This window comes from Eutrema salsugineum, unplaced genomic scaffold (genome assembly GCF_000478725.1).
Source record: "Eutrema salsugineum unplaced genomic scaffold, Eutsalg1_0 scaffold_8, whole genome shotgun sequence".
In the NCBI taxonomy this organism is placed as follows: Eukaryota; Viridiplantae; Streptophyta; class Magnoliopsida; order Brassicales; family Brassicaceae; genus Eutrema; species Eutrema salsugineum.
This window is the reverse complement of record NW_006256414.1, coordinates 3,067,850-3,130,472: the sequence shown is the minus strand read 5'-3', so window position 1 is coordinate 3,130,472 and position 62,623 is coordinate 3,067,850. Positions and strand designations below refer to the sequence as shown.

The 62,623-nt window shown below is 35.2% G+C and overlaps 8 protein-coding genes across 14 annotated transcripts; 7 read left to right on the top strand and 1 right to left on the bottom strand.

Annotated features, from left to right (window-relative positions):
- The first annotated feature begins 6,655 nt into the window (after positions 1-6,655).
- On the top strand, positions 6,656-10,077 carry LOC18009778 (probable disease resistance protein At1g61190). Its single transcript, XM_024148337.1, is given in 2 exon segments — positions 6,656-9,388; positions 9,852-10,077. Coding segments are annotated over 2 exon segments (2,652 nt in total). The 5' UTR covers positions 6,656-6,754; the 3' UTR covers positions 9,870-10,077.
- Positions 10,078-13,317: 3,240 nt separating this feature from the next.
- On the top strand, positions 13,318-15,185 carry LOC18009705 (katanin p80 WD40 repeat-containing subunit B1 homolog). Of its 5 annotated transcripts, none has more exons than XR_002896551.1 (5): positions 13,318-13,723; positions 14,156-14,286; positions 14,401-14,518; positions 14,807-14,960; positions 15,059-15,185. XR_002896551.1 is itself a non-coding variant. In XM_024148350.1 (4 exons), the coding sequence occupies exons 1-4, from the start codon at positions 13,699-13,701 to the stop codon at positions 14,824-14,826; spliced, it is 294 nt and encodes a 97-aa protein (XP_024004118.1). In that variant the 5' UTR covers positions 13,318-13,698; the 3' UTR covers positions 14,827-14,996. The 5 variants fall into 5 exon arrangements, 2 of the variants coding, with proteins under 2 accessions (XP_024004118.1, XP_024004110.1); XR_002896550.1 differs by having other exon boundaries at positions 14,727-14,960; XR_002896552.1 differs by having other exon boundaries at positions 14,722-14,960.
- Positions 15,186-16,535: 1,350 nt separating this feature from the next.
- On the top strand, positions 16,536-20,732 carry LOC18009765 (probable disease resistance protein At1g61180). Its single transcript, XM_006391970.2, has 2 exons — positions 16,536-19,896; positions 20,402-20,732. Exons 1-2 carry the CDS (start codon positions 17,269-17,271, stop codon positions 20,402-20,404), a joined length of 2,631 nt encoding a protein of 876 aa, XP_006392032.1. The 5' UTR covers positions 16,536-17,268; the 3' UTR covers positions 20,405-20,732.
- A 5,121-nt stretch (positions 20,733-25,853) lies between these two features.
- On the top strand, positions 25,854-33,333 carry LOC18009666 (katanin p80 WD40 repeat-containing subunit B1 homolog). Its single transcript, XM_024148332.1, is given in 20 exon segments — positions 25,854-26,203; positions 26,621-26,751; positions 26,866-26,983; positions 27,185-27,411; positions 27,504-27,530; positions 27,532-27,607; positions 27,701-27,771; positions 28,131-28,205; positions 28,296-28,439; positions 28,542-28,704; positions 29,250-29,657; positions 29,739-29,996; positions 30,341-30,397; positions 30,486-31,522; positions 31,707-31,820; positions 31,944-32,018; positions 32,104-32,216; positions 32,354-32,470; positions 32,541-32,609; positions 32,743-33,333. Coding segments are annotated over 20 exon segments (3,366 nt in total). The 5' UTR covers positions 25,854-26,178; the 3' UTR covers positions 32,804-33,333.
- A 1,414-nt stretch (positions 33,334-34,747) lies between these two features.
- Positions 34,748-37,410, top strand: LOC18009570. The gene is made up of 5 exons (XM_006391967.2): positions 34,748-35,256; positions 35,721-35,770; positions 35,870-35,947; positions 36,022-36,583; positions 36,674-37,410. The coding sequence occupies exons 1-5, from the start codon at positions 35,089-35,091 to the stop codon at positions 37,217-37,219; spliced, it is 1,404 nt and encodes a 467-aa protein (XP_006392029.2). The 5' UTR covers positions 34,748-35,088; the 3' UTR covers positions 37,220-37,410.
- A 5,026-nt stretch (positions 37,411-42,436) lies between these two features.
- LOC18009572 lies at positions 42,437-46,314 on the top strand. Of its 3 annotated transcripts, XM_006391966.2 has the most exons (17): positions 42,437-42,544; positions 43,229-43,379; positions 43,470-43,556; positions 43,671-43,772; positions 43,894-43,929; positions 44,030-44,140; positions 44,237-44,320; positions 44,418-44,536; positions 44,629-44,730; positions 44,814-44,930; positions 45,013-45,078; positions 45,215-45,281; positions 45,371-45,424; positions 45,522-45,617; positions 45,701-45,727; positions 45,831-45,866; positions 45,942-46,314. In XM_006391966.2, the coding sequence occupies exons 3-17, from the start codon at positions 43,485-43,487 to the stop codon at positions 46,128-46,130; spliced, it is 1,278 nt and encodes a 425-aa protein (XP_006392028.1). In that variant the 5' UTR covers positions 42,437-42,544; positions 43,229-43,379; positions 43,470-43,484; the 3' UTR covers positions 46,131-46,314. The 3 variants fall into 3 exon arrangements, with proteins under 3 accessions (XP_006392028.1, XP_024005185.1, XP_024005190.1); XM_024149417.1 differs by lacking the exon at positions 42,437-42,544 and having other exon boundaries at positions 43,095-43,379; XM_024149422.1 differs by lacking the exons at positions 42,437-42,544; positions 43,229-43,379 and having other exon boundaries at positions 43,454-43,556.
- A 587-nt stretch (positions 46,315-46,901) lies between these two features.
- Positions 46,902-49,817, top strand: LOC18009735 (secretory carrier-associated membrane protein 3). Its single transcript, XM_006391964.2, has 12 exons — positions 46,902-47,133; positions 47,554-47,676; positions 47,789-47,851; positions 48,085-48,118; positions 48,228-48,350; positions 48,497-48,559; positions 48,661-48,754; positions 48,840-48,885; positions 48,967-49,034; positions 49,168-49,216; positions 49,324-49,389; positions 49,507-49,817. The coding sequence occupies exons 1-12, from the start codon at positions 47,074-47,076 to the stop codon at positions 49,591-49,593; spliced, it is 876 nt and encodes a 291-aa protein (XP_006392026.1). The 5' UTR covers positions 46,902-47,073; the 3' UTR covers positions 49,594-49,817.
- Positions 49,818-56,802: 6,985 nt separating this feature from the next.
- On the bottom strand, positions 56,803-61,330 carry LOC18009637. Its single transcript, XM_006391962.2, has 5 exons — positions 59,982-61,330; positions 59,333-59,797; positions 58,230-59,246; positions 57,997-58,144; positions 56,803-57,866 (listed from the first exon to the last, which is right to left on the bottom strand). The coding sequence occupies exons 1-5, from the start codon at positions 61,035-61,037 to the stop codon at positions 56,911-56,913; spliced, it is 3,642 nt and encodes a 1,213-aa protein (XP_006392024.1). The 5' UTR covers positions 61,038-61,330; the 3' UTR covers positions 56,803-56,910.
- Between the last annotated feature and the right edge of the window lie 1,293 nt (positions 61,331-62,623).

Below are 62,623 nucleotides of genomic sequence, written 5' to 3'. Positions count from 1 at the left end.
CTAAAACATGAATTATACACACAAAAAAACTCATTTCTATGGTTTTGATCCTTCTAAGAATATCAAAATAATAAATTAGAGAGTTTACGAATATCAATTAAGAAAATTAGAAGTCCTAATAAGTTGTTGACAAAAAAAGTACTAATGATTTATTTACAATTACATGTTAGATTCATTTGAAGATATGATTGCAAAAGTTTGAACCAATCACATATAGTTTGCACGATGAACTCTAGGTTCAAGGAAAACAATAAAGAAGCTCAGGTCAATTTAGATTTACGAATAATATCAAATATAACCATAAGAAAAATTTAATAAAGAGAAACATGAATATCTAATACTGAAGCATCGAATTTTATATATAGAATTACAAAGCAAAAGAAAGAACACAAATATGATATCTCGATGACCAATCGCATAGAGAGTAAAACAGGGGTTAAAAAATAAGATAGTTGTGATGCATAGTAATATAGAACATGATAGAGAAAAAACATAGATATTTGACTGGTTAGCATAAAAGAATCTCGATCAGAACAAAACGATTCAAAGGTTAGCATGGAAGAACAACCAACTAAACAAACGATATATTTTAAACCAGATTGGGATATAAAAAAGATGTATTCGTGTAATAGAGGTGGACGAGTTTTGTAAAAATTGCTAGACCTTGAAGACGGTTGTTGTATGTAAAAATATATGTAGATAATACATGTATATATAGTAGGATATATGCTTTAGAGTTTAGGGTTTCGACGTTGGTGCCCTATTACCAGAATCGGTGGCTATGAGTGAAAACAAAATCGCTGGCCCATGAACAAATTCTGTAGCCCATTATCGAAGAAAAAAGCCAAGTCACAAGTTTTTACACGTAGGATTAATGATCGATTTATCAAAACAAATTAAAACGATAAATAATATTTTTTCATTAATGCCATGTAGAACAATTGTTGTGGGAACGACACCTAAAATTTTTAACCTCGCAAATAATAGTGTATAGATAGATTTCTAATATTATTTGTCTATTTGGGATCGTCATTTAGATCACCAGCAGTGAATATTTTTTCTGTCGCGAGAAAGTATTCCACTTTTACACTCGTTTTGAAATATTAAATAATTTTTTTTTCTTTCAACAGAAAAATAAACCAAGTCATTATTCATTCAAAAGCATGCTTTTCTACATATGAACGTTACTTCTTTTATAAAATTTTCTCTATTTTACACACTCCATTCTTCTAAGACTAACGTAGAATCAGCACAACACAATAATCTTTTAGGATTCGCAAAAAAAAAACAAAACCCACTTCCACATCATAAGCTACTTTGGGCATAACTTATTTTCATCATCTCCAATTTATTGCTTAATCCACGTTTCTGTAACTTCAGACTCGGATCCATCATCTTTAAGTCTTGCTTTAACATCCTGTTATGACTATAGTAGATGGACGAAGAAGATCCCATGTAACATCGACACAATTAGATGCAACATGTTATAGATTATTCTTGTACAATTCTTTCCTCTTGAACACACGCTTTTGTGTATCTCAATGGGTTTTCGATATAATTTGATGATTTTATATATTACTGTCCTCTGAAACTTGTAAAGACTAACGACGAGCTTTTGTATGACCTGTTTTTTGCCCACAAAAGAAGCAACTTATATTTTTTAAAATAAAATTTGAATTATATTGTATATTACATTAGCCACTGTTAAACAAGATGGATCATTCTCAGCTTTTCTGGTGGGAATCCAATTAGAAAACTTTAAAAGACTTTATAAGACTTTATAAGATTTTATAAACTTTATAAAACTTTATAAGGTATTTAGTAAGCCCATATGTGTTAGGGTTTTCTTTGTCTTCCTACTTAAACACATGTAGCAGCTTTCTATAGATCTAAGAAAATGAGAATACATATCTTTTTCTCTAAATCTCTTGATTCTCTCTTCTTTTCTTTAGTTTTTCATTAATCTCACCTAAATCTCTCTATATTCTTGCTTAATCCGCTGCTATTCTATAAATCTCTCAGCCACTGTTTCAAAAGCCTAAAAAAAGGAAAAAGGCTTGGAAACAGATCATTTTAGTAGAATTACAATCGAGCTTGAAGAACTAGTGGCTCTTAAACCAAAGAGATAGAAGACCCCTATAGTTACGCTGGGATTGTGTGCCAACAATGTGTCTCTAATCAGTCTATCCAACTAATCGAAGAGATGGTTTTCAGAAGATAGAGGACCATCATGTATTATCTGGTTTCGTTCACGCCATAACAAGTAAATTGTCGCCTGGGATCTTCTTCAGGGTAGAGGAGAGTCTTGGTGTTCGTTGAAGCATCCAGTTGATCATGGACTGCCAATTAGAGAATGAGACTCCAAAAAAATTCGAGTCGCCGAATCCCCATGGTCAAAACTGCTTCAGAAAATGGACAGTGTAGAAACAAATGGTCTCTAGTCTCTTCCTCCATGTCACAAAGGCAGCATGTTGGAGAGATATTAATTCCCCAGCTCACAAGCTTTGTTTTCAGTGGTAACCTGTCTTAGTTTGCCGTCCAAAAGGTGAAAGCATGCTTCAGAGTGGCTCTCTTGAACCACACAGCTTTCAACCAACGTTTTATATCCTCCTTAAGCCTCAGAATATGCCAAGTTTTGCTGGTACAGAAATAATCTCTTCTTGAACCTTCTACACCCCAAAGAAACACGTCTCCACCCTGATCTTGGTGCGGGATGGATAACTCAGTAATGGTGTTGCGGATAGCTAAATGAGATGAGTCTCTGGTCCTAGCTGAGGAAAGTCTCCACCCGTTGGGAGAACAAGAGTCAGCAACCGAAGAGTAAAGAGGAATTCCCATTTTTTGTGGGTCATCAAGACCTGTCAAGTCAATCAACAGACCTAAATTGGTCCAAGAGTCAAACCAGAAACTTGTTGACACGCCATCCCTAACATCACATCCGATCAGATTCTTTGCAAGGGGCATAAGAGAGAGAGAATAGATTTCCAAATCCAAGAGCAATGCTGCTTAGGAGTTGTCCCCCAGAAGCATTCCTCTTTTAATTTTTTATTATCTGACTTTAATTTGTTTTGATTTTACTTGGTATGGTGCAGGTTTCTGGAGGCCATTCTGAAATCAGGTGCATTTCTTTCTGGAACATCAGCCACACGTTTCAAATCGTTCTTGAAAAGCTCAAGTCAACGAATTTGAGCTTTGTCTTTTAAAACATAGTGGCATCTAATGTGATTAAAATACTCCGAAACTGGGGATTAATCATCTTTATAAAAACATGGTTGCATCAAGTCGACGACTTTGAAACTATGGGAGAAATTACAAAGCAAAGAGGAATGAAATCTAACACAATCTCTCTCTTTCATCGTCATTAGCTAAATGCATTCCACCTATTGACCAAAAACACTATAGATAAAGTCATGTTTCCTCTATAGATAAAGTCATGTTTGCTCAACATTAGCAAAATGTCCAGTACAGCTACAATTGCTTGGTGGATGAACGTATCAAGTCATGTTTCTTTTATTGTGCTCTGTTTCCAGAAGATGTTCGAATAGATAAAGAAAAATTGATAGAGTACGTGATCTGCGAGGGATTCATTGGAGAATGCCAAGTTTTTAAAAGAGCGAAGAATAAGGGTTATGTACCAAAAGTCAAGCATTGGAAAGCTGTGAGAAGGATGTCTTTAATGAAGAATACGATTAAAGAGATAACTTGCATTTCCAAGTGCTCTGAACTTATAAAACTCTGTTCCTCCAGAGTGATAATTTGAAAAATCTCTCAGGTAAATTCATCCGCTCTATGAAAAAACTATCAGAGCTGGCATCCTTGCAGTATCTTGACTTGTTGTATACAGTATAGAGCAACTCCATGTTGGCTACCAAGATTTTAAAAAGCGAAGTCAGCTGAATTTGATTGTTACATAGAGACTTTCTAGTATCAATGGGATATCAAAAGTATCAAGTTAAAGAATTTTGAAATTCCAATATTCTAATTTTCATGGAGATGCTAGCTTATTGAAGGAGCTTCAGCTCTTGGAGAATCCACAAGTTCTAACCATAATCATATCTGCGGAGTTGGATTTGGAGCAATTATTGGGCGATTGAAGGTTGGCGAACTGAAGCAATGTTTTAGAGATTGACATTTTTCAACATAATCTAGTCAATATATTTTGTCTACCTACAGATTGAAAATTCAAGAAGACTGGAAGACATTGTAAACAAAAAAGTAACAATCTTACAGGTATAAGACCATTTCATAAACTAAAATTTATAACATTTAGGAATTTGCCTAAGCTGGAGAGTATCTACGGGAGTCCTCTTGCCTTTCCATTTCTGAAGCACATAGTAGCTGATCTCTGTCCAAAGCTGAGAAAGCTACCCTTAAATGCTACAAGTTTCTCATGAGTTGGCCAGTTTGTAATAAGATTGATTCCTCAAGAACAAAAAACTGAGCTTGAATGGAGGACGAAGATACCAAGAATCGTTTCTTGCGTTCATTCGATGGGGTAATCAGTTCTCTTAGATCATCTCCGACTCTACTCCAAATTTCGAGTTCGAAGAAAATTCTCTCTAAACCTATTTCATATTTCACTCCAAAATGGAATTACTATTAAAAAATGGAATTACTCTAAAAATAGAATTACTCTAAAAATGGAGTATCTAAATAGAGTAAAATATAGAATTATATATAGAAGATGCCTTTAAACTCTTCTGTTTGGGTAATTATTTTTACTACTAAGTTTCTTTCACTCAAGGTTAGCATGAGGTCTGAATCGTTTTATTAGACTGATATGATCCATATGTACATCATGATACTCAACAAACAAATCTGGATCACAAACTGTAAAATTACGTTGAAAATAAAACATGTGTTTGGTGGATTTGTATGGGGTATCATTAATTCCAAAATTACAAAACATGTGTGTATTGAATTCTTCAATGATCAAATCACAAATAATTCTTCTTCTTCTTCTTTCACATTTGGCATTTGGGTTTCTTGTTCAGCAAAGAATATATGGGAGGAGAAAAATGTTAAAAGAGAAAGTTAAAAAACCTGTCCGATGGGTTTGGTTGATAAACCATCTAGTTCAATTAGCAGGTTCCGGTTTATGAAGTCAGGATATTGATTTCAGGATTAGGTGAACCGGATAAGGTAAGACTCCAAGACGTCATCGTTACGAGCTTCTTCTAGAAGCTGATATCGAAGAGTGACCGTTAGAGCGTGTGTTTACGCGCAGGGGTTGTTTCGGTTTGTTACTACGGGTCGGTCATTAATTAGTTGCAGACAGAGAGAGAGAGAGAGAGAGAGAGAGAGAGAGAGAGAGAGAGAGATCTTCTTCGACATACCATTTTTTGTAATTGGTGAGTGAAAACTGTGAGATCTTTCCGGTGAGTGAAAGGGATTCTCGGGGTATCTTCCAGTGAGAGTAACGGCTACTCTGTAAACCATTCTCTTAGTGAATTCCGAGGAAGTCTCTGCCAGATGTAGGGTCGCGGTTGGCCCCTAAACTGGATAAATCTTGTGTGTAGTTTCTATTGCTTATTTCTCGTTTCTATTTCATCTAAAGATTCAGATCGGAAACTCAATTTGAACGAATTGATATTGGTGATATCCGCAACAAAACCGTTTAAACCTAGTTCAGCTTCTTAAGATATCAATGGTGAGGTAGAATTAGTTGGATAATCCCTGCAGACATGTTAAAATGGAATTTTATTTTCAGAATATGTTGTCCCTCTCAATTTCAATGCGTTCCACAAGTGTCACTAACTTTTTTTTCTTTCTTTTCTTTTGTAGCCGTTTTGGGTCTAAACATCCTTCAATGTACCTTTGGATTTTGATTTTAGATTTTTATTCCTCGATGTCCAAAATAAAATTCTTTGCTTCTGTGAATCTCAATGGTTTTTCCATATAGTCTTGATGATTCTAAAACTGATTTACTTTCCTCTGAAACCTGTAACAATGAGCCTTTATATGACCTCTGCTTTTCCCACAAAAGAAGCAACTTCTTCTTTTCTTTTTTTTGGTGAAACAAAAAAGCAACTTCGAGACTGATATCTGTTATTGACTGACTTTGTTTTTTGTTTTTTTTTTTTTTTTTTTTTTTGCTTGGTATGGGCAGTTTTTATAAGCCATTCTGCACTTTTTGTTAGGCCATTCTGAATTCAGGTGCAGATAAAATTTGGAGGCCATTCTGAGTTCTCAGCCTTGACGAGATCCTTAGACTTCTCCATTGTCTGCTCTGTTCCAGATTTCTTGTAAGTTGTTTTTGGCTTCGTGCGATCGCACCACACCGTTTTTGATCATGGTTATTGGTTCCCATGTCATTTGGAAAATATTCTAAAGTAATTGATTTTTCACAAATATTTTAAAGTGAATGATTTAAATAATTAACAACAAGTGATGATAATAATCCAAACCCAGTGATTAAACATTAATTGAGCTTTGTTTTTTTAAAACATAGTTGCATAATAATCCAAACTGGGCGATTAAATCATTGACCTTTGTATAATTTAAAACATAGTTGCATCTTAATAATGATAAGAGTTGGTAATTGACCTTTGAATTTTTCAAACATAATTGCATCTAAAGTAAACGACTAAACGTCCTTCGAAACAATGGCGGAAATTAAAACGCATAGTAGACTAAAATCTAACTAATCCTCTCTTCCTTCTTCAGAATTAGTTAAATGCTTTTCACATAAAACACTTCTTCATCTTTAGCTTTCGTTTGTTGCTTACTCAAAGTTTTCTCTCTTTCTATCACCATGGGGAATTGTGTGTCTTTCCAACTTTCCTGTGATCAAACGTTGAACCATATCGTCAGATGCTTATGTGGTAAGGGTTATATTCGAAACCTCAAGGAGAATCTCAGGGCTCTGAAGAGGGAAATGGATGATCTCAAGGCAATTGAAGCTGAGGTGAAGAACAAAGTGGCGAGAGAGGAGGCACAACATCAACAAAGGCTTGAAGCTGTCAAGGTATGGCTAACACGTGTCGAGAGCATCGATACACGGTTCAATGATCTGCTTAGTACTAGTCCTGTTGAGCTTAAGAAGTTGTGTCTCTGTGGTTTATGTTCAAAAAGTGTATGTTCGAGCTACAAATATGGGAAAAAGGTATTCTTGTTGCTGGAAGAGGTCCAGATTCTCAAATCAGAGGGTAATTCTAAAGAGGTTACTGAGCCGGGTTTGAGATCTGTAGTAGAAGAGAGGCCTAGTGGGCCTACGATCGGTCAGGAAACAATGCTGGAAAAGGCATGGAAGCGCCTTATGGAAGATGGAGTTGGAATCATGGGTTTGCACGGTATGGGAGGTGTAGGCAAGACTACCCTTTTCAAGAATATCCACAATAAGTTCACTGAAGTGGCTGGTAGATTTGATGTTGTGATCTGGGTCGTGGTGTCTCAAGGTGCAACTACTTCAAAGCTTCAAGATGATATTGCACAAAAGCTACACCTTTGCGACGGCGAGTGGAAGAACAAAAGTGAAAGTGACAAGGCAATCAATATACACAGAGTTTTAAAAGGGAAGAGATTTGTCCTGATGTTAGATGATATATGGGAGAAAGTTGATTTAGAAGTCATTGGAGTTCCGTTTCCAACCAGAGAAAATGGATGCAAAGTAACATTCAGCACTCGTTCTCGGGTAGTATGTGGGCGGATGGGAGATCATGAGCCGATGAAAGTCAACTGTTTGGAATGGACTGAAGCATGGGAATTGTTCAAAAGCAAGGTAGGAGATAATACATTAAGTAGAGATCCTGCCATTGTCGAGCTTGCCAAAAAGGTCGCTAAAGAATGTTGTGGTCTGCCACTAGCGCTTGTTGTCATTGGTGAGACAATGTCATCTCAAACTACGGTACAAGAATGGGAGCTTGCAGTCGATGTTTTGTCCAGATCAGCTGCAGAGTTTTCTGACATGGAAAACAAAATTCTTCCGATTCTGAAGTATAGCTATGATAGCTTGGCGGGTGAACATATCAAGTCGTGTTTCCTCTATTGTGCTCTGTTTCCGGAAGATTATGAGATAGATAAAGGAGATTTGATAAAATATTGGATGTGCGAGGGATTCATCGGGGAACACCAATCTTATAAAAGGGCAGTGAATAAGGGTTATGAGGTACTTGGTACCCTTATCCGCTCAAATTTACTGACAGAACAGCCTGATAGGATAGGTCTTGTTGTGATGCATGACGTGGTTCGCGAAATGGCTCTATGGATTGCATCTGAGTCTTTTTTTGTTCAAGCAGGAGTCGGATTACACGAAACGCCAAAAGTCAAGAATTGGAGAGCTGTGAGAAGGATGTCTTTAATGAGGAATGAGGTTAAAGAGATAAAATGCAGTTCCAAGTGTTCTGAACTTACAACTCTGCTCCTCCAGAAGAATAAGTTGAAGAATCTCTCAGGTGAATTCATCGGCTCTATGCAAAAGCTAGTTGTTTTGGATCTATCAGATAATGATGATTTCCAAAAACTTCCTGAGCAGATATCGAAGCTGGCCTCCTTGCAGTATCTTAACTTGTCGTACACAAGTATAAAGCAACTGCCAGTTGGTTTCCAAGAGTTGAAAAAGCTAATTCATCTGGATTTGACTGGTACAGAGAGTCTTTGTAGTATCAGTGGGATATCAAAGCTGTCGAGTTTAAGAATTTTGAGACTAGAAAATTCTAAAGTTCATGAAGATGTTAGCTTGTTGAAGGAGCTGCAGCTCTTGTAGCATCTACAAGTTCTAGACATAACGATCTCTACCGAGTTGGGTTTGAAGCATATATTAGGCGATCAAAGGTTGGCTAACTGCATCATTCATCTGGTTATTCAAGGTTTTAAAGAAAAGCCATTCAATATGTCATCGCTGGTGAGTATGGAGAATCTTCGTGAGCACTGTGTGAAAAAAAGTCATGTCTCGGAGATTAATACATATACTAAATGCAGAGAAAGCGAGACCGACTCATCTCATTTACACAATCGGACAAGTCCACGCTTTACCAACCTCTCCGTCGTGGCAATGGTTAGCTGTCCTGGCATTAAGGATCTGACTTGGCTACTGTTTGCTCCAAATCTGACTTGGCTAGACATTTCACATTTAGGAGAACTAGAAGAAATCATAAACAAAGAGAAAGCAACCAATCTTACAGGTACTACACCATTTCAGAAACTAGAAAAGTTATCCCTGTTACAGTTGCCTGAGCTGGAGAGTATCTACTGGAGTCCTCTCCCCTTTCCATCATTGCGGCACATATATGTAGGAAATTGTCCAAAGCTGAGAAAGCTTCCCTTTGATGCTACAAGTGTCCCACGACTTGACGGGTTTGGAATATATATGCGTCCTGAAGAACAGAAAACTGAGCTTGAATGGGAGGATGAAGATACCAAAAAACGTATCTTGCCTTTAATCCATTCGGTAATCATTTCTCTTATTCTCTTCCGCTTGAATAAATTATTTTATCTTACTGCGTTTCTTTCAAGTTTGCTCAAGGTTAGAATGAGGTGTGATCGTTTTTTCTTTGGTCTGATATTATCCATTTGCATCATGATATCCAACAAAACACAAATTGAGGCACAAAATTAGACAATTATCTGGAAAATCATCAGACCTGTGTTTAATGGATATATACGAGGGGTCATTAAAATTTCTACATATGTGCATTGAGCTGTTCAAATGACTATATCTACAAACAGTGTTTTTCTTCTTCTTCTTTTCCTTTCACATTCGTTAAGCAAAGAATATATAAAAATATTTAATAGAAACTGATTAATATTAGTTCAGCTTCTTAAGATTTTGCTGGATATTCCTAGCAGTTTTAGGTGAAATGTATTTTTTTTATGAATATTCACTAACTTTTGTTTATTTTTTTCTTCTTTAGCGGATTCAGTATGTCTAACCATCCCTTAAGCTGGATTGGGATTCCTCACTGTCAGAAACCAGAATCCTCGCTTCTTCTTCTGCGTTCTCTTTCTTCTTGAAAGTGTGATGTGTTGCTCATTTGGATTGTATTATTGCTTTTCCTATGCATTCTTATCTCTCTCTGCAGTGTGTTGTGTTGTTCAATTGGATTTTCTCTTTTCAATTTTCTATGTAATAAGTTAAGGCGGATTGCTTCCTTCTCAAGCTACATGTATTTATATAATCAACAGTTTTTATGCTTATATCATAAAAGTATGTGATGCCTCTGAATTCACTGTGTATTTTGATTCCTCACTATCCAAAATCAAATTCCTCTACCTGTAGCTTTTTCTATTTCATCTTGCAGTGTGTTTCTGTTGTTAACAGGAGGAATCAAGATGAAAAGTTATATGATTTTGCTAAATCATGAAGATCCTGTTTTTCAGACTCTTTAATTTAAATCCCCTAAACCTAATCTGAAGACGCTATGACTTCCATCTAATCCTAAACTATGTCTAGTGGCTTTCTGATTTGGGGCAATAACTAGAGACAACTTCGCTTAAGAAGACATGGAAAGAGTCTTCTTAATTTTAAGAGTTTTCACATTCCTTTCCTAATGGCTTCACCACATTAAGAACATTAAAACAAGAACCCAAGAACAAATCTTCAGCCAAAAAAAAAAAAACAAATTCGCAAGCTTAATTGATACGCTCAATTATTCACCACCCACCGGTCTTGAACATTGGTTCGTCGTTTGAATTAGCTGCGTGTCCAGAAACTACAACAATCTTGTAGAGTAGTTTCTGGCAAAACTCAATCTTCTTTCTTTTACAAAATTGTCTTTCTCACTCTTGTCTAGCATTTCTCAGAATGATTCTTGCAGACGGCGACTATATACAAAGCAGCGAAGCTGATAAGAACCGGTACCAGGCATCTAGTATTTACATATGACTCAATATATTATAAAAAAAAATTAAAATTCAATGGACCAATGCTAACACAAAGCAAATAGCCGTTCGCAATTTGTAACATTTGATTGCATCAATAGCCTGTAAGAAGCGGTTATAGCCTGGGCCTGATCTCGGTCTACTCCATTAGAAAATTCAAAATTGTAAATTAAATGTTCATTAGTCTTATACTGAAGAGTGAATACAATACAATTTGAAGCTTAGCATAGTAACACCTAAAAAAAACATTTTAGCAGACCTAAAACTTTTAAGACTATATTTTGGTTAATTCGTATGTTTGATTATTTATTTTTTTGAATAACTAAACCATATGTGAGCATAATAATTTTTAGTGAGATGACCTTTGATTCTATATCATGATATATGTTTCTAAGTTTTATAGGTTCTAACTAAAAAAAAATTGGTAATAAAATGGATTCTGGTATATATGAATTATGAGTGTATCTCTTATATAGTTCTTTAAGTCCATTTCCTCTAGATGATAACTATCTCGCACATCTTGAAGACTCAAACCAAAACATATTCTAAGATTTGCAGTATGCCATACACGAACTACAATATTTCTTATTCGGGCTATCCTACTTAAATCAACAAAGTTGGATTATGCTACCACATTACGTTATGATATTCTGATTTAAAAGTAGCTGGTAATTAGCAGATTGATTAATTTCACTTATATATTACTACCGTAAGTCAACAAAATTTGGATTCCGCTACCACATTACGTTTTATGGGGTTCTGATTTAAAAATAATTGGTGCGGATTGATCCATTTCACTTATATATTACTTTGGGTTCTATCAAATATTCAGTATAAGATTCCTAACATTTGTTTCAATAATGTGTTTAATTTGCTATACTTTATTTTCTTTTTTAACTAAAAATAAACAATAAAAGCTTATGCTATCAGGAAAAGAAGAAGAAAATATTGATAATTATAAAATTCTATATCGAAATCTAGACTAATTTTTGTAGTTTGTGAATAATTAAAAACTGAGTATATTTATCATTTAATATGGCTTCAGATTTCAACTACAGTTGAAATTGTTGTAAGAATATTCAAATTATTAGTATTCTAATCTTAAAGTAAATCATCCAACCACTAAATACCATGAGCATAGTTGTAAGAGAAATACCAATGTTTTCAGACCCAGATCGGACCGGACGGTTTAACCGGTTAAACCGTGACCTGGTAAAATTTCCGGTTTAGTTTTTGTTGAAACCCAAAATGCTATTAAACCGCTTAAATCCAGAAAAACCCGCTTAAACTCGGTGAACCGGCAAAAACCCGATCTGGATGGGTTTCTGGTTTGGAAAAAAATTAATAGTTTTATAAATTTATTTATGAATATATGATATTTTTTTAAAAAAAAAATACAGTTTTAGAAAACAAAATTAGAACAAGATGCAGAGCACTTACAATAACAGAAGATGGAAAAAATGAGGTGGTAACAAAATCAAAAAATATTGCTAAAATTTTCTACATTATTTTTGGATTTTAGAGACAATTAATATACTTTTATTTGAATGTTTTTAGTAGTAATAACAGTTTGTTTTTCTATATTTTATTGAATAGTTTGTTATTTTCTCACCATTATACAATTGTAAGTTTTGTAATATCAAATTTTCTAGTAAAAAATTAACTGTTTAAAAAAGAAAATAAATAAAAGGAAAAAATATATAATTAAAAATGTTCAAAAATATAGTTAATATGATCACTATATTTAGTGTATATTTTAATTTAATTTTATTAAAAAAAATTATATAGAAAAAGATATATAATAATTAATGCGATTTAGTGACAAAACTTTTTAGCAAAAATTTGTATTTTTTTACATTAAAAAAAATGTAACAAAAGTGATAAAATTTATTAAAAAACATAACAAATATATATACTTAGTTGATCCGCGGTTGACCCGGATTAATCCAGGTCAATCCAGTTAACCGACAATCCGAAGAATACTTCGGGTCGTTGTCCGGGTCGGGTTTAAAAACATTGAGAAATACTAAAGCATCTAAAGATGAGAAGCAACATAGAAACTGACTGACATGAAAAACATGATACTAATGTTGGAAAAAAAGAAAGTTTGATATTTGTTTAATCATAATGAATTTCGTGTTCAGGTGTTTGTTAGCGGTCGTAGATTCTTCTTTTCTACATAATTTAGTCTACTTTCAATTTTCGAAATATTATACAAAACAATGAAAACAATTCTCGTTTAGATTATTTTATCCACAAAATTTTGAGAAATATTTTTAAAAATTGATTTTAATATCTAAATCATTTAAAGATTTTTTATTGATTTTCTAGACACTATGTTATAGGCTTTGATTCAAAATTTCTTAATTATCTCTTTGATTCGAGTATTTAAATGTTATATATGTATAATATTATGTCTTACCAAACAAAACACTACGCTTAATTACCCTATTTATATATATAAGGTTGACAATGTCTTTAGGAAACAAACAAATCCAAGAGATGATGAGGTGCTTCCTCACCTATCGAATAATATTGACAACATAAAAAACTTCCTTCGCTTTACCATTTTTCTTCTTCTCTTCTGTTTCTTTTTTTCTTTCTGCTCCGTGTCACTATTTGAATCTCTGATTATCTCGTTTCCTTCAAAATTCTTGTTCCCGGAATTTGATTCTTTTCTCACGTTCTAGATTTGAAATCTCAACGGGAAGCAACCTCCGTGTTTCTCCTTTTGAATTTCCCGAAAATCTCGAGCTCTGTCGTGTAGTGACAATTGGGATTTTTTTTTCAGCTCCGATTCACCGTTTTTTCGATCGATTACGGAAGCTAGAGATTCGGATTCCATTGATTCCCACGGATTTGCTGGAAATCGAGTAGAAAATGGCGAAGCGTGGATATAAGCTGCGTATCCTTTTATATTCCTGGCGATGTTGTTGATTCTTAAGCTGAGTAAAATTGAACGAACTCTGGATTTTTAGCTCCATCCTGAGAAATTTTTGTCGTCTTTTTTTTTTTTTTTTTAAATCACCGAATCGTTAGGGTTTTATCTTTAAAAACTCCCAAGAGCAAAGCTTAGTTTGCTATTGATAAGCTTCAAGTTTTGATTAGCATTTCAAGATTTTAGCAGAAATTAATTCCGGGTCAAATGTTTCTATCACTGGCTGCTCAATATGATAGAAAATGGATATTTTCTGGATATGTTTTGTATGTGAAAGTACTTCTCTCCATTTATGACCTGCTTTATGTTTTGCTGTCGAGTTGCTTCAAAGGCTGCTCCTTTCTTTAGCTGTTCTTGTCTGGTGTTTGCTTATACCTTGACTTGATTTTGGAAACGTAGAGGAGTTTTTGGCACATTCTGCAAATGTAAATTGCTTAAGTATCGGAAAGAAGACATCACGGCTCCTTATTACTGGTGGTGATGATTACAATGTCAACCTTTGGGCGATCGGCAAGCCTACTTCTTTAATGGTGTGTTTCACGTTTTCTCTCTTGTCTAAATTTTTCCTCCTTGTTGAGCAAAAAGTGTGTATTGTTTTTTATATAGAAGAGTGCTGCTATATTCATTTCTTGAGTTGTTTGCAGAGTTTATGTGGACATACTAGTGCAGTGGATTCAGTAGCTTTTGACTCGGCAGAAGTTTTGGTGCTTGGTGGAGCTTCTTCGGGTGTGAGAAAGCTTTGGGATCTAGAAGAAGCAAAGAGTTAGTTGATTGATTTTCTGCTCTCCTTTAGAATACTTGTTGCTCCTTATATGCCTAGCTAGTTTCATCAAATGGGAACATATAGAGATACCGATTGAGTTAGATGTTGATTATGGGTCCTGATATTTGAGCAGTGTACCACACCATATCTATCGTTTACTTTAGAATTATGAGGTCTAACATGTTCACTCTTACTCTTGAAGTGTAGTGGTTCGAGCTTTTACTGGACATAGATCCAATTGTTCTGCTGTTGAATTTCATCCATTTGGTGAATTTTTGGCATCATAGATCAAGTGACACGAATTTGAAGATTTGGGACATCAGAAAGAAGGGATGCATACAGAGGTACAAGGGTCATACTCGTGGCATCAACACTATCAAATTTACTCCAACGTATGTTGTAAATTTTGTAGTGACTGGAGGACTTGACAATGTTGTAAAGGTAAGCACTGCAATATCTATAAATGGATCTTGCGCATTCTCTTTTCCCCAACGTATGTGTTTCTAACAATTGATATAATATTTGATCATATCCAATAGGTATGGGATTTGACTGCTGGAAAGCTTATACATAATTTTATCTTTCATGTTTCACCTGATCACCGGTCTGAGGTTTATTTGCGCTGTAACCTTTCAAATTCATCTATGAAAATGAATTAAATTATAAAACAAAACAAAAAAAATCAATGTCAGTGAACCCACTTCCAAAATAGAACCATAATACTGCTTTAACCGGCTTAAAGAATTAATGATATAACCAGTCTTGATTAAACCAGAACTCAATTTCAGTAAACCCCAACTTGTTCATCATAAGCCACGAAATTTCCCAAACTAGAGAACTTAGAAATCCACTGTTTGCTCCAAATCTTGTCGTCTACGTGGATATTCAGAAGAAGTAGAAGATATTATTATAAGCAAAGAGAAAGAAGTCAATCTTACAGTTAGAGGTATTACACCGTTTCAGAAACTAGAAGTGTTTTCGATAAGAAATTTGCTTAAGCCGGAGAGTATCTACTGTTATTGCAAAAATTAACAGTAGAAGAGTGTCCACAGCTGAGAAAGCTTCCCTTAGATGCTACAAGTGTCCCACGAATTGCCTGGTTTACAATAGGTATGGGTCCTGGAGAAGAGATAAACTGAGCTTGAATGGGAGGACGAAGATACCAAAAACGTTTCTTGCCTTTAATCCATCTGGTAATCAGTTCTCTTATACTCTTCCGCTTGAGTTGTTTTTTTTCATCTCTAAAGTTTCTTACTTGTTTGCTCTAGAATAGCTTGAAGTATGCACCCTTATTTAGACTGATACTCTCCATTTGCATCATAATATATCATACACCCAACAAACACAAATTGGAACAACATAATAAAAAATTATTAGAAAAGTCATGCATGTATTTGGGGGATTAATTTCATTATTTAAAAATGTAAAAACATATGTGTATTGATCTTCAAAGGATAAAATCACAAACAATTTCTTCTTCTTTTCTTTCCACATTTGGGTTTCTTGTTCAGCAAGAAATGAATGGGACGATAAAAATATATATTAAAGTGGCAGCGGAAGTCCATGGAACAACAATACGTGATACAACATTAAGAAGTTTCACCAAGTTTTCGAGAAAAAATCTTACACTTCTTCCCCCAGATTCGATTTGCCACCGCATTGACTAGAAAAGTTCTACTACCCAACAGATTTGGCAGTAGGACATTCTGGTTTTAGACATGGCAAAATACTTTGTATGTTCGATTTTTCATCATCCTCAGCTTTATAAAACTCCCTGATCATATTCTTTCTGCCATTCATCAAGTCTTTTTTTAAAAGCTTTTATATACTTTCTACTCTTAGACATGACTAAAACTCCATTAATGAGCAACTTAAAGAATTCAAACCCAGATTTATCTCAAGTAGCACATAATAAATTCTCAATAGGGTGCTAAAAAGAAACATGAATCTAAATGAAATCATAAACAGGCAATGCCTAAATCTAAGGTATGTTCTTCTACTACAGAGAGACTAACGAAAAAATAGAATCGGCACAACACAATAATCGTATAGGATTTCAACGCAAAAGAAGACTCCACTTCGTAAGCTACTTTGGGCATAACAGACAATGATTACTTAATCATCTCCACTACTTGACCAATCCACGTTTCTGTCACCTTAGACTTGGGTTTCCTTTTAATTTTCTTTTTGCTCAAATGAGATTTTATAGATTAGCTACGCTCCATTAGAGGAAGACTTGTTTACAAACAATAACAAAGCCAACATGGCTAACAAATTGACAGCTACAAGCGCCAAACGAAGAACATAAGAGCAGAAGATAGGACTTTAGTTGACTTGAAATAAGTTTGAGCAAAGTCTTCACTCGTAAAATCTATGGTCGGATATTAGAATAGTCAAAGTCTTTCGTAAGCAATTTTTTTTTTTCCCTTTGGAAAATCTCCTAACCACCCGTATTGGAGAAAGATGTGTTATCTTATCTCCAATGATATTTTTGACAATAAAAACTTCTTCAGCTTCAGAAATATTCTCTTTCTATCACCATAGAGAAATTGTGTGGCTTTTCATTTTTCATGTGAATCGTATCAGTCGATGCATATGTGGGAGTGGTGGAAATTAGAAACCAAAGAGGACCGACAGATAACAAATCATATATGCCTTCGTCACTTGTAAAATGCTTTTCACATAAAACACTTCTTCATCTTTAGCTTTCGTTTGTTGCTTACTCAAAGTTTTCTCTCTTTCTATCGACATGGGGAGTTGTAATCCTATCCAACTTACTGGTGGTGATCTCAATCGTATCTTTAGATTCTTATGTGGCAAAGGTTATATTCGAAACCTCAAGGAGAATCTCAGGGCTCTGAAGAGGGAAATGGATGATCTCAAGGCAATTGAAGCTGAGGTGAAGAACAAAGTAGCGAGAGAGGAGGCACAACATCAACAAAGGCTTGAAGCTGTCAAGGTATGGCTAACACGTGTCGAGAGCATCGATACACGATTCAATAATCTGCTTAGTACTAGTCCTGTTGAGCTTAAGAAGTTATGTCTCTGTGGTTTATCTTCAAAAAGTGTATGTTCCAGCTACAAATATGGGAAAAAGGTATTCTTGTTGCTGAAAGAGGTTAAGAAACTCAAATCGGAGGGTAATTTTAAAGAGGTTACTGAGCCGGTTTTGAGATCTGCAGTAGAAGAAAGGCCTACTGGGCCTACGATTGGTCAGGAAACAATGCTGGAAAAGGCATGGAAGCGCCTTATGGAAGATGGAGTTGGAATCATGGGTTTGCACGGTATGGGTGGTGTAGGCAAGACTACCCTTTTCAAGAAAATCCACAATAAGTTCACTGAAATAGGTAGATTTGATGTTGTGATCTGGGTTGTGGTGTCTCAAGGTGCAACTATTTCAAAGCTTCAAGATGATATTGCAAAAAACCTACACCTTTGCGACGGCGAGTGGAAGAACAAAAGTGAAAGTGACAAGGCAATCAATATACACAGAGTTTTAAAAGGGAAGAGATTTGTCCTGATGTTAGATGATATATGGGAGAAATTGGATTTAGAAGCCATTGGAGTTCCGTTTCCCACCAGAGAAAATGGATGCAAAGTAGCATTCACCACTCGTTCTCGGGAAGTATGTGGGCGGATGGGAGATCATGAGCCGATGAAAGTCGACTGTTTGGGACAAGAAGAAGCATGGAAATTGTTCAAAAGCAAAGTAGGAGACAATACATTAAGTAGAGATCCTGCCATTGTCGAGCTTGCCAAAAAGGTCGCTAAAGAATGTTGTGGTCTGCCACTAGCGCTTGTTGTCATTGGTGAGACAATGTCATCTCAAACTACGGTACAAGAATGGGAGCTTGCAGTCGATGTTTTGTCCAGATCAGCTGCAGAGTTTTTTGACATGGAAAACAAAATTCTTCCGATTCTGAAGTATAGCTATGATAGCTTGGCGGGTGAACATATCAAGTCGTGTTTCCTCTATTGTGCTCTGTTTCCGGAAGATTATGAGATAGATAAAGGAGATTTGATAAAATATTGGATGTGCGAGGGATTCATCGGGGAACACCAATCTTATAAAAGGGCAGTGAATAAGGGTTATGAGGTACTTGGTACCCTTATCCGCTCAAATTTACTGACAGAACAGCCTGATAGGATAGGTCTTGTTGTGATGCATGACGTGGTTCGCGAAATGGCTCTATGGATTGCATCTGAGTCTTTTTTTGTTCAAGCAGGAGTCGGATTACACGAAACGCCAAAAGTCAAGAATTGGAGAGCTGTGAGAAGGATGTCTTTAATGAGGAATGAGGTTAAAGAGATAAAATGCAGTTCCAAGTGTTCTGAACTTACAACTCTGCTCCTCCAGAAGAATAAGTTGAAGAATCTCTCAGGTGAATTCATCGGCTCTATGCAAAAGCTAGTTGTTTTGGATCTATCACTTAATCTCGCTTTCGAAAAACTTCCTAAGCAGATATCGAAGCTGGCCTCCTTGCAGTATCTTAACTTGTGGGGCACAAGTATAAAGCAACTGCCAGTTGGTTTCCAAGAGTTGAAAAAGCTAATTCATCTGGATTTGAGTTATACATACAGTCTTCGTAGTATCAGTGGGATATCAAAGCTGTCGAGTTTAAGAATTTTGAAACTAAGATTTTCTAAAGTTGATGGAGATGTTAGCATGTTGGAGGAGCTGCAGCCCTTGGAGCATCTACAAGTTCTAGAGATAACGATCTCTACCGAGTTGGGTTTGAAGCATATATTAGGCGATCCAAGGTTGGCTAACTGCATCAATTCTCTGGGTATTCGAGGTTTTAAAGAAAAGCCATTCAATATGTCATCGCTGTTGAGTATGGAGAATCTTAGTGTGCTCCATGTGGATGGTAGTCATGTGTCGGCGATTGATACATATATTAAATGCAGAGGAAGCAAGACCGACTCATCTCATTTACACAATCCAACAAGTCCATGCTTTACCAACCTCTCCGTCGTGACAATTTATAGCTGTCATGGCATTAAGGATCTGACTTGGCTATTGCTTTCTCCAAATCTTACTCGGCTAAGGATTTCACGTTCAGAAGAAGTAGAAGAAATCATAAACAAAGAGAAAGCAACCAATCTTGCTCGTATTACACCATTTCAGAAACTAGAATACTTATTCCTGGACAATCTGCCTGAGCTGGAGAGTATCTACTGGAGTCCTCTCCCCTTTCCATCATTGCGGGACATAGAAGTCGATTATTGTCCAAAGCTGAGAAAGCTTCCCTTTGATGCTACAAGTGTCCCACGACTTGACGGGTTTGGAATATCTATGGTTCCTGAAGAACAGAAAACTGAGCTTGAATGGGAGGATGAAGATACTAAACATCGTTTCCTGCCTTTATTCGCTCGGGTAATCATTTCTCTTATTCTCTTCCGCTTGAATAAATTATTTTATCTTACTTCAGTTTCTTTCAAGTTTGCTCAAGGTTAGAATGAAGTGTGATCGTTTTTTTTTAGTCTGATATGATCCATTTGCATCATGATACATTGATACCCAACAAAACACAAATTGGGTCACAAAATTAGAAAATTCTCTCGAAAATCATCAGGCCTGTGTTTGTTGGATATTAACGAGGGATCATAATTTCAAAAGCTTAAATACATATGTGCATTGAACTCTTCCAATGACTAAATCACAAACAGTAACAGTATTTTCTTTCTTCTTCTTTTCCTTTCACATTCGTTAATGAAGGAATATATAAAAATATTTAATAGAAACTGTTGAAAATTGGTTCAGCTTCTTATTAAGATATTAAATGGTGAGGCAGAATTTGCTGGATATTCCTAGCAGTTTTAGGTGAAATGTATTTTTCTGAATATTCACTAACTTTGTTTATTTATTTTTTTTCTTATAGTGAGATATTAGGACTAACCATCCCTCAATTTGGATTGGAATTCCTCACTGTGATAAACCAGAATCCACGCTTCTTCTTCTGCTTTCTCTTTCTTCCTCAAAGTATGATGTGTTCTTCATTTGGATTGTATTATTGTTTTTCCTATCATCCTATGCAGTCTCATACCTCTCTGCAGTGTGTTGTGTTGTTAAATTGGATTTTCTTTTTCATTTTTCTATGTAATAAGTTAAGGTGGATTACTTCCTTCTCAAGCTACATGTATTTATATAATCAACAGTTTTTATGCTTTTACGTGAAAGGATATATCATAAAAGTATGTGATGCCTCTGAATTTACTGTGTATTTTGATTCCTCACTATCCAAAATCAAATTCCTCTACCTGTAGCTTTTTCTATTTCATCTTGCAGTGTGTTTGTATTGTTAACCGGAGGAATCAAGATGAAAAGTTATATGATTTTGCTAAATCATGAAGATCCTGTTTTTCAGACTCTTTAATTTAAACCCCCTAAACCTAATCTGAAGATGCTATGACTTCCATCTAATCCCAAACTATATCTAGTGGCTTTCTGATTTGGGGGCAATAAGCTTAAGAGACAACTTCACTTAAGAAGACATGGAAAGAGTCTTTTTAATTTTAAAAGTTTTCACATTCCTTTTTTAATGGCTTCACCACATTAAGAACATTAAAACAAGAACCCAAGAACAAATCTTCAGCCAAAAAAACAAAAAAAAACAAATTCGCAAGCTTAATTGATATGCACAATTATTCACCGCCCACCGGTCTTGAACATTGGTTCGTCGTTTGAAATAGCTGCGTGTCCAGAAACTACAACAATCTTGTAGAGTAGTTTCTGGCAAAACTCAATCTTCTTTCTTTTACGAAATCGTCTTTCTCACTTTTGTCTAGCATTTCTCAGAATGATTCTTGCAGACGGCGACTATATACAAAGCAGCGAAGCTGATAAGAACCGATACCGGACATCTAGTATTAAACTGAGTGTTGTCCATTTCCATATGACTCAATAGAAGTTATAAAAAAAAAAATTGAAAATTCAATGGACCAATGCTAAGAACATCTATAATGGTGAATGGGGTTCACCTCAAATTTTTTATTAATAAAATTTTGAGAAGAAAAAGAAAGTTAAAGAAGAGAAAAAGTCGAAGAAGAGAAGAAGAAAAGAGAGAGAAAGAGAGAGGAGATGAAAGAGAAAAGACCAATAAATAGAATTACACGATGTCATGCATGAACTCTTCCTAAAACCGACTCCAAAATCTCTAAATTAAGACCAGTTTTATGAAAATTGGGCTTTATTCATTTATTTTTAATGAAAAAAACCCATAAACCCTATGTTTAAAATCTCCGATGGTCTAACACAAAGCAAATAGCCATTTGCAATTTGTAACATTTGGTTGCATCAATAGCCTGTAAGAAGCGGTTATAGCCTGGGCCTGATCTCGGCCTACTCGAAAATTCAAAATTCTAAACTAAATGTTCATTAGTCTTATATTGAAGAATGAATACAATACAATTTGAAGCTTAGCATAGTAACACCTTAAAAAAAAAACATTTTAGCAGACCTAAAACTTTTAAAACTATATTTTGGTTAATTCGTATGTTTGATTATTTATTTTTTTAAATCACTAAACCATATGTGAGCATAATATTTTTTAGTGAGATGACCTTTGATTCTATCATAATATATGTTTCTAAGTTTTATAGGTTCTAACTAAAAAAAAATTGGCAATAAAATGGATTCTGGTATATATATTATGAGTGTATCTCTTATATAGTTCTTTAAGTCCATTTTCTCTAGATGATAACTATCTAGCACATCTTGAAGACTCAAACCAAAACATATTCTAAGATTTGCAGTATGCCATACACGAACTACAATATTTCTTATTCGGGCTATCCTACTTAAATCAACAAATTTGGATTATGCTACCACATTACGTTATGATATTCTGATTTAAAAGTAACTGGTAATTAGCAGATTGATTAATTTTACTTATATATTACTACTGTAAGTCAACAAAATTTGGGTTCCGCTACCACATTACGTTTTATGGGGTTCTGACCTAAAAGTAATTGGTGCGGATTGATCCGTTTCACTTATATATTACTTTAGGTTCTATCAAATTTTCAGTATAATATTCCTAACATTTGTTTCAATAATGTGTTCAATTTGCTATACTTTGTTTTTTTTTTACTATAAATACAAATAAAAGCTTATGCTATCAGGAAAAGAAGAAAAAAATATTGATAATTATAGAATTCTATATCGAAATCTAGACTAATTTTTGTAGTTTGTGAACAATTAAAAACTGAGTATATAAATCATTTAATATGGCTTCAGATTTCAACTGCAGTAGAAATTGTTGTAAGAATATTCAAATCTTAGTATTCTAATCTTAAAGTAAATCATCCAACCACTAAATACCATGAACATAATTGTAAGAGAAATACTAAAGCATATAAAGATGAGAAGCACCATAGAAACTGACTGACCTAGGAAAACATGATACTAATGTTGAAAAAAAAGAAGGTTCCGATATTTGTTTAATCATGATGCAGAAAAATATTTGGAAATATTTCAAATATTTTTATTATTTATTTAATTATTCAGATAATTTCTTTTTATTGTTTTGAAGTTTTTTAGTGTTTTGGATTTATCATAAATAAGCTATTTAGATCTAAGTTGTATTCAATATTGGATTGATTAATAAAATAAAGAAATTCTCTTATTTCTGGTGTTTGATTTGATTAATTCATCAGAATAAGAAGCTGGTCTCAAATGATTCTTCGAATCTCTTGATCAAACGAAACAGATCCCAAATGAAGATTTATTGAATCTCTTGGTTGAACTGACAAGTTTCTAGTAATTCTATCGAATTTCTAAATTGAGCTAATTATCCCGTTCATATTATTTTTTAAAGCTTCTGCTATATCAAATTATAATAAGTTTGGGTGTTTGTTAGCTTGCTTGTGGATTCTTTTTTTCTATATAATTTAGCCCATTTTCAATTTTCGAAGTACTGTGCAAAACAATGAAAACAATTCTAAGTTATATGATTTTATCCACAAAATTTTGATAAATATATATTTTTTTTGTCAAACCATTCTTCATTAGATTAAACTTCTACAGTACAAGAAGAGGGAATGTAGCATCCTCTTCGATTGTTACAACACAAAATGAAAACAAAGAAGTAACTAACAGATAGATCATCATCATGAAAGATGGACAGCGCATTTGGGACTAGCCACAAATGCGTCAAATTAACCTTCGCGGCAAAGCCGGAGAGTTTAAATTTAGTCACTTTGGAGAGTGACGTTGAAAGAGAACCTCTACCTCCTCCGATATTCGTATTAACGAAATCGTCTATGAAAGGGAGCAAGATGGTAGAGAAATTCACAAGGTCTTCCGGCAATAAACCCGGAGTAATATTACCTCTCGGTGAGGTCTTTGAAGTCCAAGGAGAAAGCTCGAGCAAACAATTAACATTGATGAATGGACAACGAGCATGGTGGGGTCACGGTGGCGGAGACAGCTGGTACTGATGGCTGAACCGAGGTGGAAGGAGAACGATAGAGGGTAAACGGAAGGACTCCAGACCGACGAACTGTCTCGTCATATTGGGCTGAACCCACAGTAAAGAATAGCCGGAAATAAAACACATCTTCGAAGAGATGGAAGAGACAATGATAATACCCATCTTTGGGAAGACGAAGGAGACAATGAAGATCTTGGCTCGGAGGAGAAAGCCAGAAGTTTCTTTGACCGGAGAAACGCCGGAAGGGAACATCCAAAAACACTGTAAGAATCGAACAGGGCTGAGCAATTGCTTCACCTGAGGGTCCCTTACTAAACTTTCAGAGGCAGTTTGTCCTCGAAACAGCCTGAGAGAGTTCGAAGAGAAACGCAGGAAAAACAACGGCAGACCCAGCAAGAATATGGACCAGAGACCAAACAATAGCCAATCGATCCAAGAGAAACCAAAGCCCATACCTTCGAAAGAGGCCATGGAGAACCCGATGCTAGATATGTCGATTAAAAACATTGGTAAGATGCTCTTTATTGGGCCTTGCAGCATTGGTGTGCCCAATAGCATCACTTCAAAGCCCATGTCCAGGCCCAAGATAGGAGAGACATCGGGAACAGCAGCAAAAACGTTGCCAGAGGCCAAGCTTAGCCTCGTCGCTTGGACTAAGGTACTCGGAGGAGACCGCCGGAGAAGCATCTGCGGATTCACCTGAGAAGACACTCTTGACGGTAGTATTGCAGATGAACCAGATGGCGGAGGGAACCGGTGTGGAAGAGTGAATACCGGCGGGGTATGAGTGTGGAATAGATATGGCGTGTGAAAGAAGACGCGGGCAAGGCCGATTGATAGCTTCGTCGGAGGACACCGTAAGAGCTTTACAAAGGCTTTTTGTCCTCGAAATGGCCTGAGAAAGCTCGAAGGCGAACACAGCAGAAGCGGCAACACAACCGGGTAGAGGGAGGATCGACGGTTGAAGAGCAGATTGGCAAGAAGCTCCGGTGGATTCAGGTGCTCCGGAAGCAGAGATGATAACAGGGCGAAGAGAAACAATAGTAGATCCATCGAAGAAATCACAGAGTAAAACGCAGAGATGAAAGAAGGCTGTGGAATAAAAGCTTTAGTCGGACCTTTTCTCACGGCCAGCGGCCGGAGAAAAGCTCGACCCAAACCAAGTAAGGATGCTTTGACCACCAGCACAGGAAAGACGGATGAGGAAATGAGGTCACCGGCGGAGAAGAACTCAGAAAACCAGGAGCAGCGGCGCTTAGAAAAACGTGCCTGGGAGAAAATTCAAATGAAGCCAATTAAAAATGACATTTTAGGTGAAGTGGTTTTTCTTTTTTTAAAAAATTAATTTCAATATCTAAATCATTTAAAAGTTTTCTATTGATTTTCTAGCCACTCTGTATAGGCCTTGATTCAAAATTTCTTATTTATCTTTTTGATTTGAGTATTTAAGTGTTATATTTATATAATATTACGTCTTACCAAACAAAACATTACGCTTAATTACCTTATTTATATATAAGGTTGACAATATCTTTAGGAAACAAACAAACCCAAGAGATGATGAGGTGCTTCCTCACCTATCGAATAATATTGACAACATAAAAAAATGTTAAATTATGAAGGAGTTGGAGAAAAAACTGAAACCAATAGAAATCAATTAAAAGCAAGGGTATTTTCATAATTTCATATTTTCATTTCAATGCCTGGACAAAAGGGTATTTCCCTCAGAACTGAGAAGAACGAACAACGAAGAAATGAGGTCCACTGTCCAAGAAAAATGCTTAAAAATCTGAATTAAAAATTAAAAAACGACCGACCGAACAATAAATAAAAAATAAAAAAATGTGTAACTCTGAAGAAAAGAATAAAATAAAAACTTCCTTCGCTTTACCATTTTTCTTCTTCTCTTCTGTTTCTTTTCTTCTTTCTGCTCCGTGTCACTATTTGAATCTCTGATTTTCTCGTTTCCTTCAAAATTCTTGTTCCCGGAATTTGATTCTTTTCTCACGTTTTAGATTTGAAATCCCAACGGGAAGCAACCTCCTTCTTCTTCATGTTTCTCCCTTTGAATCTCCCGAAAATCTCGAGCTCTGTCGTGTAGTGGCAATTGGGAATTTTTTTCAGCTCCGATTCACCGTTTTTAGGATCGATAACGGAAGCTAGAGATTCGATTCCGGATTCGGATTGCATTGATTCCCACGGATTTGCTGGGAATCGAGTAGAAAATGGCGAAGCGTGGATATAAGCTGCGTATCCTTTTATATTCCTGGCGATTTTGTTGATTCTTAAGCTGAGTAAAATTGAACGAACTCTGGATTTTTAGCTCCATCCTGAGGATTTTTTGTCGTTTTTTTGTATCACTGAATCGTTAGGGTTTTATCTTACAAAATCCCAAGAGCAAAGCTTAGTTTGCTATTGATGAGCTTCAGTTTTTATTAGCATTTTAAGATTTTAGCAGAAATAAATTCCGGGTCAAATGTTTCTATCACTGGCTGCTCAACATGATAGAAAATGGATATTTTCTGGATATGTTTTGTATGTGAAAGTACTTCTCTCCATTTATGACCTGCTTTATGTTTTGCTGTCGAGTTGCTTCAAAGGCTGTTCCTTTCGTGAGCTGTTCTTGTCTGGTGTTTGTTTATACCTTGACTTGATTTGGAAACTTAGAGGAGTTTTTGGCACATTCCGCAAATGTAAATTGCTTAAGTATTGGAAAGAAGACATTACGGCTCCTTATTACTGGTGGTGATGATTACAAGGTCAACCTTTGGGCGATCGGCAAGCCTACTTCTTTAATGGTGTGTTTCACATTTTCGCTCTTGTCTAAATTTTTCCTCCTTGTTGAGCAAAAAGTGTGTTTTGTTTTTTATATAGAAGAGTGCTGCTATATTCATTTCTTGTGTTGTTTGCAGAGTTTATGTGGACATACTAGTGCAGTGGATTCAGTAGCTTTTGACTCGGCAGAAGTTTTGGTGCTTGGTGGAGCTTCTTCGGGTGTGATAAAGCTGTGGGATCTAGAAGAAGCAAAGAGTTAGTTGATTGATTTTCTGCTCTCCTTTAGAATACTTGTTGCTCCTTATATGCCTAGCTAGTTCCATCAAATGGGAACATATAGAGATACTGATTGAAGTAGTGACGATGTTGATTACGGGTCCTGATATCTGAGCAGTGTACCTCGTTTACTTTAGAATTATGAGGTCTAACATGTTTACTCTTACTCTTGAAGTGTAGTGGTTCGAGCTTTTACTGGACATAGATCCAACTGTTCTGCTGTTGAATTTCATCCTTTTGGTGAATTTTTGGCATCGGGATCAAGTGACACGAATCTAAAGATTTGGGACATCAGAAAGAAGGGATGCATACAGACGTACAAGGGTCATACTCGTGGCATCAACACTATCAAATTTACGCCTGATGGTCGTTGGGTAGTGACTGGAGGACTTGACAATGTTGTAAAGGTAAGAACTGCAACATCAATAAATGGATCTTATGCATTGTCTTTTTCCAACCTATGTTCTTTTAACGATATACTATTGATCGTATCCCATAGGTATGGGATTTGATTGCTGGAAAGCTTTATACATGATTTTAAGTTTCATGAAGGACCTATTCGTTCGCTAGACTTCCACCCACTTGAGTTCCTCCTAGCCACAGGTTAGTCTGTGATCCTTTAATGTTTTGTTATTTTAGGGGCACAAGTGTTATACTGAGGTCTTGTATTTCATACACCCTCTATTCATTATTCAGGTTCTGCTGACAGGACCGTAAAGTTCTGGGATTTGGAAACGTTTGAATTGATTGGATCTACCCGACCAGAGGTACTTACCTGTTGTGAGAGTTCAAGTGTCACTAGATACTGTTTTCCGAGAGAATCTATCTCAAAGTGTTCTCACCCTTATAACCATTAACCATGATCACCTTGGAGGGAAACCTCACACAGTAATAATATCAGAAATTTCCTTATTCTCGGTCGTGCTCTGAAAAGCGTTACAGAGAAATTCCAATTGATAGTTAATTCCTCTTAAAATGATATCAGAGAAGTAAATAAAAGTAACTGGAGTTCCACAAAGTATCATCTTGAGAAATAATGTTTTGGCGTTGAGCTGGCTTTGTTGTCTTGTCTTGGAATATTTTATTTACAATCTTTTTCTTGCATGTGCTTTCCCTTGTCCCACAGGCTACTGGAGTCCGTTCAATGAAATTTCATCCTGATGGGCGAACCCTTTTTTGTGGTTTGGACGATGGCTTAAAGGTTTTGATTTGTCTTTTTGATGAGCTTTACCATAATTAGAGATCTCCAGAGTCAATACATTGATATCATAAGCTGATGCTCATAATTCAGGTTTATTCATGGGAACCAGTGGTTTGCCATGATAGTGTTGATATGGGATGGTCAACGCTTGGTGACTTATGCATCAGCGAAGGGAAGCTCTTGGGTTGTTCATACTACCAAAATTCCGTAGGGATTTGGGTCTCAGATATATCAGTATGTAGCCATTGTGATTCTCCTTACCTTTTAAATGTTATGTGAAGCTGATACTTCAAACTTCGAAAGCTCATACTTTCATTTCTCCATTATTTTAATCAGCAAATTGAACCATATGGCATTGGATCTGTGGATAAAAAGGAATGCATGGAGAAAATACTTAGTGTTCTAGACGATCAGTCTTCCGAGAGAGTAAGGAGTGACCCCAGGCGCAGCTCGTCTCCAGATTATGAGACAAAAGAGATCAAAAACATATACATTGACTGTGAGTGACTGTTAACTTTGTTTCGATGTACACGAATTCTTCTTTTCTACCTTGAATTTATTGAAGCTTGTCCTTTCAAGTAGGGATATGGCAGGTTAATGGTTAGGTTTTCATTTCTCAGAATCAATTACATTTAGGTAGGCCCTGTACGCTAGCTTACTAGTTGCTGCCATGCTACCGTTCTAATCAACACTAAAATGTTTAGTTGCGATGGAACTATAACGGAGATCACTAACTCGAGTTGACTTGTTCTAGTGATTGAAAGTTATCTTACGCTTAGCCCGGCTCTAGTCATTTAATTTCCGTACATGCTGTGTTTATTCCTTATTGTGTAGCTATTGAAACTGAAGGAGTTTGAAGTGGTAGTGTGCTTTTTATGAACAAAATAAATTATAGCCTTACCTATTGTGAGCTGGATTGTGATTTTCAGTGTTTAATGTCAGTCTGTGTGCTTCACCAATGTGATTATGTACCTCTCTCACTTCTGTATGCTTATGTTATGATAATATTTGATCTAATATTCTCTCTTTTCTTCAAAGCCACAGGTGGAAATTCAACTGTTGCACATAAGTCAGGATCACTAAGTGCTCCTAAAGCCAATGCAACATCTACTGGGCAACCAGGTGATAAATCATTCATAGTGCATAGTGATATTGGGAAAGACCCTTCTGAGTCCGGAAGGGAATCTATCACTTTCTCAAAAACGAAGCCGGGCATGCTGCTGAGACCAGCTCATGTAAGAAAAACGCCAACAAAGCAGGCAGTTGCTGTTCAATCTGGTATTCTGAAACAAAGCGGATTGGACGGTGAGAAAGAGCTGGACACTAAGTCTGCGATTGATTCAGAACAGAGTGGTAGAAAAACATTTGATGCCAGTGATTCTATCATCAAGAGTATAACCAACAAATTTGAAAAAGCTTTATTTCCAGAATTACCAGCTGATGAAGCGAAATGTAAGTTCTCCCAGTTCACAATTTGAGCTTTTAGATTATCTAATCCTATCTTATTGGAAATCTCTTACAATTTTGTCTCAGGTATGCAGCTGAAACCGCCTCGTGCACAGAAATCACCAAATACTAAGCACGATGAAATAAGATGGGCGGTGCCTGTTGATTCTGAAACTTTAGACAGTAAAAAAAGTGGTTTAGAGATCGCAAGAAACATAGATTTGCCAAAAGGGATTGTGGATGACAGAGGTAATAACCCGAGTGAGGAGGATTTAAATAACAAGATCAATTCAAGCAAGCAAGAAAGGGTTCGATCACCAGAGAAAGCTGGTGATGAACTAAAAAGTAAGTTATTTATTACTTGATTCAAAATCAGATTTGACTAATTAATGGGCATTTCCGCTTATGAAGTCTATGCTAGAACTTATGCAATTTTTATGTGTTGCTTCCACTTCTCTTTGCAAACTGTTTAAAAGACAACAAACAACACCAGATGAAATCAATCTAGAAGAGCTATTTTACAGCTTATAGTTATAAAATAGCATAGCTTTTAGGTTGCTAAATATAATTCTTTAGCTGCATTTAGGGCCGAATTGCCTTACAGTTTTCTTTATCGGTTGGGTCAAGTTACTTTGTTATGAGCCTACAATCAGTTTGCAAGTGATTGATATAAATATTCTGCCGTGTAGGCGTTGGATCCCCTGGAGGTAGCAAAGAATCAGACTCTGTGAAGGTTGTTAGAGGAGGTTAGCCATTCAAAGTTTGCTGTCGTTGAGATTCTTTGGTAGGATGTAAGTCATATGGTTATTGATTCATTAAGTGCTATGTTTGCAGTAAAAGTTGTTCCGGGGAGGACTCGGTCATTGGTTGAGAGATTTGAGAGAGGAGAAAAAGTTACTCCTTCTGAAGATAAAGCAGCCAGTGCAACAATAGTTCAGAGCACTAATGTTGAGGAGGAAATTCCCCAGACAACACTGATACCACCAGTTAGCACGACGCTTACTCAGGTAATGCCAGTTAAACCTGATCAGGCAACTAACGTGATGACAGTCGAAGCTCCTGTGGTATCAACACGACGAACTAGGAGTATTCCAGCCAGAGTAATGCCTGTGGTACTCGGTCGGGAGAGTAACATGAGAACTGATGCGCCTCCTGTAACATCAGCACGACCTGATAGAACTTCGGCTACTAATATGACAACTGATGAGTCTGGTGTAACATCAACACGGCAAGCAAGGTCTTCTCCAGCCCCAGTTATGCATGTGATACTCAATCAGACAACAAAAATGAAATCTGATGAGCCTCCTGCGACATCAACACGACCTGATCGGAGGTCGGCTACAAATTTGACATCTGAAGAGTCTCCTATGACATCAACACTACAAGCGGCTTCTCCAGCCCCAGTTACTCCTATGATACTCAATCGGAGTCGGTCCACTAACATGAAATCTGATGAGCCTCCTGTAATAACAAGAAGACCAGTTAGGACTTCTTCAGCGCGAGTAATGCCTGTGATACTTAATCAAGCAACGAACATTCATGATGAGCGTCCTGTACCATCAACACGATCAGCTAGGACCTCTCCAGCCCGAGTAATGCCTATGAAACCCAATCATGCAGATAATATGCCATCTTATGAGCCTCCAGTTGTATTAACACGATCAGCTAAGAACTCTCCCGCTCGTGCAATTCCCGTGAAACTCAATCAAGCAAATAATGTGACATCTGATGCATCTCATACAAGATCCAGGCAGCGATTTAGCCCAACTCAAACGCTGGCAACACCTGAGGTACTTGATCAGGTGACTGATATGACTCTGGATGAGGCACACATAACAGAAACTCAACCAGAATATGATATCTTGAGCCAGGTAAACTTCAGATGATAAGTTTGGGCAGCTAATAGATATTACTATCTTTATCTCTGAAATGTATCTTGTTCTATAATAAATCTTGTAGTCTTCGATGTTACAAAAATATATAAAATTGCGAGGATGACAAAGTTGGAAGAGATCTGTATACATAGCAAGTATTTAATTTATTGGGCTTGTGCAGAAGGAAGAGCCTCAGATATCTGGGAGGGAGAATGAAGGTGACATCAGTGAGACTTTAATGCAAACTCATAATGAGGTCTTAAATACTCTTCAATCAAGGTTGACAAAATTGCAGGTAAATTTAGCTCTCCTATTCGCTTTGTCATCATTTTCTCTTGTTCTTCTTTCCCTTCCATTTTTTGTTTTTTTTGTGTGTTTTGAGTGTGGATTAAGTCCTTATTATATCACAAACGTGCAGATTGTAAGACATTTTTGGGAGCGTAGGGATATTAAAGGCGCGATCACGGCCTTGAGAAAGCTGTCAGATCACTCTGTAAGTAGCCCAGAAAGATTACTTTTTCCTTTCTTTTCTTATGCTTAGATTTTTAGGAAAATCTGACTCACTTAAACCGGCGCAGGTTCAAGCAGATGTGATCAGTATTCTAACAGATAAAACAGAGATTCTAACATTGGATCTGTTTTCCGAATTAGCACCTGTCCTCACAGGCTTATTGGGCAGCAGGACTGAAAGGTAAATTATCTTATTCTATTTCTCCTTAGACTATGTTTGCTTTGAGTTTGAGATATAATTTCATTCAACAGAGGAAAGCAACAATGTCTTATCAGCAAAAATCACTTGTGCATTAATTTTTTTTGTGTGTGGCATAGGCCTATAAATGTCTCCTTGGAAATGCTCTTGAAGCTTGTAGCAGTGTTTGGTACAGTTGTACAGTCAACTGTTTCAGCACGACGAATGGTTGGCGTTGATCTTCATGCAGAAGAAAGGTAATTTCCGCTCCTCCTTTATCTTCATGCTATTCTCTATCGGAAAGTAAAACAAATTGAGAAAATGCAGGTTACAGATCTGCCAAAGTTGTTCTGCGGAATTGCAGAAGGTTCAGAAGATTCTTCCACTACTCACCAGGTAAATACAAGATCCTTAAAAACATCTAAAAATCTTAGTTCTGAATCATCAATGTCAAGTTCTTAAAAATGGAGAGTGTTCGGTTGTGTAATTTTGTTCCCTGTATTTTTCGCTCTCTTCCATCTGATTATAGAAGAGGAGGTCTCATAGGAAGAAAGGCTCAAGAACTAAACCTAGTTCTTCAGAGACCATAGCTCCAGTGTCAGATCGAAGACCACACTCAGAATCACTTGCAAACCCTAACCTCGCCCCGAGGTTTCCAATATGTATATTATCAAAAACTGTCTGCATGTTTCTTCCAGCGATTCTGCATCATCTGTTGTTTTGAAGATTCGCTGAGAAGTCGCAGTTTCTCGTGGCGGATTTTGCGATAGAATCGCCCGGGAAGAACACGGAAAACACTCCCACAAAAAAATCGGTATATGCTGTAAATCGACCTGTCCGTCTCTGGGATTGAAGTTGTAGTGATTCAGATTCTTGATTCAGATTCTTGATTCAGTGAATCTTTCAAGTGTTTAAGCTGAAATGGAAATGGAAATTACAGTCTCTCTCTCTCTATGTGAATGTAATGTGCAATCTAATGAGAAGATACATCGGTAAATGAATTTTTCATTTGGCAACCTACCTTTGGCCCTCTTGGCTTATATCTAATTTCAGGCTTGGTCATGTGGTGGAGAGGTCAGAGATTTGTTTATCTACCTGATGTGATATTGACACAATCTTATTATGAGTTTGCATTAAAGTCTCTCACTGATGTATACTACTTTTTGCTATTGGATATTTTTGGATTCAATTAATATGTCTCGCAATAATTATCCAGTCTAATAGAAAAAACATATATTAAGATCGGAAGAAACATATGTTAAAGATTAGAAGACTCCTATGAATTCTATTCTTAAATTCTTAAATCTAACAAAGTAACAATAATTATTTATGATTTGATGTTAGTTTGGTTATTGAATCAGAATCACCATTCCTAGTTAGGCTATTGATTAAGCCGAATGGACTAAATATATGTTTTCTTTTTAAGATGGAACTAGATTTTACTTCGTACATCCGCACGGAATTTTGTTTTAATCAAAATTTGTAATCTAATTTATGTTTTTGTTTAAAATATTATTTTTAAATAAGTGATATAAAAATAATTGTGTTTAAATATAATTGTTTTTTAATATTATTATGACCACCATGATCATAAAAACATATTTCTAATTTGTCTGTTTATAGTATTTTATAATATAAATATTTACTAATTTTGAAATAATTTTCTCCTAATATCTTGCATGATAACCTAACCCGTATAAGACCATAATTATAAAAAAACTTAATTTGTCTCATCAAATTATTATATAATATTAATATTTGTCTATTTTCAATATATGAAATTGTAATTTGATAGAATATGATTAAAAAAATATAATAAGATATTTGTTGATCGTATGTGTTATTCTGAAAATCTTATTTAAATTTCAAATGTTAAATTAAATCTAACCTATATTTAGGGAAGTTTATTTAAATTAATATCTATAGATTATAGATATAACTTATATTTAAGGAAAATTTTAGTTATCTAAATTAATATATAATTTTCGGAATTAAATTTATATATATATATATAAAAATATTTTTTAAAAAATTTTGAGAGTGTTTAGAAACGAACGCTTAAAGTGCTTCTGTTTTAATATAATAGATTATATGGAATTTTATATTCATTTTTGTTATATTGATGCGAGTTCATTACATGGACCATGAAACTATTATAAAGTTGTATCTATGAGCTAATTCTCATTTTAGTATTAGTTTAGATACTGGTTTTAAAAAAACACTATTTCCTAAATAAAATAGGAGATAAATGTTCTATAAGTTGTGGTAATGACGAAAAAAATCAAATTAAATAAATAAAAGATAGAATCTGTTAAATTAATTACTTTATTTAGGTAAAACAAAAAAACAAAGGCACACAAATCTAGTCTAAGTCTTCGTTCAAAAACAGACCATTCCTCCTTTGCCTTTTGAAAACAAAAAAAAAAAACAGAACCATCAATTTCTATTTTACAATCGTCGAACATAGACAGACTCTTCGTCAACCCTTTCTCTCCTACCTCATAAATTTTTTTTTCTTTCTATTTTTGAATTTAATTTAATTTTTGCTTTCCCAATTTCTGGTCGGAAAACCGTTTTTCGTGTAATTCATCTCCGACATCAACCCATTCGAGACGGCTTCTTTTTTTTTTTTCTTTTTTTCAAGTTTCTTGTCTTATCTTTACCAGGTAATTTTTTTTTTTTGGTTTTCTTTATTATTCCTTGTCTTGTCTCTGTCTCTGTTTTCGTCTTTTTTTTTTCCTTTCTGGAAAATCGAGTGGTCGGAGGAAAACGAAAGATTAGGTACTAAACGCGCTAACGTGCGCTGTGTCTGCGTAGTTTAATTTTTTTTAATTTAAAATCGAGGAGCGCGTAACGCACACGCGGCTTTGATTTGATGGTTATGATGATGACGATGACGACGACGACGAAGATGGCGAGTGATTGGGGAACATGGGAAGAGCTTCTTCTTGGCGGCGCTGTTCTCCGCCACGGAACCGGCGACTGGACCGTCGTCGCCGACGAGCTCCGTTCTCATTCTCTCCCCGAGATTTTGACACCTGAGGTTATTTTCCCCTCTCTCTCTCTCAATTTCTTCCTTTAATTTCAGAATCCATTTCGAAAAGTTCGATCAGATTATTTTTAGAAATCGAAAAAAAAAACAATTTCGTAGGTCATTTTGTTTTGTTGATTAAGCCTAAAATAACTCTGGAATTTAAAATTTAAAGACATGAGAAAAAGCTTTAAGGGTTAAAAACAGTGTTTCTTGTCGGTGGATTTAGAGCTTTTTTAGATTTATCACTTGTGTGTCAAGAAACGTTTAGTGTCCAGTAAAAAAATTTAGATTTCTTGTTCTCGTTAAACAACTAAAGATACTCTTCTGCTTCTCAATCTCGAATCCGAAGTTTCCTCTCAATAGAAATTAGAAAATTGAACTTCTTGGTTGTGAAATTGCAAGACTATCTCAGCTCAATAACTCAGAGTCATTGTTTCTCTTCTTGTCTTTGCTAAATCATACTCTTATTGCAGATATGTAAAGCCAAGTACAATGACTTGCGAGAACGTTATTTGGGATGCAAGTAATGATTTGATTAGTCTTTTCTACTTCTTCAACACACTTTTCTTGCCTGATATAGCGATTTACCAGTCATTTTTTCCATATGTTAATGTTCTTGTAGAGCTTGGTTTGAAGAGCTTAAGAAGAAACGAGTGGCTGAGCTTAAGTTAGCTTTACTTAAATCCGAAGACTCGATTGGGTTAGCACTTGTCTCTAATCACCAACTTCTTGCTAATTGTCTTTAACGTTTTCATGAAGAAACTGTTTTTGCAGGTCGTTGGAATCAAAGCTTCAGAGTCTGAAATCAGAAAGCAATGACGAAGAATGTCATCAAAACAATTATGACTCTAGCCGAACGTTATCACTCGAGCCTTCTCCAAAATCCGAAGGCGGAGGAGAATGCACGAGCAAAGACACATCCAAAGATTTGTCATCAGCTGGTAGTTTCACACAGCAAGAACTTACCACAACAAACTGGTCACCAGAAGCTCCAGCAATAACAATAGAGCAAGAAGAAAAGAAAACAAACGTATTACACAACGACATTTTCGAGTCTGTGTATGGAGTAGGAGGAGGAGGACAAGTGCTTCCTAATATGAGGAAGAAACGAGGCAAGAGAAAACGAAAAGGCTGCAGCATTGTGGAGGAAAGCGATGTCTTGGATTCTTCTCTGGATATTGCTAGTATTTCTAGGAGTAATAAAGAAGCTGCTTCTACTAGTAGCAGCCAAAGCCGAGGTCACGGATTGGCTTCACCAGAGGAGCTTATGAAGATATACAACTCTATTGCAGAGAACGAATGTGCACTCGTCTTCCGTAGAAGGCTTGATAGCCAGGTGATGATGATTCTATATAGTAATCTTTTAGTCTTTCTTGCTTATCTTGAAATCGCCATTTTTCGTCTAATATCTATTGTACTAAAACAGAAAAGGGGAAGATACAAGAAACTGGTCCGGAGGCATATGGATTTAGACACAATAAAATCAAGAATCAATGGTTGTTTGATAACTTCAGCGAAAGAGGTTTTCATGGAGTTTCTTCTGGTGGCAAACAATGCAGCCATTTTTTACTCTAAGAACACTCGTGAGCACAAATCCGGTGTGTCCCTTAGAGACATTGTCACCAAGTCTCTGAGACACTATCTGACAGAAGATCATCATCTTCATCGCAGCAGTAGCATTACTACAAGCACCACCAAAGTTCCGGTTCAACCTTCGACGTCTAAATCTCCTCCTGTCCGAACAAGCTTGGCAGCTAAAAAACCGAGAACCGGAACGCACCCTCTTAAGACGGTTGTGCAGGATATAGTGAAACCTTCAAGCGGAGGTAAAAGAACACCAGTTGCTAGTATGAAATCCTCGGCGGCGAGTAAGAAAGGAACGGTGGTTGAGAGAAGAAGAGACGGTAGACAAGTGAACCGAGGACTTGATTCTCCGGCATTGAAGGGGAGAAAGAGGAATCGAGTGAGATGATTTTGATCATTTGAAGTGTTTGTTTCCTTATGTTGTTGGTAGTTAGGCAGAGAAAAGACTTATCTGATCAGTGAAGTTCATAATATTGGGTCAATATGATCTGCAGGCATAGATACTCTTGATCACTGGTGAAACTAACTGTTTATAGAAAATGTACATCCCATAATCTTATCCGTTAAATTGTTAGAAAAAAGCATGAACCTTTTATATCGTAGTAATCTCACATTTTGCTTTGATTTACAACAAGAGCAACTTACACATCTGGCCCTCGTTAACAAAAAATTTGCATCTGTCGGAAAAAAAAGTTTTACATAACTTATCTTGAAAAAAAATTAGGAAAATATTTGTGTACTGAAACATTAAGAAAAACATTTGTTTAAATACAAGTAAACTTAGTTAAAGCATTTTACCCCAAAAAAACTTAGTTAATGCAACCCGTATCTGCAGCATAACGGGAGAGTTGGCATCTGTGTGGAAAATGCAAAATCCTTCTCACTTTATCAATTAAGAAAGTTCAGTGAAACATGACTTTCGTCATAACATCGATGAAACTGCCTGATTAAGCACCCTTCCTTGCTTCTCTTCAACTTATGGTCTTATCTAAGCCTCACGTGAAGAGAGTCTTTGAACTGGTAGATGAAGTGAATATTTGTTGACCCAAATAGGGTAAGCCGTTGATATCAGTCAGCATTGCATTCCTCCAAATTCATAAGTATTTGTTGTTAGCACTCAAGGGGCTAGGCCGTCTAGCAAACTTAAAGATTTTAGAACATTTCTACATGGGTGTCATAGTCAATTTCCACCGACAATGTGAGGAGTTATATGGACACATAAGTGTATAAAAAGTTCAAAGGGGAAGAGTCAAATTCTGTTAACTGTTATTCTGAAACAGAGAATAACTTTCTTCTACGTTGGATATTTTTTTTAAAGAGTAAACCTTTTGATTTAATTTAATCTCGTAAGAAAAAATCATTCTTCAATCATCCTACTTTTGATTTCAGGTTGCCTGCCATGAGTTTACTAAAGAAGCAATTGATATTAAGTGGGAAAAGTTGGTAGTAGGACAAGTTCGAAATCAATATAGGCACCGATAACAACAAAGATTTAAACTTCATCACAGTTGATCTTATAATCATCCATTTATTCATAAGAAAAGACAACACCAAAACTATATTGAAAAGAATTAGTAATGGTATTTAATTTTTTTGTCTATTCCGAAGAAATTAAGGCAACATTCTAAATTTGGATTATATTCTAATTAGGGCAATTGTTTTGGTTTGGGTTTTCAACTAAATCAGTATTGTTTTACATATACAAGTTTAACTTTTGTAACCACTTGACTAATGCCCGGTCTAGTTTATGAATACAAATTATATTTAAAATCTTTTGTAACCATTTTGTCTCCTTTTACATTGCAAGCATCTATATATTGTGGTTTGTTTTCTGTTGAAGATTGATAAAGCTCCAAGTCTCAAGTATTTGAACATACAAGGGAAGATGAAAGGTCTTACAACTTTGTAAATGTTCAAAGTTGGTGAATTTTTGGTTTCCATGAGTGACAGTAGCAAATCATTGGGTCTCGTCCTAAGATATACTGAGTCAAACTTTCAAAATATTTGGAAGGCTGCCTAATCTTGAAATGTTTGTCGGACAGTTTTGTTTCAATGAGGTAAATTCTCATCAATCCATCTTTAACACGTGTGTAGCAATCTAAATTAATCTCATTGACTTCTTTTTCTCTCTCTCTTAGTATTTGAGCGTAGATCATGCACAAAGAACACTTCCTACTTTCAACCATTTGAAGATCATTTCTCTCGAACTGAAGTTTGTGAAAGCTGATGAGGTTCTTACTGTTTTTAACGTCATGGTTAATGCTCCGAACTGATCGAGCTTCACCTCAAGGTATGCGTTTCCACAATTTTTTTTCTTGTTTGTTTGTCTATTTCTCTGTTTTTGCAAACCTGACATTTGGATTTTGTATAGGCTTTACATCTTCATCCCCCTGCCATTAGTGAAGGAGACGTGCAATTCTCTGATGGTAGTTTGTGCAAGCTTGCAACAGTGGAGTTGACAAACACTGGTGGTGTCAAGAACGAGCTGAAACTGATCAAATTCATCCTGGAAATGTCACTGGAGCTGAAGCGTGTCTCCATCATGGCGGCATCACACCGAGAGAGCCCTACATGGAGGAGAACAAGGTGATGTTACTCAACCTATTGGAGTTTAGGAGTGTGTCTCCAAATTTTTCCACGTTTAGTAGTAGCTCCTTAAAAGCTGTTGGAGTTGAGATTGCATCTAGTCAAAATTCTGAATCCTTTGATTTTGTTAGTTTCATATTAAATATTTGGGATGTAGAGAAAACAAACAAAATGTAAACTCTTTATAGTTGAAAACAAAGACATATGTCCTACATGAACCACAAACGAAGCATGCTTACATCATTTATTTTTTATATTTGCATTAGCTATAAATATTTTACATCACTTATAGAAGTAACTCTGAAGTAACTCTGAAAGTGGTGATGCCAATATTTATATCAGTTGTACAGATATTTTTCATCACTTAAGCAACTGATGCCAATATTTATATCAGTTGTACAAATATTTTCCATCACTTAAGCATGTAAATATTTACATCAATTATTGTAATCGATGTTAATTTGTGTTGATAGCAAAACATGATGTCAAAAGTTGACATTAATTAATATAAGTAATGCTAATGTTATATTATAATTATCAACTTTAATATATATATATATAATATTTTTATAAATTATTTTAATATTAATTTATAAATTATTTCATAAATAATTTTAATATTCATAAATAATTTTAATATTTTATATATGATAACATATCAATATTGATATTTAGAGCCTGTAGATAAATTACAGATATTTATAAGAAATCGAATTTCTCATCTCCTCTCTTAGTTGTTGATGTAGGACAAACATCAAGAATAATAAAAAATTATTATTATCATTTTTATTAATGTAATATTTCTATCATTTTTTAAATGATGTTAAGAAAAATATATAGTTACATCAATTATTTAAGTGATGTGCAATTAGATTTTTGTATCATTTTCATAAAATGATCTAAATTAATAAAATTTTGTATCATTTATTATTGAATCGATATTAAATTAACTAATAGTAGAATCACTTACATAACTGATGTTAAATTACTTATTTTATATATCAATTATTAAGAAGTGATTCAAAATAGTATCATTTACTTTTATGATATAATATAAGTGATGTAATACACACTTTGTTTTTTAATGACATGTCAGTGAATTGTGTTTGATTTGATGATATAATGGTGCCATGGTGGAGATGTTTGATTTTAAGTCGATTTTTTTTCTCTCTAGTTTTTTTTTTTCATTTTAATCTGTTTTATAAAGTTTGAATGTTTAAACCAAATATATAGTTGAATAGTTGAATGTTTAAACCGAATAATTGTACCTCGGTTTGGTAACAGTGTGGCATCTTTCCATTAAGCTCAAAGTTTCAGGTGTATAAACTCTGGTTGGTTGCAACCTCCTAAACTCAGACTCATATCTAGAGGATCCTTACAAGCTAGCTAGTTCAAAGGCATATGATCACAAACAAAGAGCCATAAACAACATCGGTTAAATCTTGTGTGTAAGCTCCTTGAGCAACATAGTCTCTATCCAAAACAATTTCTCAGATTCAAGTTAAAAATCCAAGAGACTGATCATGATTAAATAATACTTGTACATAGTTCCAAAGCAAAGAAAACATTCAACTATATACTTTTACTTTTCACTGCTCTTTATATTCCTTGAATTGTGAAGAGCAAATTACAGAAATCGTGAGCAGCAGTCAAAAAAACCTATCAGTCATGGAGAAGTAGCTACGGTAGTAGAAAACCCACATGGCCACATCTATATTTCATATTTGTTGACAAAAAATATCTATATTTCATACATTGGAAACATATATATTTCATATATCTTATCATATTTTGTCGTTTTTCTTCCAAACTCATATATTTATATGTATCCTGCCCGTAATCCACATATAGAATAACCATTGAATGACATCTATGCAGATTGAGACATCCATACAAATTGAGTCATCCATGCAGATTGAATCATTTAATTTCTGTCTTTTATCTCTTAGAGGTTAATTTGCAAGGATGTCTCTCGTGAATATTTTGTTTATGATCATTTTTTGATAATGTTTAAATTTTAATTAGCTAAACATGTAATTCGAATACTGAAGATTCTATTATGAGAGCTCACGACAAACAGTGATATATGGTAAAAAAGGCTTCGAAAGTATTAAAAACCCTCCTAGAATCTGAAGGGATACTCTGGACTTGTACTTGTGATGCGTTCTTTTTTCCCTAATAAGTTTATATCACATGTTGCAGTCACAGATGCACAACACAACTGAATTTCATGTAACAAAAAAACCAATCAACCAGCTCAAACACATGTAAGAGTTGTAGCAAGAAGAACGCGCTTATGTGGTTACTATGTATGTGGTTACAATACGAAAACACTAACACAGGCCTATGAGCCTATCCCGATTTTATGGATTGGTTCATTTATCCGGTTTATACTATTATAATAAACAAAAAACACAAAACCAAAATTAAATATATGCAAAAATTTGGTCAAAAAATTATTGTTTGTTACGTAGTTGTTACGATATCTCAATCCCAAGCAAAATATGGTTACTCCAGTTTATAAGTCATGAACCAACCGGTTAGGAAGGAGACAGAAAAAATAACAAACCGATTAGGAAGGATTTAACCAATCTGTAGACAAAAATTGAAAATAAAGCCAATTGAAATGGAGTTAGGCCAAATAAGTCATGTTCTAGTTGAACAACTCGAGAAGTAGAAAGCTTTATGGTGCATTGGAGTAGCTTTAGGAACAAACCACAGACACTTGTGTTCTGTCTCTCATTGAAGTTGTTAAATAATTGAGGAAACGCAAAACATGGAAAATATTGTTTTCATTTTGTTTAATATAAATGCATTATAGTATATAATCCAAATTCCTCCAAATCTCTCTCACCAGAATCCAACTCTCAAAATATGATTATTAATTAATTTATTTTCTCTTATAAATAATTTAAAGGAGAGAGAGAAAGAGATTCACTAGATGACACGAGTCACTCCACCAAAGCTTTTTCTTTTTTGTTGATGGGTTTGGTTAAGGATCGATTCTAGATATTTGTTCTTGCAAAAATCCCAGTTTAAAAGTCAAGACTCTCTCTCTCTCTAAAGCTATCTGCTTAGTGCCATTACAGTGATTCAGCAATCTGCAAGCTTCAGATTTATCTTTAAGGTTTTTCTTCCGATTCCTTTTTTTGTTCTTAAATTCGAAATTCTCTGTTTATTTTTTCTTTTCTTCAATTCTGTTTCTTTTTTTTTTGTGTCTTTGTCCTAATGTTGTTGTCTCCTGTAATTAAAGATCCCATCTTTGAAATTAAATGCACCGCCTTTAATTTTTTTTTTTTTGGTGATTTGTTGAACCAAATTTCTTCATAGATGGCTAGATAGAAGCTTTGATGATTATTTTAGCTGTTTATTAATAGATAATTAATGTGTAAACAGAGCAACCTTTTTGAAAGAAAAAAAAAATTCTTTGCCCATAATCATCAGTTTTATGTTTATTTACTTCCCTTAGATCTGGAAAAAATTCAAGAAAATTACAATAATCCATTAAAAACGCTTTGTTTCTATTCGATTCTTTAGCCGTTTCGCTTTCGCAGTGGCCCAGATTGTTCGTCAGTTTCTGTGAGAGTGAGTAAAATGTGAAAGGGCAATCTCTGTTTGTTTCTTAAGCTGTTATCTTCTCATGATCTTGAAAAATATCTCCCATTTATGCATTTCTAGAAAATTTTCTAAGATTATTTGCTTTACATGCTAAAAAAAAGGTTTCGATTTTTAGTTGCCTATTTTGGTATCTGAAGCCTCTGATTCTGATTATCTGTGTTTCGTTCACTTTGTAATGTGGGTTCTTGTGTAGATTTTCAGACAGATTACCTTCTTGCATGTGCCCAGATCAACCTATAGATAACTGAGATTTGGTGTCCGAATTGATTTCTTTGCTCTCTGTTCTTGTGGAGAGAGCCTTTCATTTTCTCCTTGTGAAAGAGAAAACGAGAACGGTGGCTCTGGTGAGTTTTCTAACTGCTGGAAACTTTGTAATGTCTTTGTTTTTGTATGGAAAATTACTAAATTTTGCTTGTGTGTGTTGCTTTTTGTAGCTCGGTGAATAGATTATGGAACATGATTTACCGTCTATTAAATCATGGAAGTCACTTGTTAAGAGAAGAAACAACGCTCAAGAAGGGGTAAGGCTTCTTCTTCTTTTTTTCTCCCTAGATCTTGGCTTTATGATGATTCCCGGGTTTACAAGCCGTTTTAGACTTATGATTTGATGTGGGAATGTTGGAAATAATTTCCAGGGTAAATCGTCGTGGAAAATGAAACCGGTTATGGCGCTCATGTGTACAGTTCTATTGATCTTTTGGTATAAGACCACAAATATCCAGTATCAACAGACAGAGGTATAGTGGAAGAGATCATTTTGGTTTCTTACAAGCAAGATCTCATCGAAAGGAAGTTTTTTTTTTTTCTCTTTTGATATAATAATTAACTCTCATTTCCTTTGGTATCCGCATTGCTCAGCTAGAAGAAACAGATTATCCCTTTGAGATGGCAAAGGTAACATTTTTTACACCATTCTCTTTGTTTCTAATGTTGATGCATGGCCGGTTTAAAGTTGATGTGTGGGTTTCTTATTACAATGGCGATTCTTGTTCAGGAATCTGAACCGGTGAGTGAAAAGTTGAAAGGTTTACCTTTTGGTATCATACAGCCTAGATCAGATTTGGAGTTAAAGCCACTTTGGTCAAGTAGTAGTTTGAGGTCAAAGGTTAGATTTTTTTGCTTTAAACTTCACTTAGCTAGAGTAATCAAAATATATTTTTTGCTAGAGGAATTCCTGATATCTGTTGTTGTCTGTAAACAGGGAGGCGAATTGACAAACCGTAACTTGTTGGCAATCCCCGTAGGACTTAAGCAAAAGGATAACGTCGATGCTATTGTAAAGAAGGTGGTGTAGTGTGTCTGTGAATTAGTGGATTAGTAAATACATCAATGATCGAGAAAAGTTTCTCTTTCTAATGGTAGTTTGTTTGCTGTATATTCAGTTTCTTCCGGCGAATTTCACTGTTATTCTGTTTCATTATGATGGAAACATGGATCAATGGTGGGATTTGGAGTGGAGCTCAAAAGCCATACACATAGTTGCACATAACCAGACAAAATGGTATAGTGCTAAGTATGGTAGAATCTTGTGTATGTCTATTTCATGTTCATAGTCTAACAATGGTTTCTTGAACAAAATTTGATTTTACTCAGGTGGTTTGCAAAACGGTTTCTCCATCCTGATATTGTCTCCATTTACGATTATGTTTTTCTTTGGGACGAAGATCTTGGAGTGGAGAATTTCAACCCGCAAAAGTAAAACTCTATTTACCACTTCACTTGTAAATTTACAACTCATAAAGGTAAAATCTTGGTTACTAAACACACTCAATCTGCAGATACCTGAGGATAGTTAAATCAGCAGGACTTGAGATATCTCAACCGGCCTTGCACCCAAATTCAACCGAAGTTCACCATCGAATTACAGTCCGATCTAGAACGAAGATTTTTCATAGGTTAGTTCATGCCAAAACACTTTTTTTAGGAGTTCTTCTTGATAACTTGTATTACTTACACAAAATGGTTACAAAACTGCAGAAGAGTTTACGACAGTAGAGGCAATATGAAGTGCTCAAATGCTAGTGAAGGACCTCCATGCACCGGGTAATATATTTGATTAACATAACTATTTAAGTCTTATATATACCAAAAGACAGAGTTTTAGTTTGCTGCTATACGGTTACTCCTACCTTCGTAATATTAATGTCATTGCTTGTCTATGGTTTCTCTGTTTTTCCAGATTTGTTGAAGGAATGGCTCCAGTGTTTTCGAGATCTGCGTGGTTTTGCACTTGGAATCTAATACAAGTAAGATGATCTGTTCATCTACTTCTACAAAAGTTTACTTCTAATGAAATTGCATCCAACTTATTGTTTGATTATCTTGCGGTTTACAGAATGATCTGGTTCATGGGTGGGGAATGGATATGAAACTTGGTTACTGTGCACAGGTAAAATCTGTTTCCTTTTTTAAAGAATCTTGCAAACATCTTATGCCTAATTGCATTCTCTCTATAGATGAGTCGGTTTTTGAAAATGTCGTTATAGGGTGCCCGTAGCAAGAAAGTTGGCATTGTTGACAGTGAATACATCTTCCATCAAGGCATTCAAACTCTAGGTGGAAGTGGTTATCCCGAGAAGAAGGTAAGATCCTATACTTCACATATTTCATTTCGTTGTAAATGCAAAAACTTGAAAATGAAATGATCTTTTCATTATTTCCACAGAACTCAGCTCGCAGTGGAGTCACTAGGGTAAGCTATTATACCATCCAAACTCACATTTCTTGACTTTAGTAGAAAAAACAGAAATTTCACAACTTTGTTCTGATATTTTGGTCATTTTCGTTTTATACAGAGACGTGGTTCTGCGACCTTTGATTCAAGAACAGAGGTGAGTTGTTATTACTCGATGAGTATGCTTTTGTCTTTGGAGCATTAGTGTGTAACTTGTGTGTTTTGTGAGCAGATACGGAGGCAGTCAACATGGGAGCTACAAACATTTAAAGAACGATGGAATCGAGCGGTTGAAGAAGACAAGAACTGGATCGACCGGTCTTCATCAACTCGGAACCGGATTGGCAATAACCGGAGATTAAAGCGGAGTAGTGTGATTTCAAGTTTAGTGCAGAGGAAAGCTGAAGAGACTACTAAATAAACACATACTGATTAAATATAGCAAAAGGTTTTGTCTCATTGTTTATATTTGATTTGATAGTTAATCCACACTACTCTCTTTGATTAGTGTAGATTTTATTTTCTTATTTAGATGTGGTTCAGAGCCTCTCCATATTTCATTAATTCCACATCTTTGAGCATAATTTTTCAAAAGGAAATTTGGGTACATATTATATTGGATTTTTCATTAAATTGGGTACATTACATATCACGATTGCCTATCATTCTTTTTTTTACCCTCTACAAACAGCTTTTTTGTTTTTTAGATATAAAGTGGTGGTAACAACATCACACTAAATGTTCTCCTCCATCATTTTCACATAATTAAAATGAATTAAAATAAGGTTTTCCTGAATTGCCGAATCAAACATGAGCAATTTTTGGCATTTTTTTAAATTGTAAATTGAATATTTTTTGTTTGTGTCGTAGATGATGGGGATACTTTTCAAACATTCTTAGAAGTAGACAAGATCATTGACCAAAGGACCATTTCCTATATATATACCTCTCTCTCTCTAGAAATTTCAAATTATTAGAAAGTTAAGAGTCGTTAAATATTAATTAGTTAAAAAGTTTAATATATATTTTTGTTTCTGATGACATTATATTTTAATAGATCGACTGATTTTACAACTAATAAATAAGTGTAAAGTACTAGAGAGGATTAAGAATAAAATTTAGTCAGATAATTGGTATTTTAAAAATATAAACAAAAATATATAAATTAGACAAACAAACGAAATAAATATAAGACACGCTTTCGTGTATATATGTGTATATATAAATTCTTCTCTTCAACGTTCGGCTATTTCTCGGTCCGTGCTAAGATCTTAGATCGATTTCAAGTCATCGTCTTCTTCTTCTTCTTCTGATATTAAGCTCGTTCAATCTTCTGACTTCTGAAGCTGTAATCTTCTTTAACCATGGCTAATCGCTATGATCCGAATCCTTTCGCTGAGGAAGAAGAAGTCAATCCTTTCGCTGTAAGTTTTCTTTACTTTCGATTAACTAGTAAATCCGTAGGGATTAATCGCTCTCCAATCTAGCTTCTCGTGGGTCTTCGAATTTTTGTTGATTAATTGACTTTTAGGGTTTATTTGGGGGAAATCTATTTTCCTCTGTACTGGTCTTTGTTGTTGAGTTTTATATATATCCACTGGTTTGTTGCTTAGGACCTGAAAATGAGAAAAATTGAGACTTTATCAGAGATTGCAATTCAAGTGTTGTTAAAGTTTCTAGCTTTCTTATTTCTCAAACTTTGGTTTTAAACAGTTGTATTTCTTATTTATTGATCAGTCTGGGTTATTCCACTAATGAATTCTGAAGCAAGAAAAGTTTGTTTTTTGGTTTCTTTTCTTAACTTATTTTGTAATGCCTTGTTAAATTTCAAATACGTTGTATAGAACCCTGGGAGTATTCCACCGGCATCGAATTCAAGACTTTCGCCTTTGCCTCCAGAGCCTGTTGGTTTCAGTTATGGTCGCACCGTAGACATTCCTCTTGATGGTGGAAGATCCGGTACACAGGTTGGTTATAGAGATAATGGAGTTGATTTTTATACATGTAGCTTGTGATTAGGTGGATCTTGAGATAAGTTATGATAAACAATCTTTTCTTGTTTAATTCTTGGGAATACAGGATTTGAAGAAGAAAGAGAAGGAACTCCAAGCCAAAGAAGCTGAGCTAAGACGAAGGGAGCAGGTAGTTAATAATAAAGCTTAAACTTATGCACTATGAGAATATTGTGGATATTACTAAACCGTGTATTTGGTACTGGTTTGTGCCTTCACCTTGATTTGAGACCTTGACTCTTGTTTTGAAAGTTTAAAGTCTTTTTAGATAGCTATTGGCATGTTGTTTTATATGTGCACACTTGATTAACCTTTGAAGTGTCGTTGTTGTTCATTTGAATGCTTTATTTTGGTTCTATGTAGGAACTCAAACGGAAAGAAGATGCTGCTGCACGAGGTAGAGCAATTTACTCTTGTCAAGATATTCTTTCCAAGCTGTCTCCTAGAGGATTATGAATGTTTTCTTATTTCAAAATCTTGAATTCTACGGCTCTCTCTCTATGCAGCTGGAGTTGTTATTGAAGTGAAAAACTGGCCGCCATTCTTCCCGCTTATCCACCATGACATTGCAAATGAAATTCCTGTTCATCTCCAAAGGCTTCAGTATGTTACCTTTGCAACATATTTGGGTACGCATTCTGTTGTCCTACTTTTATCAATTTATTTATATAATATAAGTACTTTTCTTTCCTGCGTTATCAAGCATGAGATCTTTATTCTTCACTGATCTTATTCATTAGATTGATACGTTTTAGATGTGGTTCTTGTACCGCAGGGTTGGTTGTTTGTCTTTTCTGGAATATTATTGCGGTTACTACAGCTTGGATCAAAGGAGAAGGTTTTGTTTCTTAACTCTATCTCAAGTTTCCTCGTTCTTCTCTTGGAGACCTTTACTGCATATTTTAACAGACTTAATAAGTTTGGTGTAATTTTGTTCAGGAGTGACAATATGGCTTCTTGCCCTTATTTACTTCATAGCTGGTGTTCCAGGAGGCTATGTGTTATGGTATCGGCCCCTCTACCGTGCCTTCAGGTTTGTGAGTTTCTCACTTTCGAAGTCTAGATTTTTGTTACTATGTGACTGAGTTTTTGTTCACATTTTTGTTGAATGTTTGCAGAACTGATAGTGCATTGAGCTTTGGAGGATTTTTCGTGTTCTATATGGTGAGCAAAGATTAGCTTTTATGATTGTTAACATTATTACTCGGTGTGAAAGCCAATTCTGAAGCCTTATTCTCGCTGCAGCTCCACATTCTGTTCTGTGTCTTTGCTGCTGTTGCTCCACCTGTTGTCTTCAAAGGAAAATCTCTGGCGTAAGTTTTTTCGATTTTTCTTAACATTCGAAGTTGATGTTGTCACTGCTTTTGGTAATTCGAGTATCATTCTGGTTGCATAAGCAGTTGTTAGCCATTGTTCTTGACAAATTATTTGTCTTGCATGTAACAGTGGGATCTTACCTGCAATAGATGTCTTAAGCGGTAACACATTGGTCGGGGTAAGCTCTCTCACCCTTTGATGATCAAAACAATTCTAAGATAAAAAGCCTGTAGCTTGATCTTTATCGTTATCGATCATATGGATCTTATTTTGTTCTGTTTACAGATATTCTACTTCATTGGGTTTGCGTTCTTCTGCCTCGAATCAGTGGTCAGCATCTGGGTTATTCAGGTCTCTCTCTCTTCAACTCCCCTTACTATATTGAACATAGTGTGTATAGTCTCAATCTCAAATCGTTTTTTCTAACATTTGATTTTGGGATGGATTCGTTTTTTTTTGTTTGAGCAGCAAGTGTATATGTACTTCCGAGGCAGCGGGAAACAAGATCAGATGAGACGAGAAGCGGCGAGAGGAGCCCTGAGAGCCGCCGTATAAGAGCTCCCTGTTACATTCTGGTTTGTATGTATTCTTTACTGTTTCTTTGTTTATTTCAGATTTTGTCTTCACTTCTCTCTCTCTCTCCCTTCTCTCTGCTTTGCTCTGTAAGCAAGAAAGATTCAATTTTTTCTCTGTACCTTTATCTCATGTAAATCTGTTTGTTCAAAAGTCGAGAGTTGAGATTCATACCATTTTCGAATTCATTCATGGATTGTTTAATCTTTCGAAGAACCCATCTTAAACCAGCACTATTATCTTTCGACATTTGTGTTACGATATTCTGATGGCTATATAATATATCTTGGATTAGTCAGTGTTTCGGTTTTCAAATATGATTGTATTGGATAATTCCTTGTATTTAAGAAAACTGCAGTTCGCATACATTTTCAAATAATTTTCTATATCAAATGCTCACACATTATATGCAGAGATAACAGTAGTAAAAAGTTTCAGCCAGATTTTCTACGGTAGTCTTAATCATAGATTCATAGTTAGTTTGGATGTTTCAACTGGTAAGAATATTCGACTGTTTTCGCAGAACATGGACACTACATTGTATGTTACTTAGCGTGGAATGTTCTCAAAAGTGAAATAATTGTTGTCACCATTGATGTACAGTTAATAATATTGTTAAAAAAAAAGAGTATTAGGGCATCTCTAACCTTGAACCCCTCTTTAGGGTTCATAAGGATTTTTTTTTTTTAATAGTGATGAACTTCATGTTTTTTTTCACCTCCAATCCAGAATTTTATTAGGGATTCTTAGAAAAAAAATATAATATTTTATAAATTATTATTTGTAATTTAAATTTACTTGGGAAGTAATTTTAAACAGACTATATTACATAAAACTAAATTTATATAGTATTTCATAATTTTTAAAATACAAAATATAGAAATTTGAGTAAAAAACATATTCTAAATCAATAGTACTTCTTCTTTGTTAACCACAAAAATATCACCAAACCAATAGTAAATCTTTCTTTTATTATTGACAAAATTAGGTACAGTAATCATTTCTAACGTTTTTATTGATTAATTGTAAAGTGTAGGAACATAAACGTAAGGAAGGCGTTCAAACTGATTAGTATTAAATTATGCATGTTTTATTAAACTCAATTAAAATACGGTAACGAAAAAAAAAAACAGATAACCCGGAATCAAAAAACCGAACCAAAAACTAATGGGTTCGTTTTTTGTTTTATATGAGCTCTATTTGTATACTTATTTGTGTACTGATTTATTTAAGTGTTGCGCTTACGGTGAGTTTCAAAGTCTTTTGCTTATGTGTCAGTTGCATAATGAGTTTCGGTAGCAAAAAGATCGTTTAGCCCATTTTATAACTACGTGTCATTTTTTTTATTAGATCTTATCTGATGATGATGTGTAAAAAAAAAAACTTAAAACAAACCAGTCTTAATTACTATAATTTAATGCTTAATTTCATAGTCAATCAAACCGTTTGTAAATTATATTAAACCGAAATTTTTAAAAAAACTAGATAAAAACGTTTTTTTTAAATAGAAATTTACCGTTTTCTATGTTTCCGAAATTTTTTAAAAAAAAATCTAATTAAAATATGAAAAGAAATAAAAATTGGAATAAAATTTAAAATGTTGTTTCAAAACAAAAAAAACCAAATTTATGCTAGAATATCGCTAATTATTATAGTGTTTACGATTTCTTATGTTTATAGGATTTTTTATTTTTATAATTTTATAAAACTAAAATTTATTAAAAATCTAAGAAAAAATTTAAAAAAAACAATAAAAATGTATATGTCTAATGAAATATCGTTAATTATATTATGGTATCTAGAATAGAATTTTTTATTTCTTATCTATATACTTCAAAAAAAAAATTTAACCATTTTGTTAAAATCAAAAGTTTATTTGTAAATTTCATATTCGTCTAACTTAGAACAGAGATTAAAAAAAAAATTAATGTTCTTAAAATCATTTCTTTATAAAATTACACTTAGTAGACATATATAGCATACGCGAGGCGTGGACAAATTAACTAGTTATTTTTAATTTGGTTATTATTTTGGGTTTGGGTTTCCTGATGCAAACATATTTTGTTTTCACATAAACTCTAGGATCCATATTGCTTTGGCTTGCGTATATGCCTTATTGAAATTTGCTAGTTTGATGATTCAAAATAGTCGTCCAAGTTTAGTTTGTTAAATCAAGTAGAGTGTTTATTCAGCTTAACATGTGTGTGGCAATCTAAATAATCTTTTTGATTTCTCTAGTATTTGAGCTCAAATAATTAGAGACTCCACATCCTATTTCGTTGAACTTGAAGTTTGTAAAAGATTAGGAGCTTATTGTTTTCAGCTCATAGTTAATGGTCCAAATCTCCAGGAGCTTAGCCTTGCAGTATGCTTTTCTCTCTATCTTTTTTGTCTATTTCTCTCTTTGTGCAATCTCAATACACATTGCTGGTGGTAAAAACGAGTTTCATCTCATCAAATTCCTCCTTGGATACTCGCCATACGTGATAATGGTGAAGGGTATAGTTAGGATGTTTTAGTTAATGAATTATTGTATTTTCTTTATGAATTAGGTTTTGATATTTTTCTTTCTGTGTTAGAGTGTTTTCTTTTTTGCATTTAATATTATAATTTAAGTTGTATCAAGGCCTATATAAGAGTCTTTATTGATTCATGAGAAGACAACTTCCAAAAATTAACCTTAATTTCTAAAAAATACTAGGATTGAAAGAAAAGTTTAACCTAAATCTTCTCTCAAATTCTTACTTGAACTAAGGTTCATATCAATTTGGTATCAAAGTCGAACGTTTCGATGGCAGACATGGATTTTGTGATGTCACAACTGACCAAAATCGTGCAAGCAATGGACGACATGAAACGAGAGTTGAAGCAGGAGATCAACGACAGATTGGCCCCAGTCCATTCAACATTAGCAACGATAGAAACAGCCACAACAACTCAAAGAAGAGGTAGCTGAGATTCGCAAAGAACAAGCACCCTTGCGGGAAAAATTTTTGGCAGCACAAACAACACTAATCTAGAAACCAGAGGAGCTCTCTGCGTCTGGAAAACAGAGTGGATCTACTGGTGTTCACGGAATAGTAAAGGAGAAAGGTGATCATTTCACACCAGAGAAGAAGGGCAACGGTTTACCTATTGGACTGTTAGACCAATAGGAGCTCCACCACACAAAGTTTATTCCAACTATGCACTTGGAGACTTTCACGAGCGAGAAGAAATCATAGGGGGCTATTTTGGTGGTTCCAATGGGTGTGTAATATCACCATCAAAGATAGAACTCCCTACATATGATGGTACCAAAAATGCAGTTGAAGGGTTTCAAAAATGTGAAGATTACTTTATTGATCAGAAGGTGTTCAATGATGATGCTAAGGTGCGACAAGTAACATTTCTCCTCACAGGCGAAAGTGTATCATTGGCAGAGCAATCTACGACGTTTGGTTACACACAGGTTAGGATGGGAAGAATTCAAGAAAATCTGCAAAAGCCATTTTGGAAAAGCAGATATGGTGAATCCGGTGGTAGAGTTGTCTAACTTACGACACACGAGAACAGTTAATGAATATTGTAATCAATTTGAGGAGTATCTTGGTCATCAAACAAAATTTCGAGAGATCAGCAGTTATGGCAATTCTGTGCAGATTTAACTGATAGTTTTAAGAAAAGATCTACGTCCCGAAATGATTTTTGAAGCAATGGAGTATGCTCGGGATAATGAATACAATATTGATAGTGATAAACGGGTACGGATGTTTGGAGGACATATGGCTCCACTAGCTATACACTTAGTCCAAAAAAATTGGTCACAAATGCTAGAGAACAAAAGACACGAGAAGGAAGTGCCTCTGCCTCAACAAGAGGAAGCAATACATACTCCAAAAAAGCATTACTGGAAGAAGTTGACCACAGTGGATATGACAGAGTGACAAGCAAAAGGATTTTGTTTCAACTGCGATGAGCTCTTCACGCGAGATCATTTAATCCGGTCCTTTGCTACATAATGCCAGTCATGGACAGAGACCAAGAAGACGGACCGTTTGAAGAAGAAAACTTTGTGGAATATGTATGAGGACGCAGAGAAGCTGGCTAGAGGCTAGAGGAATATCCAGAACTGGAGTTTGAGGACAAGCTCCTAGTCAAGGAGGATAGTAATGATACAATATATGGATTTAGAATAAGAGTATATTATTTTCCTTTTTCACAATTGATTTTCATGTTTTCTTTTTTCAATTAGGTTTAAGTGTTTTACTTTTAGATTTAAGTTGTATTAAGGCCTATATAAAGGTTTTTATTGATTAATGAGAAGATATCTTTTAAGAATTGACATTCATCTCTAAGAGAGACTAGGGTTAAGAAGAAAGCTTAGCCTAAATCATCTATCATATTCTTACTTAAATTAAGGTTCATATCAATTTGGTACCAGAGCCAAACGAACGTTTTAATGGGAGACCTAAATTCCAATTTTGGTATTAGAGTCAGAACGATACAATGGCTGATCCATTGACATCCCCTGAACATGTGTTCTAAGTTTTTTTGTATCAATAGATGAAATGTTTTGTATGTTTTTTTTTTTCTTACTCTTTTATATCAATCTGATCTGATATGTTTCATCCATTTTAAATCCAATCTAAAATCATAGATAAATTTAGATATACTCCCTCTATTTCACAAAGAATGTCATGTTGACGCATTTTATACAAATTAAAAAAAATTAGCAAAAGTTCTAAACTACCATTTATTAATACATACAACAATTTTTTCTTTCTAATTAATATACTAAAAACAAGGTTAAATTGGATTTTTTATTTAATATTTTGCATTATAAATACAAAGTGACATTCTTTGTAAAACAAACTTAAATTTCTAAAATGACAATTTTTGTTAAACATAGGGAGTATCATTTATGGGAAAACGACGTATTTCAGTAAGCTTCTCCCTAAATCCAAACGACCTTTGGTTGTCAATTTCCATGAAAGCTGGAATCGGCGTGATGAATTGGAAGCTTGGAATGATGTGTTTCTTCAAAGCAAACGTGACCGTGGTTCCAATAACCGTCGCCGGGTTCCGCTAAGAAGACATCATTATCCAAATCAAAACATGAGCAAATATTGAATCCCATGAATTTTAACTGTTTCTTGTGATTCATTATTTCCCATCTTCATGCCTCATTCTCGCCGCTTCTCCTCTCACGGTCTCTCCCTTGGTCTCATAAGCTCACAATCCCCTTGTTAATCTTTGATTTCTTCTTCTTTTCTCTTCTTAGCTTATATTTATAATCTCTGGGTTGGGCAGCAAACAAATGGAGAAAACAACAAAGAAATTAGTAGAAACAGAGAGATTTTCGAGTCAAATGATACTGTAGAGGAGATGATGCAGAAAGCAATCTGATGTTATTGAGGTGTTGATTAACCTGAGCGATGTGGAGAAGACGGTGAGGAGGAGTCGTATCAGATAAAAAAAAATCAGGGATGTTTAAGATTTTACAATTTTAGGGAATTGGGTTATAATGCGGTTTAGTTTTGGTTTACTTGGTTCAATTAGGTTATAATGTGGTTTCGTTTCAATTATAACTGGTTAATATTTATTTGGTAAATAGTAAACCGAGTTTGGGTGGTTTTTAGTTTTAAACTTTTATATTATGGGTAAATAGGTTTCGAACTTTTTAATTGGGGAGAAATACGTTTCTAATTGAAAGGAATATTAGTGCTGAGGTCGAAACTTTGGGTGGATCTATTACTATATAATATTACGGAGGGGGAAATACGTCGTTTTCCCATCATTTATTACAAGGTAAAATCAAAACATTTCAAATCAAGAAAAACAAAAACAAAGAAGCCTAGACTATATAGTTTTTCCACGACATTGACATTTCACCAATAAACCAATAATTTCTTCTTACAGTCGGATGGTGCAACCACCGCCTTCACCACCATCACCGTATCCTTTTCTAGAGCGGCTAAAAGACTTGAAGCACTTCGCCGGACACGTCAGCTTCTTCAGGTGACAATGACCTTAATTTCTCTTTACACACCACCGTTGGTCTCACCACACCTCCTTTGTTGTATCCGCCACCAACGTTTCCCCAATCCTTACCACTGAAACCGGGTAATTCAAAACTGGTTCCTGGTTCAGATCCGAATCCGGGCTCAAAGTATCCTCCTGATGATCCATAGTCCTTGTTATTCTTGTTATTATTACCTTTTGAGTTTTTCTTGAGCTGATCCGAGATGGATTCAGTTCGGGTCGGACATGAGTGCAAGAGTGTAAGCATGAGAAGCAAAATTGTAAAGAATATTAGGAGATTCAAGATTGAGTTTTGTAGTCATTTTTAATGGGTGGAAAGGAGTTTGATTTAATTTTTTTGGATTCAGTGGATGGAGAAAGAGTATTGTTTATGTATATAGAGAAAAATGTTTTAGAATTTTTATATTTAAGAGATTATCTAGTTACAAATCTCGTTGCAAATTTCTGATAATTTTTTTTGATAAATCATAATTTTTGGAATTTAGATTATGAAAGATCTCTATCTTTATCGTGTTTCGGACGAGATTATATTGACAAAGAATATTATTAAACTAACCAAACTGTTTTGGTTTCCTGCATGAAAATTTATGTTGAAGATTCAAAACTTCTTAACAAAAAAAAAAGATTTAAAACTTATTGGTTACAATATACTCAAATTTTTAAGAATGATTAGAGGTGTTCGTCAAGTATATATTATGTAAACCAATTTTCTTATTAACGAGCAGGCTTGTCTTTAATGTTCAGCTGCATCAGCTTTAAGCGAGAGAAGATACTATGATATCACAAGAAAACGAAAGATCTTGTCTGGGCGTTTAATCTAAAATTCCCCTTCCACTTTACCACATTTAATTTAATCTGACAAATTAGAAGATGTGATGCATTTATAGTGAAACGTAATGAGTTATCGCCTATCCTTACGTGTTTAGACTTGATGACAGCTTCTCGCCTTGCAGGTTCTGAAAATAAATATCAGGAACAAAACGAAACCATCTTTTAAAATCAGCTCAAGCGTGTCTGCTACAAGTAATTCAAGCACGTGGAAATGAGACAAACCTAACTTTCCAAATTTTTAAATCATTTTTAAAACTCATCAAATGTTCGTGTGGGAGTTTAAAACTATAGTTATAATTTTAATTGAAAAACTACCACATTAAGGAGAATGTTATCAAGTGTGTCGAACATTAAGGAAGAGCCAAATAAACACTCTTGATTATAATTTCTTACAAAGCAGCAAAAGTCTAAACCAACAACGTTTTTATTTCATATATATTCTTCTTACTCCATCATGCGGAACCTTCCGGTTTCATACACATGGTACATCCACACAGGTTGAAGCAATTCTCTTGCAGCTTCAAGCTGCTTCACTTCATCTTCATCTCTTTCTTCACCTATCTCTCGCTCTATAATTGGGTAGATTCTCGGAAGTGAGACCAACATTGTGACAAGCTCTTTCCACTCTCTATCTTCTCTACTTCCCAACTTCACACATAGAAAATGCAACAATCCTAGAGATGTACTGTAATCCTTCTTCTCTATACACACTACTGAACATATCAAAAGAATATAACCGATTCCATCAACCACCTTGGAGTTACCTTTCACTAATGAAACTATGGTGTCTCTCAGTCTTTTGAATGCCGAGAGTGGAAGATGGGAATCCGAGGTCTCATTGATTTCATGTAGTTCGATCTTCGCACAAGTGAGAAGCCATAGTGGAAAGCGGAGGTTGATGTGGTTGAATGAGCTGGTGTATGAACTTTCTTCTTCCATGTTGTTATTGATGAAACAAGGTCCTATTGCAAGAACCAAATCTGGTATCCAAGGGGTTAAGGCTGTCACAAGTCTTGATGCAGAAGCTGAGCCTAAAGATATTTCAACCGTGGTGAATAGATCAAGCAGGTTATTTGCAAGGTCAAAAGCTTCAAACAAAGGGCATGAAGCTTCGGTTGTGTGACTCATCACTAGGTTTATGAACTTTCCGGCATAACTGGTAGAGCTCTTTGTACACATAATCATGTCCTTCAAATCTGCATCCTCGAATTGTAACTTACCAGTTGAATGATGGTTGAAAAGGGAGATGGCATACTTTAGACATGTGGATGTGAACTTCAACATCCTTGCTTGGAAGTGGGAAGCTAGACCCATCTCTATAGACTCAACAATAAACTTGAGAATCCCAGTTAGCATCTTGACCTTGTTTAGTACACCTCCTTCCTTGGATCCCTCAGAAGCTACATGAAACATGAAACAATGTTAGAAATCTTCAAAGAGAACTGATACTTACCAAAAGGAGAGAGCTACATAAGAAGATTTCATTATATTGGGTAACATGTGTACTGAAACTCAAAACTCTCCACTTACCATCATCATTGGCATTTGAAAATCTTGTTTTGGGTTTCTTTCTAAGATTACCCTCTAGAGATACGGTCCCTTGCGTTCCACTCTCAAATGCCTGAAATAATTCATCTGTGCAGCCTAGAATGTGATCCATTGTTTGGTCCAGAATATCCTGCTAGAAAATGAAGAATCCTGGTAATTAGTAAACTGATGGTGTGAAAAGCAAAGAATCAAAATGGAGAGCAAAATTTTCTTGCCTCATTCTTCTGAGTATTCGTATTACTATTCTGAAGAGCCATATGCAAAGCAAGAGAAGTATATGCCAATACAGGGTACACGTCCATGTATTCACAAGAAGAGGCTTGCAGAACGCTAATCAGGGAGATAATTTTTAAAGCAAAGAATAACTCTTCAATATCAGACTCAAGTATAGCTTTACGAGCATCATCGATAATTAGTAAATCCTTTATCTGCCATGCTATTCCTACAGCAATTGAATAATCTTCTTCTAAACTGATTGCGTTTTTTCCGGTAACATGATTCCACCGTGCCGAAGATTTTCCAGAGGACTTTGATTTCTTCCTCGACATAGAATACACATTCTTTGTTTCTACTTCATAGCCGAAATTGATCTGACAACGGTACGCAGTTTTCTGTAGGATATTGGTAAAAGTTCCAACAAGGTCAGATAAAGCATTAGAAGAGAGGAGTAACTTGTGTACAGACCTCATCTCGATCTGTCGTCTTGCATCCCCAGACAAACCACCACAATTAAGAACTAAAGTCATGCAATCTTCTAGGACATCAGAGACGACATCAGGGGAGACCATAGCAAGAATATCAAAGACAGCTGACTGAGCTTGTGCAGTGAGTGCAAAAGCTAGCAAGCTTTTCAATTTCTCTCGAGGTAGCATTTCTTTAAGGGAGGCTAGACACCCAGAATCAGCAACCAAATCTTTACAGAGATAATGCACAGCAAGAAGCAAGCCTTCAATCTGGTTTTCCTCTATCTCGCTGCCTGACAAGACTATATTTAAGAAGAACCTAACAAGCTGCAATACAGATTGAAAGGTTGCTCCAACAGATACTAAAAATTCGCAAAACCTTGCACCAGCCATTGGGTTTCTGTTTATGAGAGTCCTACATCGCGTGCACGCCTCCTCAACTCTCTTTCTTGATGGAAAATATGATGGCATTAGAAGTCGCGTGATTCCCTTAGCAACATGAGTTTGATCAGAAGCAAGCACAGATAATAACACATCCAAGCTCACCACCTACATATAATAAGGCAACTATTACCACTGACTCAACAGAAGTGACAAGAAGAATTTGAATGCAGAAATAGAAAGCCTCTTCCTACCGTATTAAACTGGAAAGTCCGAACATCTCTTACGAGAAGGAGCAGATCTACCATGGCAACTCGTACTGAAGTAACATTATCTAGCATCAAATGCCCCAGTCTTGGCAGAACCACTTTAAGAATACCATGGGACTGTGGATTTGCAAGAAGATAAGTTATACCATTAACTGTTGAAAGTCTAACCTCATTGCACGATTCATGTGACATATCATCGAAAAGTTTTGTGATGGTCTTGGTAATTGTTGGGGATGGGATCACTTCCCAAAAAAGATAGAAAACTCGACAAAGACCTTCCACAGCAACAGATCTCACATTAGGGCATTCATCATTCATCAATTTTTCCAACAAGTACAATTGTTTGTCAAGTAGCGTATCTTTTTCTTCTTTTGTTGCATCCGGATCCTCCATGGGGAAAAGATCCAGAAGTAAATGTAAAGCATTTAAACGAACATTTGAATTTGCAACCTGAAAGATTATTAGAGCAGCGAAAAATCACTTCTTACCGAATGTTCAAACAATATCAGACTAAAATACCCATGAAAGATGCCTAGTTAAGTTCTAGGTAATGGCTAAGTTGCATACGCTATAGTTAGCTTGTCACCCCTACGAATCTATTTTGAGAAAAATCTGGAGAGCTTAAAAAACAAACCTGCAATGAGCGAAATATCATGGGTTCAGTAAGGCCAAAGAGGAGCTTCTCAATGCCTTGAGTTGTCCGCTGTGTGATAAACCCTCCCAAAACCCTTCTAAGAGAGGCAGCTAAGGCGTATGAACCGGCGTGAATAGCACTCTCAATTATCCCTTGCAAAAATCCATCTTCAATCTCACCTTTCAAATCTTGATCTACTTCTTTCCAAGCCCTAAAGAGAATCTTGCCAAACCCTTCAAGCACCGATTTCCTTCCAAAAGGGATCTGAGCTTTGACAACAGCAAGACCAGACTTCATCAACTCTCTGCTAAGCCCAAAAGTAAAAGAGACAAATCTCTGACCGTCTTCTGTCTTCACATACAAAGGCGAAACCACACACCGCATTAAAAGCATCTTCAGATCTTCAATGCTCTCGTCCTCAAAATCAAACAATGTGAATGCTTCCCTCAGCATATATACTCGATGCACGTCTACTTTCTTCTTCAATGTCAGTGACCTCGACAACAGAAACGGTAGCGACTGAGAAATCAAAGTTTCTTTTCTGGTAAGACCTTCCTTCCACCAAGATTCACAAATTCCGACAATCTCAAGGCACAGAACTGTATCCGACTCAAACAGTATAAGATTATCATGCAAAGCTTGGGCAGCGGGGAGTAAATCAGAGGTAGAAAACGCTTTTTTGGAAGATAAAACACATAGATGAAGTACATGAGAGAGGATCTGGAGAGAACCATTGATCTTCTGTCTCCGCTGATCCAAATCCGAGTCGGGTAAGGATCCGGATTTGTTACCACGTTGGCGCTTCGATGGAGGAGAATTAGAAGGAGAGGAGAGATGTAGATTATCATCTCCGGCGAGTTTCTGGAAAGATTCCGTATGGTGGAGTATAAAGTTGTGAAGAGCAAGTGGGAGAGAAGATGAGAGATTCGACGAGGGTTTCACTGCGTTGATAATGGTTTTCAGTGACGATTTAGATGATTTTAGGGTAAAATTCACTGCAGATGAGAGGAACTCTTCCGCAGATATCTCGAGAGAAGACCAGAGCCTCTTCTCCATTTTTGTGCAAATCAGTTGTCAGTTGAACTAATGATATGAACACTAGGCGGTCAGCAGAAGGCTCTGCCGCGAGTTGGACCAAAACTTATCGCTATCAGTTTATGAGCCGACTAAACCGATTAAGCCAGATCGGAGGCAAGCCACTGCGATATTAGGCTCGGTGGTAACCAATTTTCTTCTGCCAAATACCGATTTTTTTAAAAAACCAGTGATGCCTTAAAAGTCGGTGACTTACTAAACATCGGAGGATTTTTAAATATGATTTGGGCCAATAGCAAGCCCAACTGGAGTGGAACGCGCGACTAATTTGCTGTGGCTCTTTAGACGATGAAGACTCTTATTTATAGTACAACTTCCCCTTCTCAATTATGCAAGTTTGTCGATGTGGGACAACTCAAAAGACTTACCTTTAAAAAAAATATCATAAGTACTTATGGGCTTGGGTTAAATATGAGTCCTCAACCACCCAATATTTAAACAAACTTTAATTTATACATATTCTAATATAACAAAATTAATTTTTAAAAATAATTAAATATTAAAAATAATTAAAATAAATAGAAAAATAATCCTCAATTAATATTTGATTTATCTCCAATCTTTTGTCCAGGCGTTAGGCGTTAGTCGAACGGCCTAGACAAAATAAAATCACAAAAAAGAGCAGGAACTTTGGTCAAATACCATAAAGCAAAGAATGAATGAGGATGTGAGTTACATGGAATCATAGAATATAGTTTGCGGCATATTATGATGCTAGGCCATCTGGAAGATTTTTCTTCTTAAAAATACAAAAAAAAAAATTGATAAGTTTTAGAGAAATCGAAAATACCAAATGTATGAGTTATGTGAAATAAATGAATGGAATTTGCATGTAACTGATTTGGAAGAAAAGTTTGTGACAGTTAAAAAACAAAGTCACATGCCATATACGAATTTTAATTTTGGACCAGTATATGTTCAAAAATTCGGATGTTCAAAAATTCACATGTTCTAATATAACAAAATTAATCTTTAAAAATAATTAAATGTTAAAAATAATTAAAATAAATATAAAACTAATCCATAGTTAATTCTTGATTAATCTCCCATCTTTTGTTCAGGCGTTAGTCGAACGGCCTAGTCACGAAAAAAAAGAGTAGGAGTTTTGGTCAAATACCATAAAGCAGAGAATGAATGAAGATGTGAGTTACATGAAATCATAGAATAGTTTGCGGCATATTATGATGTCAGGCCATCTGGAGAATTTTTCTTCTTGAAAAAAAAAAAAAATTTGATAATAAGGTTTAGGGAAACCGAAAATACCAAATGTATGAGTTATGCGTTAAATAAATGAAAGGAATTTGCATGTAATTGATTTGGAGGAAAGTTTGTGACAGTTGAAAAACAAAGTCACATGCCATATACGAATTTGAATTTTGGACCAGTATATGTTCAGAAATTCGTTAAGAGCTAATTAGATGTTCAGATTGGACCTAATGCCTAGCAAATAATTCGGGAATTATCTAGTTGTATACTATTTACTTATAAAAAAATTGCTTTTAATTGATTCAAATACGAGTAAAATTAACATGTTTCTGTTTATCCAT

Excerpts from the sequence above, each read along its gene's own strand:
- LOC18009572 (XM_006391966.2), top strand. The coding sequence starts at position 43,485 with ATGGAACATGATTTACCGTCTATTAAATCATGGAAGTCACTTGTTAAG. Across the intron at positions 44,141-44,236 it reads GTAGTAGTTTGAGGTCAAAG|GGAGGCGAATTGACAAACCG; the intron begins GTTAGATTTTTT and ends GTCTGTAAACAG. Across the intron at positions 44,537-44,628 it reads GCACATAACCAGACAAAATG|GTGGTTTGCAAAACGGTTTC; the intron begins GTATAGTGCTAA and ends GATTTTACTCAG.
- LOC18009735 (XM_006391964.2), top strand. The coding sequence starts at position 47,074 with ATGGCTAATCGCTATGATCCGAATCCTTTCGCTGAGGAAGAAGAAGTC. Across the intron at positions 48,351-48,496 it reads TACCTTTGCAACATATTTGG|GGTTGGTTGTTTGTCTTTTC; the intron begins GTACGCATTCTG and ends CTTGTACCGCAG. Across the intron at positions 49,390-49,506 it reads TCAGCATCTGGGTTATTCAG|CAAGTGTATATGTACTTCCG; the intron begins GTCTCTCTCTCT and ends TTGTTTGAGCAG.
- LOC18009705 (XM_024148342.1), top strand. The coding sequence starts at position 13,699 with ATGGCGAAGCGTGGATATAAGCTGC. Across the intron at positions 13,724-14,155 it reads GAAGCGTGGATATAAGCTGC|AGGAGTTTTTGGCACATTCT; the intron begins GTATCCTTTTAT and ends TTGGAAACGTAG. Across the intron at positions 14,519-14,726 it reads GGATCTAGAAGAAGCAAAGA|TGGTTCGAGCTTTTACTGGA; the intron begins GTTAGTTGATTG and ends CTTGAAGTGTAG.
- LOC18009637 (XM_006391962.2), bottom strand. The coding sequence starts at position 61,037 with ATGGAGAAGAGGCTCTGGTCTTCTCTCGAGATATCTGCGGAAGAGTTC. Across the intron at positions 59,798-59,981 it reads TGATATTTCGCTCATTGCAG|GTTGCAAATTCAAATGTTCG; the intron begins GTTTGTTTTTTA and ends ATAATCTTTCAG. Across the intron at positions 59,247-59,332 it reads GGACTTTCCAGTTTAATACG|GTGGTGAGCTTGGATGTGTT; the intron begins GTAGGAAGAGGC and ends TATTATATGTAG.
- LOC18009765 (XM_006391970.2), top strand. The coding sequence starts at position 17,269 with ATGGGGAGTTGTAATCCTATCCAACTTACTGGTGGTGATCTCAATCGT.
- LOC18009570 (XM_006391967.2), top strand. The coding sequence starts at position 35,089 with ATGGTTATGATGATGACGATGACGACGACGACGAAGATGGCGAGTGAT. Across the intron at positions 35,771-35,869 it reads GAACGTTATTTGGGATGCAA|AGCTTGGTTTGAAGAGCTTA; the intron begins GTAATGATTTGA and ends ATGTTCTTGTAG. Across the intron at positions 35,948-36,021 it reads AAATCCGAAGACTCGATTGG|GTCGTTGGAATCAAAGCTTC; the intron begins GTTAGCACTTGT and ends CTGTTTTTGCAG.